At 51.9% G+C, this 62,506-nt stretch overlaps 2 protein-coding genes and 1 long non-coding RNA gene across 3 annotated transcripts; all 3 read left to right on the forward strand.

Moving 5' to 3' along the window:
* The first annotated feature begins 21,044 nt into the window (after window positions 1-21,044).
* LOC125334971 (centrosome-associated protein CEP250-like) lies at window positions 21,045-38,035 on the forward strand. Its single transcript, XM_048322211.1, has 20 exons — window positions 21,045-21,115; window positions 21,571-21,724; window positions 23,171-23,364; window positions 23,725-23,852; window positions 24,043-24,212; window positions 24,948-25,127; window positions 25,737-25,871; window positions 26,148-26,291; window positions 26,748-27,028; window positions 28,230-28,389; window positions 28,966-29,269; window positions 29,866-30,020; window positions 30,963-31,229; window positions 31,734-31,862; window positions 33,268-33,440; window positions 34,739-34,866; window positions 35,057-35,226; window positions 35,962-36,141; window positions 37,151-37,294; window positions 37,751-38,035. Exons 1-20 carry the CDS (start codon window positions 21,045-21,047, stop codon window positions 38,033-38,035), a joined length of 3,552 nt encoding a protein of 1,183 aa, XP_048178168.1.
* A 12,181-nt stretch (window positions 38,036-50,216) lies between these two features.
* Window positions 50,217-54,864, forward strand: LOC125334912 (golgin subfamily A member 6-like protein 2). The gene is made up of 7 exons (XM_048322148.1): window positions 50,217-50,395; window positions 50,972-51,275; window positions 51,872-52,026; window positions 52,969-53,235; window positions 53,740-53,868; window positions 54,259-54,435; window positions 54,748-54,864. The coding sequence occupies exons 2-7, from the start codon at window positions 50,972-50,974 to the stop codon at window positions 54,859-54,861; spliced, it is 1,146 nt and encodes a 381-aa protein (XP_048178105.1). The 5' UTR covers window positions 50,217-50,395; the 3' UTR covers window positions 54,862-54,864.
* Window positions 54,865-55,168, forward strand: LOC125334913. The gene is made up of 2 exons (XR_007207278.1): window positions 54,865-54,972; window positions 55,065-55,168. It is a non-coding gene; the product is annotated as an uncharacterized LOC125334913 (long non-coding RNA).
* Window positions 55,169-62,506: the final 7,338 nt, after the last annotated feature.

Genomic DNA, 62,506 nt, shown 5'->3' on the forward strand with positions numbered 1-62,506 from the left:
AGTAGTAAAGGAAGGAAATAGGGAAAAACCCAGACAAGGACCCCCCAGACAGGGCCCACCCCGGCTAAGTAAAGACCAATGCACGATTTGCAGGAGATTCAGTCATTGGAAGAACCAGTGCCCAGAAAGAAGACAAGAAGACCACCAGAACAGGGGAAACCAAGGAAGCGATATGCCAAACCCCGAAACCCCAGACAGTGAAAGAGTTACGGACTTTTCTGGGGATGACAGGATGGTGCAGATTGTGGATTTACAATTAAGGGCTGCTCGTGAAACCACTATACGAGCTCATTACAAAGGAAAGCAGAGATCTCCAGTGGACAAAGGAGGCTGTTGGGGTCCCTCCCCTGCCATGGAGCCCTGGGAGAGGGGCCCTGAGGGCACAGACACGGGGTTTCCCTGCCCCTGCTCAGCCTCGTTCCCATTGGTTGGTTTGTGTTCTCTGTGCGGGCAGAAGGACCCTTGGTCCGGTGACTGGAACAGTTCCTGGGCAGAGCTCCGGCCATGCGGCTGGAGAAATAAACATCTCTCTGAAACAGCTATCAAGAATCTGTCTGTCCGTATATATTTCCTTTCCACGGGACTCCTGGTTTGATATATGCACGTTGCAGGATCCCCACTGCAACATAATGGTGGAGATTTGTGAGCAGAACGATCCCCGATCCCTAAGCGACTGATTTGTGTGAGTAAACCCTGGAAACTTTGGATTCCTCTTCTTGGTTTTGCTTTGCTATTCCATATCTAAACTATGGAGGAACGGTGGGAAGACTCTTGGCTCTCAGAGCCGCATATGGACATTTATCTTAAAATGATTCTTGAACAACGATTTGTAAATTTTAGCTTGATTCAAGCTCAAAAAGAACTGAAACACTTCCTGGCATGGTTGTTTAAGAACTTTTTCTATGTTTCTTGGGATTTAATTCTTACCAAGGGCTTTTGGAAAACCGTTTGGACACAGTTAATACTGGAGTCAAAATATATGCCGATGGAAGAATATTTTTGTGAATATTATTTAGTTACCGAGAGTGTTGAGCAATGTCAGCTGTGTCCTGGCGAAGGGAAGCCTGGTGCAGGGACCGTGCGGCCCAGGCCACGTGCACCGAGTGCTCTGCGAGCAGCAGCGAGGCAGTTCCCGCGCGCGGGCGGAGCCACGCGAGCCGCAGTGTCGGTGGTGGAGCGAGGCGTGGCAGGAGCGGCGGGACCCGGCGGTGCCCACCCGGACCCGCGCAGCGCGTGGTGGAGCGAGCCCCGTGAACGCCCGGCCGAGAGGGGCGGCGCGCGGGCAGCGGCTGGCGGAGGTGGCGGTGGAATGGAGCCGCGCCCAGCCTAAAGGCGCGCTGGAGCAGGGCGCGGGGGGGTCGTCGCTCGGGGGCCCGGCCGAGACGTGGGTACAGCGCCTGGCAGCGGCAGCGAAGCTGCGACCAGAGGAGGCGACGCACGGAGAACTGAGCGGCGCGGCCCGGCCCGGCCCGCGCAGCCCCGAACGCGACCCCGGGAAGAGCGCGCAGGCACCAGCAGCCCCGACAATTCCAACACGGGAGCGACCGAAAGAGAGAGCAAAGACGCAGCGAGACAGAAAACAGCAGCCACTCGGAAAAACGAAAAGATCATAGTAGCTAAGACCTTAGGGATAGTAAAATGGTATAATGTTAAGCAAAACTATGGTTTTATAACAAGGTGTGACAACCAGCAAGACATATTCGTGCATAGAACTGCTATTAAAAAGAATAACCCTGAAAAATGCATCCCAAGCTTGGGAGATGGAGAAGTCGTGGAATTCAAAATTATACGAGGTAGAAAAGGGTTACAAGCATCGCAGGTCACTGGGCCTGATGGTGTTCCTGTAAAAGGCAGTATATATGCAAAAAATCGTAGTCATGTTAGACAATATCTCCATTATAAGCCCCCCCTACAGTCTCCCTTTCCTAATCCCACCTTTCCCTTTTACCCCATGTCCTATTACCCCCAGTGTATTCCTAATCCGTTTTTTCATCCATGGTTTCCCTCACAAAACCATGCTTTTGCCAGTTGTTTCCCCAAAAATCCCTTTCCAATGCCGAGTGGGGGGTGAAAAGGGGGAGGGAAGAAGTTAAACCCTCTCCTGCCTCAGTTTCCCCACAAAGCATGCTCAGAGAGTTCTGTCCCCCTTCTGTCAGCCCTAAGATGTTCCACAGAATCTGATTGGACATTTAAAGACTCAGGAGGGTGGCTTGTTTTGTTTTGAAACTGTTCTTGTTATGTTTATCCAGTTGTTTTCATTCTCCTTTTATTAAAATAAAACGGGTGAGGTGTTGGGGTCCCTCCCCTGCCATGGAGCCCTGGGAGAGGGGCCCTGAGGGCACAGACACGGGGTTTCCCTGCCCCTGCTCAGCCTCGTTCCCATTGGTTGGTTTGTGTTCCCTGCGCGGGCAGAAGGACCCCTGGTCCGGTGACTGGAACAGTTCCTGGGCAGAGCTCCGGCCATGCGGCTGGAGAAATAAACATCTCTCTGAAACAGCTATCAAGAATCTGTCTGTCCGTATATATTTCCTTTCCACGGGACTCCTGGTTTGATATATGCGTGTTGCAGGATCCCCACTGCAACAGGAGGCCACGCGGGCCTTCAGCCAGCTAAAGAATGCCCTCATGTCAGCTCCAGCTCTAGGACTTCCAGACGTGAGTAAGCCATTCTTTCTATTTTCCCATGAGAAACAAGGGATCGCCCAGGGAATACTAGCACAGGACCTGGGCCCATACTGATGGGCAGTTGCCTATTTCTCTAAGCAGCTAGATGCAGCAGCCAAAGGATGGCCTGGGTGCCTCAGAGCTGTTGCAGCAGTCGTGCTAAACATCCAGGAAGCATGCAAATTCACCTTGGGTCAGAAAATGACTGTGCTGGTGTCCCACACGGTGTCCGCGGTGCTGGAAGTGAAAGGTGGGCACTAGCTCTCCCCACAAAGGCTCCTGAAATATCAAGCCATCATGGTAGAACAAGATGATGTAGAAATAGTGGTAACTAACATTGTCAACCCAGCTTCCTTTCTCAGCGGAAATCAAGGGGAACCGGTACGCCATGATTGCCTGGAGACTATCGAAGGCACCTCTTCCAGCCGCCCGGATCTACAGGATACCCCTTCAGACAACACAGAGACCTGGTTTACTGATGGGAGCAGCTACGTCATCAGTGGAAAGCGACATGCTGGGTATGCAGTTACCACCTGCTGGGAGGTGATAGAATCCGGACCCCTGCCAACAAACACCTCTGTGCAGAAGGCTGAAATAATCGCCCTAACCCGTGCCTTAGAGATGGCAAAAGGAAAGAAAATAAACATTTATGCAGACTCAAGGTATGCATTTGGAGTTGTACACGCACAAGGGGCCATTTGGAAAGAGAGAGGACTGTTAAATTCGCAGGGAAAGAACATCAAACGTGCACAAGAACTAATGTGGCTGTTGGAAGCAGTCCAGCTACCTGAGAAGGTAGCAATCATGCACACAAGGCACATCAAAAGGTGAGCTCAGAACTGGAAGAAGGAAATGATCTGGTGGACAGAGAGGCAAAAGAAGCAGCAAAAAGTGAGGTAACAACAACTGGAGCCTTGATCCCAGATGGACAACTTTCCCTAGAGGGTAAGCCAACATAGAACAAAAGGGACAAGAAATTGATTAAAGATGAAAGGGGAACATTTAACCAAGAAGGATGGGTTATCACTGCAGAAGGAAAATTGGTTATTCCCTCCCATTTGCTATGGTTACTAGTTAAAGAAGAGCGCCAGAAAACACGTTGGGAAACAAATGCCTTATATAACTGCTAAATTGGGAAAATTATTGCTAGATATTTATTTGAAACCATTGTGCAGGTAACCCAACAATGTAACCTTTGCCTTCAGACTAATCCCAAAAACACCCCCAAACTAAAAATGGGTCAAATTGGAAGGGGCCATGGGCCTGGACAGCAGTGGCAAATTGATTTTACAGAAATTCCAAGAAAAGGGGGGTATCGATATTTACTAGTGCTGACAGACACTTTTTCAAGATGGCCAGAAGCTTTTCCTACTAGGACCGCTAAAGCTCGGGAAGTAACCAAAGCGTTACTACAAGAAATAATACCACGCTTCGGAGTTCCAGCCACAATATCCTCAGATAGGGAACCACATTTTATTTCAAGGGCGGTACAACAAACCAGCCGACATTTAGGCATAGATTGGGAACTCCACACTCCATACCACCCCCAGTTGAGTGGCCAAGTAGAGAAAATGAATCATTTGATTAAACAGCAAATTGTGAGACTAGGGCAAGAAGCTAACCTACCCTGGCCCCAATCTCTTCCACTTGCATTGTTATGAATTTGGACCAAGGCCAGAATTAAAAAAAAACCTAAGTGCCTTCGAAATACTTTATGGGAGACCATATGGGGTCCAGAAAGGAATATCTACCTAAATTGGGGAGGAGACCTTAACCACCTATATGATTGCTTTAGACAAACAGCTTAGAGAAACTGAAAAATGTGGCTGGAACCCGAAGTTGAGGCTTGGACAGTCCTGTACATGACATTCAGCCTGGAGATTATGTATATGTTAAGTCTCTTACAGAAAAACCTCTGGAACCACAGTGGGGAGGACGATTCCAGGTGCTTCTCATCACTTACACCGCGATTAAGATCAGAGAGCAGAGTGCATGGATTCACCGTACTTGGGTAAAGAAGGCTCCAGAGGCCCCTTGGAAAGTGACCCCTGGGGATGATGAACTGAATTTGAAGTTTACCTAAACAAAATGAAAATATTACGGTGGCACACAAGTATAACCCAGAAAATTGGGGTTTTTTCAGTCATAATTATAGCCTTAAGCTGAAAAGTTATTCATAGGAGAGAAGACATATGGTCCCAAGCCTTTATGCAGTTTACTGGACTCCTGGGGAAATATTCTGATTTAAAGGATTTTAACCTGCTGACTGTGGTCATGCATGGGAACCAAGTGTATATAAAGCAAGAATGGACAAAACAAAAAACTTGGCAACTTCAGGGAACTGTAAGAGAAGAAATCAAAATAAGATGCTGAATGATTAACGGAACTACTCATAAAAAAGCAACCCAAATCAGTGTCTCAACTACTCCTACAGACAAACATAATGAAATCTGTAGTCATTCAAGTGAAGTAGATTGTTGGTATAATTTTACATTAGCACAGACCGTTGAAGTAGTTTGTCTTTGGGCCCAGGACAGTAATGGACTCTCATTCAAATTCCAGATAAATGCCATGGCTAGGCCTACTACGACCTACTCTGGCAATCAGATCCAAACCCAGGTCACATCACTTAAATCTGAGCCAAAGGTTTATGAGATTGGCCCTTATGTAGTGAGAAACACAGGCCAGCAATTACTGCTGTTTAATCCAGAGTGGTCTCTTAAGCGTGTAGAACTACTAATGCAAATTAACATTTCTGAGATCCAACCAGCCTGCTCCCCTTTAATTCAAACATCCTTTGAAGGGTGGACAGCCTGGCTGCAGGAGCAAAGCCCCCTCAAGGGCAGAATGCGGAGAGACCTGACTGGCATGCTGGGGACAGGACTGGGAGTCGTAAATGGGATTTGATTCAGAGATACTGATGAATAAATTGGCCACAGCAACCAGTGACCTGACCAAATTAAAACAGCCCCTACAATCTTCCCTATTAGCATTGGGAAACAGCCAGTGGCAAGTCTCAAAAATACTGCCAGACCTCGCAAAATTCAGCGACCTGGACCACGAATGATACTAAACACACTTGGCACGGCTCAGGACAATGTCTCATTAGCCCTTAGCTGCATACAAGCTCAATTATGGATGCAGTCCGCAGCTTCCTTAATCATAAGAGAAGGTAATGAAGGTGTTTTTCCTATTGAAATCCGAGGAGCTGTTTGGGACAATGCTACTAAATTAGAAAGAAAGCTCCAATCCTGGTGGACCTTGGTAAATTTCACCTATGACCCAATGACTAACATAGCTACTGCCTTCGTGCTTACGATACGGAATGCCACAGTTGATGTAATTCATCCTATTGTCGCATTGGGACTAAACCATAAAGGGACAGTTTTTTACCCCTCCGAACACAGAGTATGGGCTCGGATGGTGAGAGGAAAGTGGCAAACGGTAAATTTAGAATCTTGCATCACACGGGAACAACAAGGATTTATCTGAGCAAGTAATACACTTGATGCCAGAGACATATGTCTTGATGCAGAACAAGGCATGCGTCACTTTGAGATCCACCCAGACACTTCACCAAAACCAGTACTTGTATAGATTGGCCAAGGTTGTGTATGCTTAAGAACTATCTGCACTTTTATGATGATAGATGACAGTAAAATAAATGTAGCCACCAGGAATCACTCTAATTTTTGTATTTGTAATTTTACCAAGATTGTTGGGTGTGACTTACCGTATTTAGCATCGGTTGTGTCTCATCAATTGATAAGGTCTAACTACACCATATACCATAAATTGCTACCCACCCCTACTGGGATGGACCTCACATTAGTAAAGCAATTAGTGAAACATCAGGACCTAATTGAGATTTTAGAAGAAATCTGAAAGAATGGGAAAAAGACCTTAGTCACCATCCATCATGACACACAAGAAATAAGCAGAATCTTGCAAGGAGTAAAACAAGATGCAAGTCATAACTGGTTGTCCTAGTTTGAAAACAAACCAGTGGGAGACACCAAGTCAGAGTAACAATTTAATAGGGAAATAAAAGGAGGGAAAAAAAATAAAGGCAGAAATCACTGGGTTAAACTGACAGAGTCAGGATACAACCTGACACCCTGTTAATCAGGGTGGTGGTAGCAGTCCAGCAGAATGGTGGCTGCAGTCCTCTGAAGCGGTGATCCTGTAGAAAAAAGGGTCTGCTCTTCCTCAGAAGGTCCAGTGGTGGCTGTGTAGCTCCTGTCCTCTGGAAATGCAGTGGAAAGGTTGTCTCTGGTGTTCAGAATCTCAGATTATATCCAGGATGGGATGCTTGGTTCCTCCCTCTGGGTGGAGCATCTCACAATGGGGTCATGAGTCATGAGGCCAAGTGTTGATTGGGCTCATTAACAGAAGATAGTCTGGAGGGAGTTATCTCTGAGTCATTCGGCAGGACAATGATGGGCCATGAACAGAAAGATAGTCTGGGGGGAGGAGGCAAGGAAACACAGCCCCACCTGATTTCAACAGCTCATGAGGATGGTAATAGGATACACTGCAACCCAGGACAATATGGTATGTTCAAATATTTTTAATCTCAAATATTTCCAGGGTGCTTCTGTTTGGATTTTTCCAGGTGCAATCAGTAATCCATATTTGTGCAGAGCCTTTAAAAGCTCTGGCTGTATGTTTTGCAAATCCTGTTTGCAAGGAGATACTATCAATGTGTCATCTATATAGTGACGCAATAACTGTTAGGGAATTGTTCTCTGATAGGCAATAGAGCTCGGGCCACATACATTTGACAAATAGTTGGACTGTTTTTCATACCTTGTGGTAAAACTTTCCTTTGATATCGTTTTACAGGTGCAGCATTGTTAACAGCTGGTACTGAAAATGCAAATTTTGGTCTGTCATCAGGGTGTAAGGGAATTGTAAAGAAGCAATCTTTCAAATCAACAACCAAAATGTCCCACGTTGCAGGAATCATGGTAGGAGATGGCATGCCTGGTTGCAGTGCACCCGTGCTTTCCATGACTGCATTAATGCGTCTCAGATCGTGCACCAATCGCCATTTGCCTGATTTCTTTTGAATCACAAATACAGGAGTATTTCAAGGGCTGACAGACGGCTCTATGTGGCCTTGCAGTAACTGCTCATCAACTAAATTGTTCGGGGCGGCAAGTTTCTGTTGTGTTAGAGGCCATGGTGCCTGCCACACGGGACGGTCAGTTAACCATCGTAGAGGTGTTACTGGGTAGCAACCGCCCTGCTGCACAGTGACCACTATTAAAAATTTGTGCCAGTTGTAACTCCCCAAGTGGCCAAAACATCACATCTCATAAATTTAGAGGCGCAGCAGTCACATATGGGCGAACTGCAGCAACCTGGCTGTCTGGATTTTTTATGAGCACAAAATGCATACTTAAATAACTTTGTGTCATTCCCCCAAGACCCGCAATTGAATTTCCCACTGCAGTGACAGGCCACGAGTTTAGCCAGTCGTGATGTGAAATCACTGTGACATCTGCTCTCGTATCAATCAGCCCCTTAATCTTAACAGTCTGTGGCTGTGCCCCCTTCAGTGTTAGCTCACAAATCAGTTGCGGTCTCTGCTCGGAAAGTTGTTGAGTCCAAAAACCCTGAGGTGCGCCGGTAGAACCGAAGCCTTGGTCTCCTCTCTCGTTAAATCCGATCCTGGGAACACAAGACTTGAAAGGTACAAGTTAAGCAATACGAGTTTGAGCAGGTGTGACTGCAGGAGGGGTGGGTGTAGAAACCATTGCACAGATTTGTCCTGTAAAGTCTGCATCAATTACTCCCAGATGCACAAAAATCCCTTGCAAAGTAGCACTGGATCTTCCTATTAGCAAAGCACTTAAATTTTGTCCTATAGGTCCATGTGCATCCAAAGGCACTTTAAGAACTGCAGGAGAGTCTATAATCACTGTGCTGGCGGTGCAAACATCCATCCCTGCTGAGCCTTTTGTTCCACCGGCAAGCCGTTCACACAACCTCTGCTGGGCGCAGCGGTTCCTGGGGAAGCATTTTTGTCTGCACACACTGTCCCCTCGTGTTCGGTCGGCAGTTTCCCTGATTTTTGAGAGGCTGCCCATTGGCACGGAAACAGGATTTACATGGTTTTGTATAATGTCTTGGTTTACCACATCGATCACACAGAACTGCTCCCAGAGTTACTTTGTTATTGGCACCTTTGTTAGTTGCTCCAGAGGACAGAGTTCTGTGCGGGCACTGAGATTTAAAATGACCAGGCTGTCCGCAGCTGTAACAATTATGTGTCATTTTAATAGCTTCAGCAACAGCCGTAGTAACAGACTCAGTTAGCATAGCCATTTGATGTGGTGCAGTCCCTATTTTTGCACATGCATTAATCACATCATTCAGTGAGGGCTTTTTCATATGTAGCTTTCCTACATTCCTCATTTGCATTGTCTTGTGCCATTTGCAAAATTAAAGCTTCTTTTACATCTGCATTTGCGATTTGTTTTTCTATCGCATCCTGAAGGCGATCGAAAAAGGCCATAAAAGTCTCATTAGGGCTCTGTTTAATAGTTGTGTAGCTTTTCCCAGGAGCTGACATGCTTACTACTTTAAACAAAGCTTGCAAAGCATGGTCATGGGACTGCGCTAGGATTAAAGGGTGTAGGAGAGCCTGCAGCTGAGGCTCGTCCAAGGGGTGCAACCCCATTAATTGAGGCAAACTTGCACCAAACCGAGGATCAGTCATTGACAATTGCATATTATTTAAAGCAGTTTCTTCACAAAAAGCTCTCCACTCTGTCTCAAACATGGTATACTGAACAGGTGTACAAAGCAATCTAGCAATCTGCTTTAAATCAAAGGGAGTTAACTCTTCACTTCTTATGGATTTCAGCATTTTTGTCACAGCAGGGGACCCTAAACTGTAATTAGTAGCAAGTTGGCGTAGCTCAGATAATACCTGCCAGTTAAATGGAACATGCTGATCAGGCACTTGACCCCTGCCTCTGATAACTGGGAAAGCAGAAATTACAGAGTCTTGTGGCTCTTTTGACTCTGGTGATTGCTGAATGATCTTAAGTCTTTCTGCGGCTTCAAAATCTCTATCAGATAGCGCTTGGAGTCTGATATCTCTCAAACAGCAGCAGGATCTTGCATGCCCTGAGCTACAGATACAGGTTGCAACATTAAGGTATCTCTATAAAGCAAGCTATCATTTTGAACCCCTGGCACGGATTCCTTTGCACCTTGTACAAAAGGATTAGTAGCAGCAGACAGTGGAGGTGCAGCAGCAGGCAGCGGGGGTGCTGATGGCACGCTCTCATTTTCACCTTTTTCATCACTGTCACCCCTCCTGGCGGGTGGTACAGGTAGGTCAAAGGGATTTGTAGGGACGGGGGGGAGAAGGGGAGCGAGAAACAGGATCCGAAAAGGGAGGAGGCAAAACCCTCCGTGGCTTGGATACTGGAAACAATACAGGTTTTTCCTTGCCAGCCTGTGCCCTGCCACCCCCTCCCGCTGCAATGTTCCCAGTCCCACCAGCATTATCTGTCTCTGTTCTCTCTGATGTGCCAGCTGCTGCAGCGTCTTGCTCTTTTTTCAGTTCTTTCAAAGTGTCTAAAACTAACCTCCATGTCGTCATAAATTCTTTAACAGTATCATCTGCCCTAGAAGCAAGGTCGAGAATATGCCATCCCACTGCTTCCCATATATAATATATATTCCCGTATACTAAAAGTGTTGACACATGTGGTCTCAATCCCTTGACTTTTGCACCAAAGCTACAGTCTTTGCAATGTCAGCTTATCATATTTTATGCCACGTCGTTTTAACATCCACATTCATATATTAACTACTGAATTTTCCTCTTGGGATGTATTTGCTCCCATTCTGTTATCAACGGGGTCACCTTTAAAAGGTTGCAGTCCGATCTAGATCTTGGTAGCTCTCCTCGCTACTCTCCTTCCCGTCGAGTCCCCTGTTCTCCACGCAGGCTTCCTGCTCTCCAGGCAGGCTCTTTGGATCACGTCTCAGGGTCACCACATGTGGCTTTTGTCGAGGTGGACATAAAAGCACACACTAGTTGTAATCCATCGTCGAGAAAGGTAGAAGATTTTTTATTTTCTCTACTGCTATTCTTATACCTCTTCACAGTGCCTGTGGCCTAATTTAAGATTGGCTGCTTAGCTAACAATGACAAGGCTGTCTAACAAACAATGACCATTCAGGCAGTAAACAATCAGCTATACAAGCAAAAGTATAGTTGCTACATATTATCCACGAGCTCTTCCTTGTACACTCTCAATGTCCCATAACAAGAACATCCTCCCCTCGTGTCCAGAACATCTTCTCTCATTGATTACTTTCTTGTCCTTCTCTGTGGGTTTCACTAAAATTGCAAAATTTCACTGTAATATTCTCACAGGTAAATTCTGACTGGTTTCAGGTCTGATTCTGGGAGATTGTCAGTCCAGCTGTCAATCTCCTCAGGTCCCCCCTTTTTTTGTATTACAAAGGCAGCGTTTATTGACTTTCGCAGGGCCCTTTGCAAAAAAGACAATAAACACGGCACAATGAGCAGGATGCAAAAAATAACCAGTAGGATCAGGCATCCAATTTTGAGCAGATTTTTGACCCATCCCACAATTTGCCAATTGCCAAACAAACTATTGAGCCAATCAGATTCTGATTCTTCATGGAATTTGGACACACTTGTTTGTAATTTGTTAATGTGGGCATGAATAGATTTTGAATGATCAGACAAATTCATACAAGACATTCCATTGAAATCCTCACATCCATGTCCATGTGCTAATAACAAAAAGATCAACAGCAGCTCTATTTTGCAGTGTAGCGTGCCTTACTGAACCAACATCTGTTAATACTCCGGCTAAAGCAAGGGAAGTAGCGTTAGTCTGCCGAGCTAACCAACATCCTAACTTAACAGTCCCAGTGCTTTAGCAGCTGCTACTTGTGGAGAAAGGAAGGAGACAGTCCATCGAGTACCTGGTGGCCAAAATTTGGTGTTGTCATCGCAATCAGGGGCAAATGCATGGGTGCTGCGTTTTCTTCCCCATGGTTTATGCTGTAAAATCATAGATGTGTCAGGTGTTAACAGTGAGAGTCGTCCTAAGCTGCAAGGACCTCCCTTGATGTGTGATGGAATCGCAGCCCGTGCTCGGTCTCTGCAAATAAAAAACACCCCTGGTGGCAAAGCCAGAGGAATAGTAGTAGAGTGTGAAATATGTGGTGAACTGAAATTGCACCAGGCACTTTCACTGGCAAATATGGGTTGGTTAGGAGAAACATCTTGTCCTTTGGACTGATCAGATCCAGAGTAATTAAACTTAACCCAAAGGTCCATTTTCACAGATTCTAAAAGCTCTGTTTCGTGCGGCTCAAGAGTTGCAGGGGGAAGGTATGAAACCCACGGACCTTAAGCATCAGTGTGATTGTGTGATTGTAAAAGCTTGCGTTAACTGTCCTAGGCTTTGGCCAGTCACCTATCGGCAAGCCAACAAGGCCGGTAGAAAGAGGATTGTCAGGAGTAGCAGTGGCTAAGCACAGAGTATCTTGCCCCATCGCATTGGCCAGGGTAACTCACCTGTTGGTTCTCGGCTGACTGACAGGCCAAGCAGAAACAGCAGGCACTAAGCTCAGCAAAACTGACAAGGACCATATTGGCACCTGCATTTTTCTGTTACTCGTTGCCATTTGCACTCCAGTGCATCCCAGTGCAAGCCAATACCCTTGATCACAAGGATATACAGTGCAATACAGTCCTCCTTGGTCACCAGTGCTCGATGCTCTCTCTGGTCGGAGGTAGCTCGAACTACGCTGCCAAGGTCATCAGCCTGTGTTGCTGTTACCCTCAGGATCTGGCCGAGCAGGTGATGGGATGTTCTGCTGCAAATCAGGACGCACACACCTTGCTGGCACCCACCGTGCTCCAGTACCTGTGGAAACACGAGCGTATCCACGCCCCCAAGTGACAAGGTCCCAGGGGCCTTCCCACTGGCTGGTAAGCAAATTCCTTACCCAGACTTTAGCTCGAGGCAAATGTGTTTCACTGGTGGACTGCAAGGAATAAAAATGATTTAAAATTGAGGGATTGTTTGAATGAGCCGGTATGGTCAAGTGACTTATGGTATCTACAGCTTTCAAAAGTCTGGACTGTGGGGTTTCCCCTTGCATTCTCCCTTTTTGTTTTTCTAAAACAGTTTTAAGTGTGTGGTGAGCATGTTCAACAACAGGCTGACAGTGGGAGAATGAGGAATACCAAATTTGTGAGAGATGCCCCACAAACATAAAAGATTCCTAACTTTCTGAGAGGCGTAGGCTGGCCCATTGTCAGTTTTCACACAGGCAGGTGTGCCTAAAGCAGCAAAGGCTTGCTGCCGGTGCAAAATTACATCACAGGCCTTTTCTCCAGCATGAGCAGAAGCCCATATAACAGAGAAAAAGGTGTCAATGCATACATGTACATATTTAAAACGACCAGATTCTGAAATGTGTGTGACATCAGTCTGCCAAAGCTGTAGGGCCAAAAGACCACGGGGATTTACTCCTAAGGGTAAAGGTCCGTTAAAGTTATGACAATCTGGGCAGGCACTAACAACAGCACGAGCTTCTGTAGGCATAAGTGAAAACTTTACACAATGTGCGCGCATTTAGATGAAAAAAGGTGTGAGATGTTTTAGCCTGGGCTAGTTTATCTGGCTGAGGAACTGCCCAAATAGGATTAGCTAATGCATCAGCACAGGCATTACCTTCTGCAAGAAATCCTGGTAGGTTTGTATGGATTCTAATATGCAAAACATAAAAAGGATACATGCCTTGCAAAACAGCTGTCCACAAAGTGTTTAGCAAAAGAAACAATCCAGCATTATTAACTTCTTTCAAAAGGGAACAATCTACTCGTTGTACAACATCTGCAACGTAAGCTGAGTCAACAATTAGGTTAAAAGGTTCATTAAAATTATGAAAGGCCATAGTAACTGCTTTTAATTTGACCAATTGTGTGGATCCAGTACCCTGACCCTGCAAAGTCTGCCATCCCTCCTAATTTTTCCAGGTGACAATTGCTGATTTGTTTTTCCTGACCCATCTGTAAATACTGTAGGCCCATCTACAGGAGTACAACTTAATTTAGGTTTTGCTGATAATGGGGTGATATTCAGTGATTGTAATAATCTATGTCTGGGAAAACGGTAATCAATTTGTCCTGTGTAGCTCTGCAGTGCAGAACTATTGGCCAAGGACCATTCAAAATAATCTTGCTGAATAGGAACAGTAAATTTAGCAGGATCTTTGGCAGCAATTTGCAGGCATTGGTATCTACACTTAATAATTAACTGAGCAATCAATTCAAAAATTGTAGTGACTGGTTTTTTAGGTTTATGAGATAAAAACATCCATTCTAGAATATGCAATGGGTCAGGGGACCAATGATCAGACCATTGTGCAATAATACCTGCTGGATGAAATTCTGGAATTACAACAAAAACAACGACATCAATGTCAGGGTCCACATGGTACACATGGTGATTGGAAATAGTTTGTTGCACCTTATCTAAGGCTTGTTGAGCTTCAGGGGTAATCTGTCTTGGTGAGTTTAAATCTGGATCTCCTGCTAATATATTGAACAAAGGAGAAAGTTGTGCAGTGGTGAGTCCTAAATAGGGTCGCAGCCAATTAATGGTTCCTAACAATTTCTGTGCATCATTTAGAGTGTGCACTGAAGTGTCAAATTGAACAGACTGAGGGCATATGTGTACTAGTTTGAAAACAAACTAGTGGGAGACACCAAGTCAGAATAACAATTTAATATGGAAATAAAAGGAGGGGGGAAAAAAATAAAGGCAGAAATCACTGGGTTAAACCGACAGAGTCAGGATACAACCTAGCACCCTGTTAGTCAGGGTGGTGGTAGCAGTCCAGCAGAATGGTGGCTGCAGTCCTCTGAAGCGGTGATCCTGTAGAAAAAAGGGTCTGCTCTTCCTCAGAAGGTCCAGTGGTGGCTGTGTAGCTCCTGTCCTCTGGAAATGCAGTGGAAAGGTTGTCTCTGGTGTTCAGAATCTCAGATTATATCCAGGATGGGATGCTTGGTTCCTCCCTCTGGGTGGAGCATCTCACAATGGGGTCATGAGTCATGAGGCCAAGTGTTGATTTGGCTCATTAACAGTAGATAGTCCGGAGGGAGTTATCTTTGAGTCATTCGGCAGGACAATGATGGGCCATGAACAGAAAGATAGTCTGGGGGGAGGAGGCAAGGAAACACTGCCCCACCTGATTTCAACAGCTCATGAGGATGGTACTAGAATACAGTGCAACCCAGGACACTGGTGGGACGTGCTTTTTGGGTGGTCACCTACCGCAACTGGCATTCTGAATACGTTATGTCACCCCATAATTGTTTTATTAATTTTGGTGAGTGCTTGCCTTGTGCTGTCTATTATGTTGCTTGCTTGGAAATACAGAGTGCTAAAGAAGTTATCAGTTTTAACTACCTTGTCAAATGCACACGGAAGAGCATTAAGGGATGCTTATTGTAAAATATTATTAGAAAAAGAATTTGTGTATTCGTAAAAGAATTTACTAACTCTATAGAAAAGGGGGAACTGAATCAGGGGGAGGAGGGGGAAGCAGAGGTTAAATGAGTTGCTAAGAAGCTGTTTGTTAAAAACAATGGATACAGCTTGCTCAACACTTATTGTGCCTACCAAAGCAGGATGAGAAGATAGAAGACTATTGATAATGGGAAGGAATCTTGACCAAAGATCCTGTTTTTGAACCTAAAACTAACTTAAACCAGCCTTGAAGTTTGGACTTGGGCCAGGAACACAAAGAGCATGCGCAGGGAAGCAAGGTGAAAAGTTCAGAAGGAGGAAGACCCTTTATTTTGTCCCAGAGACCCCTGCCCACAACTACCAGACGACACTGCGCAAGCGCAACGCGGATGTAAATGACTTTTGGGCTCATTGTAATAGGAGGCGAGGCTAAGGGGAGCTAGGTAACGAATATGTATAGGTGTACTGGGAAACTTAATGACTATGGAGCTTGTAACCTGATAAATACCAAGCTGAATGCAGCTGTCGGCACGCATGGTTTTGGAGGAGCTATCCCCCGTGTGTCCCAGCGCTGGAATAAACATACCTACTTTCCTACATATTCCAGCAGCAGAGTCTTTTCTGTATATCACTGGAGACATTGTGGGAGTCTGTGGGAGGTGAGATGGGAGTTTGGGGGGACTCTAATTAGCTTTTTGTCCACACTAGGCAAATACATTAATATTCATAATCCTATAAAGTCTTTGTTCTTCTTCCCAAAGTTCAGGACTAGCATGACTTTGGCTGAGCAGCAGTGCATGCCAATTAGTAAAGCTTACTAAAATAAATCAATTGATTTAGCTAATTGTAATGATCATGGATCATGTGTTTTACAGGGGCACATGGATAGGCAGATCAGGAAGTCCCAAGTACCTTCCAAGTACCTCCCAACAGGGAAAGGGAAGGAGGGGAAAATGCGGCCGGGAAATGAGGAGAAAAGAAGGCTACTTGCTCCAACTAATTGGGAGAGACCCCCTTGGACACACGCCTGACGGACTCTCTCCCTTTCTCCAAATCAAGGGACTTTTACAGGACTCCTCTGTCTCCTTTGTGGACACGAACTTCTAGTGACGTGAATTTTACCCACTGGGGGGTGGGGGGCTCAGGAGCTCCTCTGCCTGGGGAGGGGGGAGGAAAAACCAGTATAAACCAGTCCAGACTGGGGCAGGTGGGGAAAATTCAGAGTCACAAGGGGCCAGTGGCAGCGAGGCAGGGAGGGGCGGGAGTGATTGGCCGGGGAGGGGGAGAGGGGGAAGTGCCAGCCTCAGCTGGACCCCCCTCATTGATTGACAAGTGGGGAGCGGCTCCCGCCCAACCGGCGGGCGGGGAAAAGCGCCCTCAGTCATTGGCTGGGTGGGACAGGGGGCGGGGCGAGAGCTGTTCCTGCCTCAGCCGAACTCCCCTCAGTCATTGGCTGGGTGGGACAGGGGGCGGGGCGAGAGCTGTTCCCGCCTCAGCCAAACTCCCCTCAGTCATTGGCTGGGTGGGACAGGGGGCGGGGCGAGAGCTGTTCCCGCCTCAGCCGAACTCCCCTCAGTCATTGGCTGGGTGGGACAGGGGGCGGGGCGAGAGCTGTTCCCGCCTCAGCCAGACTTCATTCTGAGATTGGCTGGGCGGGTACCGGAAATGACCCAAAGAAGCGTCAAAACCTCCTCGAAATATCAGCAAAGCTGAGGAAAATGGAAGAAATTTAAATAAGTATGAAAAATATAAGGCTTTATTTTAGTTACATTTAAGCAATGGAGGGTTCAAAAGGTGGATTGTGCACTGAAACGTAGCAAAACCAAGAAAACTCCCAAAACCCCTTTAAGAATCCCTCGAAATTAAGTAAAATTGAGTGGAAGCGTAATAAATATGAAGAAATATGAAGAAGTTAAAGCCCTTTTTAACGTATAATGAAAAAACAGGGAGGTGTGAAAGGGGCTTTGGGTGCTAAAATGCCTCAAGAAAGCACCAAAACACGCCAAGCACCAAATTCCCCTCATGCCAGGGCTGGCTGTCCAGCAGCTCAAGTAGGAGAGTCCTCCAGTAGCTCAGGGGAGCCGCAGCCCTCGTGCTGAGGCACAGCCCGTGGAGAAAGGGGTCAGTGGCCCGAATGCATGCTTTGGGAATCAGAGCTGGGTTCCTAAATCCTGTCGGAACTCTCTCTCCCAGACCTCTGGTGTCTGAGGGTTGTATGAGGGAAGGGTTTGCCAGCCATGAACTGCACTTGTCGATCATCTGAGCTCCGTTCAGGGGCAGTGTGGGAACCTGTTCCTTTCCCCTTCCCCAGGGGCAGAGTGTTGGTGAGGGCTGGAGTTGGAGGCTGTGTCTGCCCCCACAGCCGGTACCGTGGGGCTGCGGATGCTCCTGCCCGCGTGGGCTTGACTGAGCTGGGCTTTCTGCCTCTTTCAGGTGTCCTTGCTGCAGTCACAGCTGGCCCGAGACCAACAGCACTGGCAGAACTACACTGAGAGGTGTGCAAGGACCAGCCAGGAGCTCAGACCTTCACGGGAGCTGTCCTGCTCCTTTGCAGCTGTGCTCAAGGAGCCCAAAGCTGCTGTTCTGGAAGCAGAGACTCGAAGCTGCATCGGTCTCTGAAGCTTAACTTGGCAGTGACATCCCTGGGCCGTCAGTCTCTGGAGAGACGGGCCCTGGAGAAGGCAGGTGACGCTCTTCTCTTCCCCAGACCATTTGTACCCTGCCAGAAACCAATTCCTGTCAACTGAGGCACAAAAATCCTCCCTAGGACACAGACGAATGTTCTCAAAGATGAGGGAGAAAAATATCTACCAAAGCTTTTCCAAGCATTTGGTTCTGGAAGGTCTGTTCTAGCGAGGTGTTCCGGTTTGGCCAAATTTAGAAATATATCCTCGGAGAGAAGGCACAACCACCCCGCCCCAACCAGGTTCGGGAAAAAATAAATTTTCCTCGAAGGAAAGTGAAGGAGATAAAACTATTTCTTTAACAAACACACGGGAAAAGGAAAATAATGCTAAATAATAAAATCTCTCACTGTGGAGAAAAAACCTGGGAAACTGTTAGAGTCCTCCTGTTGGTCTCCTCGGAGCTGGGGCTTGGCACAGGGCCAGGCCCTCTGCGCTCGGTGGAAGGTCCTCCTGATGTGTTCTAATATTGTAGCAGTCCAGTGGAAAAGGGAGAAAGTCCGAAATTCCAGGGAAGGAAAAAAAATTCAACTCTCTCTCTGGAGAAAAAGCAGCTGAGCAACTGGCCAAAAGCTGACCGGGAAGCCGCAAGCCGGGTGCCTCCGCCCTCCCCTGCTGCAGCTGGAAAAAAAACGCTATCTGTGTGTGACCTTGAACAAGCTGCAAACTGCTTTGAAAAAGTTGTGCTCAGTTTAGAGGCATAGAAATTAATTTCTGGGCATAGGCAGCGATATGGGATACACATCATAAGGTCACCCCAAGACACGAGGAATCTTTGAAATAAGCAGCAAGACTTTTCTTCTGCCTAGAAGACCTAGTGATATATTGCCAAACAGAGAGCAGAGAAAAAAATGCACTTGTGTCTGTCTTGGGATTCTTAATCTCTTTTATGAGCCTTAAACACTGCAACTCTTGGCGTTTCTCTGTAGGAATTTGAAAAGACCCTGAAACACCATTTTTCCTCCTCATGTGGCTGTTCTAGATGCAAAGCTTTACTTTCCATGAATATTTGTAAGCACCAAGAACCTTTTTAGGCTTTTTCTTACACCTCCCCTTTGTCAGGGGAGACAGACGAATTCCTGTGACTCAGGAACTAAGCGCATCCCTAAAGAGCATGCGGGTCTCAGGAATGCTGAGCCTTAAAACTGATGCTGTCTGGGCCAGCAACTTTGAACTCATGTTACGAGCCAGGTCCCTGCCCAGCTGCCCAGCTGGGCTGTGGGGATGTGGGGGTGATGGTGCAGGTGCCGGGGCAGCAGTGAGCTGGGATGGGTGGAGAGCCAGGGGAGGGCCTCTCCAACAGCCCCTGGAATGTTGGGGTTTGCACCGTGGCAACCATCAACAGCCCCTGCAATGTTGGGCTTTGGAGCCTGGCAACCATCAACAGCCCATGGAATGCTGGGCTTTGCACCTTGGCAACCATCAACAGCCCATGGAATGTTGGGGTTTGCACCGTGGCAACCATCAACAGCCCAAGGAATGTTGGGGTGTGCAGCCTGGCAACTGTCAACAGCTCCTGAACATTGGGGCTTTGACCTTGCAACGGCCAACAGCACTTTGATCTTGTGCTCTTGACCCAGCAAAGGCCAACGACCCTTGGATATTGGGGTTTGACCCTGCAAAGGCCAACGGCCTTTGGAGATTGGGGTTTGACCCTGTGAAGTCAAACAACCTTTGGAGATTGGGGTTTAGACCCTGCAAAGGCCAAAAGCCTTTGGAGATTGGGGTTTAGACCCTGCAAAGGCCAAAAGCCTTTGGACACTGGGGTTTAGACCCTGCAAAGGCCAAAAGCCTTTGGACACTGGGGTTTAGACCCTGCAAAGGCCAACGGCCTTTGGACACTGACATTTGGTCACTGCTCGTGCCAAGGGGCAGATGGAGACCCGGCGGGTGAGTGAGAGAGCTGCTGCCCTCTTTGTGCCAAGCCCAGCAGGGGCCTGGGTGGGCCTGGGCTGTGCCACTGGGAACAGTTCCCTTTGGGAATAGCAAGGGATTAACAGTTGGCTGTTCCGGAGCTGGCAGCAGCTTTGGTGCTGGCCGTGGGGACAGGCCTGGGAGGGAATGGGGGGGCTCCTGGCCATCCCAGAGCACACCCACATCTCCTCCTCCGTCCTTGTCCCACTGGAGGGTGTGGGCACAAACAAGGGAGCAGCTTTCATTGCCTTCCCCTCAGCCCAATTCACAGCGCAGCCTGAGCGCTTCCCGGAGACAAGAATGGGTTTCTCCCAGACATCTCCAAGATGATCCCTGGTGGGGCAGAGGAGGCCACGAGGATGACAGGAAGATGCTCCAAGGGCTGCAGCACCTGTGCCAAGGGAAAGGGATGCAAGAGTTGGGGTTGTCCAGCCTGGAGAAGGTTCCAGGGTGACCTTCCAATGCATGAAGGGGCTGGAAGAGAGCTGGAGAGAGACTTAAGCCAGGGGCCTGCAGGGACAGGACAGGGTTTAATGGGATATTGGGAGAGAATTCTTCCCTGTGAGGCTGCTTGAGGCCCTGGCACAGGTTGCCCAGAGAAGCTGTGGCTGCCCCTGGATCCCTGGCAGTGTTCAAGACCAGGTTGGATGGGGCTCTGGGCAATTCCCCTTGTGGTGCTCTAAGAAGTGATGGGACACCTTCCAGCATGTTTGTTTGTGCTGCTGTCAACCTACTGGGCTGAAAATATTCCCAAGGAGGGGAGGAAGGAGCTGAGCTGGAATTCCAGGCTGGGAAGCATTTAGAGGCAACTGCCTCAGGGGCAGCCATGCAGTCTGAGTGTGCTCTTCCCTGTGCTCTTCCAGGGAGCTCGAGGCCTTTCTCACCAGGGATGTTTCTCCAGAGCCCCTGAGGTGAGTAAACTGCGCTGAGCTGGCTCGGATTTGAAACTGGTCCTCCACGAATGGACACTGGTTCTTGTGGAATCAGAAGAGGCATCTCAGTGGTACTTTGGAATAGGAGCAGAGTACCTGACTAACAGCTGGATGTGGGCTTTCAGGTGCTGTTAGACGGCAGTGGCAGCATGGCCAGTTCCATCACCGGCACTGACCGTTCCCAGCATGCAGCCTCCAGGAACAGCCTCTCAACTCTGACATCCACTGATGCACAGCATCCCTTTAAATTGGTTTGGGAAGCCACAGAGAATTGTGAGCGCTTGCAGCGAGGTTTTGAGCAAATGGAGGAGCAATGCAAGAAGCTCCGAAGCCACCAGGAGCAAATAGACTCTCTGATGGAAGATATCAGAAGGTGAGTGTTTCTTCCTCCTCCTCCTGCGTTCCAGAGGCAATCTGCGTCCAGGTCTGGGCGTTCAGAGGTGTTCTGGGCGAAGAACTCACCTGCCCTACCATGTGTAGGCCTCAGTGTGGCTCTCGAGCATCGTCCTGTCAGGGCTTTTCATGCTCTACTGTGACTCCCAAGGCTGCCTGGGAGATGCACAGCGATGTTGGAGTCGAATACTCCTTCCTCTCACTGTGCTGCTTCCCTGAATTCTGTTCTTTGGGTGCCCCTGTCCAGCCACTGCTTCTCACTGAAGGAAGGCAAAATCCTGCCTTCCTTTCCCTTTGCCTCTGAGGATTTCCTTGGGAGGGAAAGAGCAAGGTCTTCCTTAGCCCACTGCCCCCAGCTCCATCGTGGAGGGTTGAAAATGGGATCGATGGCTCTTCAGGCCTCTTCCTTCTTCTGACTGAGCCTTGTCTCTGCAGTGACTGTGAAAACCTTGAGAAGTCCAAGGAAAATGTGCAGCAATGCACTGGAATCCCGGCAGCAGGAGCCTTGAGTCTGCGCCAGAAGAACAGCAAGCAGCTGAAGGAAGCGTCAGCCCAGGCGGAAGAGGCGGTGCAGCAGGACAGGATGGAGGTTGGTTTTGCAAATGAGGCTGGTTTTCCATTGAAAACTTGTCTTGCCCCTTCTTGTACAGTGGAGGACTTGGTGCACTCGAGGGAGAAGACCCATCACTGCAGAGGGAGCTGGAAGTCAACAGGCAGGCACTGGAGGAATTGCAGCTTCAGAGGGAGCTGCTGGAGCAAGAGGGGCGTGATGTTACCGTGGCTCTGGACACCTTATTCCTAGGCAGCACCTGTGAGAGTGGCAGTTGTGCCAGCCAGATCAGGCCAGATGCTGTTTCTGGCAGGAGAAGAGAGGGACACTGCTGTGCACACCTGGCTCAAGATGGCACACGCATTTATTAGCCAGGCATATGCATGTTCATCAGCAAAGGGTTACATGCTTCTGCAAAATTTGTTAGTTTGGGCAGCCCCAGAGCCTCTAAAACAGGGAACGGAGCTGGGGAAGGGTCTGGAGCACAGGTGTGACAAGGAGCGGCTGAGGGAGCTGGGGGGGGGCTGAGCCTGGAGAAAAGGAGGCTCAGGGGGCACCTTCTCGCTCTCTCCAAATCCCTGTGACAGGAAGGTGCAGCCAGGTGAGGGTTGGTCTGTGCTCCCAGGGAGCAAGGGACAGGACAAGAGGAAACGGCCCCAAGTGTGCCAGGGGAGGTTTGGATTGGGTGTTACAGGAGAGCTGTGAGAGAAGGGTTTGTTTCTGATGGTCTCTGTCAGACAGTCTCAGTTCTGGAGTATGTGGTAGGTTTGGCAAATACACAGCAGAGGTTTTGCTTTTGAAGACAAAAGCTCAAAACCACAGTGTAGTCTTCAGGCTTGAATACCAGCAAGGGCCATGAGACACCTTCTTTGTGTAAGACAAGTAAATGGTATTGTTGGTGTGAACTGCTGCACAAATAGAGTCTGCTTTGGCCACATCAGCCAGACTGCCATCAGTCACTAAAGGACTGCTCACCACAAGAGCCGTTTCCCTGCCAGGCATGCCCTCGTTGCAGAGAGCTGCTTTGCACACTGGAGGAGGGGACACTTTGCTGTGGGTTTTGTCCGAGAAGGAGAAACCCTGTGAATTTTCACTTGCTTCAGCAAGCAAAATTGCTTTCCTCAACCACCCTGGAAATGTCCAACACTGGAATAGATCCTGATAGACATTTTGTTCGCCAAGTGGCAGTTGTGGAAGATGCAGTATTTTTGGGTGACAACACGGAATTTGGGGCAGGGATGTTTTTTGGGAAGGAGCAATCTGGTGCCAGGCAAGCCAGCAGGGCCTGACACAGCACTTCCAAGGAAACAGTGCCAGAGGCTTTTGGCAGCCCAGGGTATGGGAGCTGCAGAGGGCAGATGCTGTGAAACTTTGAGCCCAGAGCACAGGAGCTCCCTGTCCTCTGGCTGCCTGCGAGGTGGCACTGGCTGGCTCTGCACAGGGCTCCTGAGGAAGGGCTTGAGCTGTACCTTGTCCTGCTTCCAGGTTTCCCAGGAGCAAGAGTCGTCGAGCAGGGCTCTGGAGCAGCTGCACCAGGAATCCTCTGGCCAAGGGCACGCCCTGGCCCAGGTGTGCAGAGAGAAGGAGCTGCTGGGCCAGGAGAAGGCTGCCCTTGAGGGCCAACTGGCAGCCATGGAGCGTCACAAACAAGACCTTTCCAAGCAGCTGGCAGAGACCAGGTAAAGGCAGGGAGGAGACCCTGGGCGGGACAGGGCTGAAGGGCTGTAATGATAAAGGTGGTAAGCACTGTGCAGGGATTTATTTTATCGTCTGTGCTTTTCAGATGTAGACTTGGCTGTTGAGGTCACGTTGAGCTGGGCTGTCTGTGCTGTGCCAGGCCATAAGGAAGGCCTGGGCACTCCCTCAGAGGGCCCTGCTTTGCTATTGAAATGGCACAAATGGGCCTTCTCTGTACAAGTTTCCATGCGAGCCATTTTGCATTCTCAGGCCTGGGGACCTTGAGCCACGTTGTCCTGGAATAACTGCCTGGGAGTGTCAGGAGCGAGCAGCTCATGTCTCTCCGTATTTGCAACCTGTAGGTCAGCGAAGGAGAGCCTGGAATCCAGCCTGTTTGCTGCTCAGCAGCAGATATCTCAGCTGGAGATCACCAGCAACCATCTGGAGGCTCAAGTGCTCACAGTCACACAGGCCAAGGAGGCGCTCCAAGGTGAGAACCTCGTGTGCTTTGTTTGTGGTGCCGCCCCTGCCTAGAGAAGCTGCTGTAAAGCCTCCTCTGTCTGCAGGGCTTCTGAGGAGCGGTGGGGCTGGAGGCAGGGCCCTCCTACGCTGACACTGGAAGGGCCTGAGTCAGTAAAGGCAGTAAAGACTCTGAATCTTGCTGTTGGTCATGTTTTCAGGAGAAGTGCAGTGCCTCCAACGTGAGCTGGAAGCAGAGAGAGCTCTCAGGAAGCAGGAGCAGGAAGACACAGCGCAACAGCTCTTGCAGGCAGAGCAGCAGCGTCAGGAAAGCCTCAGGCTTCAGGGAACTGCTCAGCAGGTGGAAATAAACAAGCTCCTGCAAGACCTGGTAGGTGACAATAGGCTTCTGAATTGTCCAAGCCGGCCCTGGGGGCTGGTTTAGCACCAGCAGAGCCTGAGGGTGTGAAAGGGCAGCAATCCTCTGCCAGAGGCCTCCCACTGCTGGGCCGGGCAGGAGAGGCGGCGGCTCGGACTCGGAGGCGCGTGAAGACCCCCAGGATGTTGCTGGGCCAGTAAATGCAGCCACGGCTTCCGTGAGGGCATAAGACGAGTTCCAGAGCAGCTTGGGCAGTGCCCACCCAAAGCGTGGCAGCCCAGGGCAGGATCTTCCCCGAGTCCCACCTGCCACGGAGCAGATGCCAGCGTGGAGCAGATGCCAACAGTGCTGCTGGCTGCAGGCGTGGGAACTCGGTTCCTGTCTTGCTGTGCTCCCACGGTGGACAGAGGGATTAGCTTTGGGCTGGAAGCAAATGGAACAGGCCCCGGTCCTTCAGTGCTTGTGACTGGGGCATCAGGGTGCCAGAAGGTGACACCTCCTTTTCTGAATGGTTGGACTCAATGCTGGTGCAGGTCTTTCCCAACAGAAATGATTCCATGGTTCTGTGATTCTTGCACCTGCTGAGCCTCCTTTTAAATTCCCTGACAGGACACGGTTTCTGGAGAGCAGAGAGCCAGTGCTGTTGTCTTTTCAGGTTGGGGTTTGTGGGAGGGATGAAGCTTCACGTTTTTCAGCGAGGAGCTTGCCTGGGGACTGCAACCTGAAGATTTTTCCTCCCCTCCGCAGGCAAGTGAGCGGGAAAGGCACCATGCAGAGATGCAGGAGACGCTGCAGCAATGGGGAAAAGAGAAGGCAGAGAGAGAGCAGGAGCACGAGAAGGTGCTGTTTGAGATGAGGCAGAAAGTTGCCACCCTGCAGGCTCAAAGAGAAGAGGAACGAACTAGATTTGAAAATGCCAAGCGAGAGGTAATGATTGTGCAAGGAGAATTGGTGTGATTTTTTGCAAGGCTGGAGCTGTGGGAGATGGCAGGCTATGGGGCTGTGTGGAGCATGCCCTCCATGTCTTCTACATTGAATTTGGGGAGGTGAAAGGTGAACAGGGCTATCTTTGGGCCCAGGAATGAGCCCTCTCCTAGGAAGCCAGGCAGAAACATCAGCTTTCCGTTGGGATTTTTGTGCTGCTCTTGTGCTCTGTTTTTCCAAGACTTACCTCGGAGGATCTGCACTGTTCTCTTACGGGTCCTCTTTTGGTGTGCACTGGTCGGTGTCCATAGCCAAACGGAGTTTGTAGGACTTTTCTTTTGTGGGCACAGGGAGGGCGCAGCAGGAACGCTGACAAGAGAAAAATCTTTTTAAAGACTCGCCTGGAGTATTTCTGAACAGCAACCCAGAGATGTCTCCTGGGCTGTGTTCTAAGTCACTTCGTGGGAAGCTGTGTCCCCCCCAGGGCAGACAGTGGCCCAGGGGAGCAGCAGCCGAGTGCTCTGAGAGCGCGTGAGCCCATCAGTCTTTGCCTCTTGGCACACAGAGTTTGCAGGGCAAGTGTCAAGCCCTCTGCTCTTTCCTTCTGTGCAGGTCCTGCTGGAAAAGCAGAAGGAGAAGAATTCTTTATCAGAGACACTGCTCCAAACTCGGGGACAGCTAAGCCGAGCCTGCCAGCAGGTGCAGCAGCTCAGGCAGGAGGTGAAAGAGCAGCAAGAGAAGGGGCAGGTAAGTCTGAGCAGGCAGGGAACAGAGTGCAGGGCAGTGGCAGGGGCACAAAAGGCAGGTGCTGGGAGTGAGGAGGCAAGGGCTGCTTCAGGCCCTGGCAGCAGAGAGCCTGGCAAGCTCCAGAGCTCAGGCCCGGGAAGGAAGGCTTGCAATGGAAGCAGAGCTGGGTAGAGAAGCCAAAAGAAGTCGCTGAAGGAATGGGATTTTGAGACAGCAAGTGGGAAAAGCTGAGCCTGAGGGCAGGTCCCAGGAAGTTGCTCTGCATTTTGTTGCCAGACCATCGAGGCAAAGCTGCAAGCTGAGCTGCAGGAAGCTCGGAGGGAAATCCAGGCAGCGCAGAAGAGGCACAAGGAAGAACTACGAGGCATCAAAGAGGAAATGAATCTCCTCCTTGTGGAGAGGGAGGCTCTACAAAAGCAGGTGAGTGAAACAGCAGTGGCACTGCAGCATCCAGCAGGGGGTCTGTGCCCTTCTTGCTTTTCCATGGCAGAGCAGCAGCTGCTGGGGTGGTCCCTGGGGCTGCCTCGTGCTCTGGGCTCCTTGGCAGCTGCTCTGCAGGACCCTCAGTGCTCTGCTGAATCTCAGCTGCTGCCCTGGACAGCTGGGCTAGTCCTCTGGGCTGTTGGCCAGCAACCATCAGCATGGATTCCTGCTGGCCTCTTCTTGCTAGCCTTGGTGTGGGAGGTGCTTTTTCAGGTGCCCTTGGTGGGCCACGTAGAGATTGAAACAAGTTGTGTGTATGCATTGTGAATCTGGTGCTCTGAGGACAGGGAGAAATGGAAAGTTGGCCTTTGCCTTTTCTCACAGCCTCTGCTGTGGCTGACAGTGACAGGCTGTGGCTGTAGCCTCTGACTGCTTTGTTCTGTTTGACTGGAGGTGGGAGAGTTGACATCTCAGCTGGCAGCCTCCAGAGAGTCCCAGGCAACGATTGTTCAGAGAGCCCAGCAAGATGTGAGCTGGGCCCAGGAGCAGTCAAGGCAGAAGCTGTTGGAGGTTGAGCACCTCCAGAAGATGCTGGAGGAGGCAGAACATCAGAACAAGGAGCTGCAAGTGCACCTGAAGAACTTGGAGCTGGAAGGGAGTCAATGGGAAGAAGTGGCACGCCAAAATTCAGGATTTCGGGCTTCCTTGGACGCCCTAGAGAAGGAAAAAGCCAGGTAAATGAAAGCCTGTGGGACTCTGCCTTGTGGGAATGGATTCCCTCTTTGCCATCTTTGCACCTGCCAGGGGCTCTGGCAGCATCTCCTACGTGGCAGAGTTCTGAACTCTCCGTGCAGACGCGTCTCGTTGTCTGGATGTTGTGTTTCATTTTCTTTTCTTTCAAGCCTTCAGTTAGAGTTTTTCTGAAGACAAAGGCTTTTGGAGTAGCTCTTTCCCTCTGGGGGTGTGTTCTGTTGTGAGGTGGGTGTGCTAACACTGCCCAAGCTGCAGTGTAAGGAGCTGGACACATCCAGCAGCTCCGCCTTGGGTCCTGTAACTTGAAGCCTTTGGCATCTGGATCAGCCTGGCAGCCTGATGCCTTTGCTTGGCAGAACCATCTCAAGGCCCTGATTGCTGACCTAGGCCAGATTCCCCTCAAAGGCACCCAAGAACCAAGAATGTCTCTGTTGCATCGTTCCTCAGAAAATGCCCCCAGGTGCCTGGAGGGGCTCAAGCAGGGTCCCTCCAGAGTCCCTCCAGAGTCACAGGCAATACTGACTGTGCAAAGAATGCAAGAAACAAGACCAAGGTTGGCGGGGCTCCTCCAGCTGACCAAGTCCTGCCGGTCTTCAGTGCCGCAGGATTCTTCTTCCAAGAAGAAGACAAAGAAAAGGCAGGGCACTCTTGCTTGCCTGCAGGTTGCTGCATCTTCCATCAGGTTGTGCTCCAAGGCTCTGTTGCCGCTTCTGCTATTGGCCTTTGTTTCTCCAGCTGGAAGTAGGATGGGTGCTGGTAAATCTTAGGGATCTTCCCCGAGATCCGCTGGCTGTAGGGTGCTGCTCCTCCTACCTGGACATACAAGATGGGGCAAGGAAATGTCTCTTCCATGTTGACCAAACCTTTCCCCCTTGGAGCCTGGCTAGTCAGAAGAAAACTCTTCCTCTCCCCTAATCTCTTCATTGCAAGACTTTGTTAGGTCTGCATTCACATTCCCATCTCAAGAAGAAGGTAGGACATGTAGGCAGGAACTCCCCATTCTTTCATGAATAAAAGCAGAGTGGGCACATGCTGGGCTGTGACTGCAGGGGGAACAAGCAAACAGCCACGTTGTTTAGACAAACCTCATCAGACAGAGCAGTTTTCCCCGAGGTGGTGCGAGTCCTAAGAGTTCCTAAAATGTGATACCGTGTAGTAATGAGTTGCATGCTTCCCTTTTAGGCTGGTTCTGTCTCTGGAGGAAAAGAACCTGTGCCTCAGAACACTGGAAGAAAAGAACCAGGCACTGAACAATCAGGTGTCTCAGTTTCGTTCTGCTCTTCACGAGGCCGAGCAGCTCTGTTCAAACCGCACAGGACAACTGCTGGCGCTCAACATCCAGGTAATCTGTGCCCTGACATCCTCTTCTCCAGGGACACACATCATCATTTTTGGCTTGGAGGCCCCAACTGCTTTCCCCTCCCAGCAGCATCCACTGCTGCCGTGTTCTGCCCCGGGGTGCTGCTGCACCCACAGGCCAAGGCTGGATCTGGTGTCTGCTGCCGATGTTTTCCCCCGTTCTCTCCCGGGTCCCAGCAGGAAATGTGGGAGGAGAAGCAGCAGCAGACTCCTCTGGAGCTTCTCTATCCCTCTGTTAGCAGTGTTGTCCCAGATGGAGTTGGTGCCTGTGCTGGGCACCGAGCAATGTGGGCACACAGACGTGGCTATGGCAGGCTGGGGAGGGCACTTCCACCACAGCCAGTTCAGCTGGTGTTCGGAGCTGCAGCCTCAAGGATGCGCATTGGCTCCCTTTCCCTGTTTTCAGGACATTTGTTTCCATTGGAATCCTTGGCTCTGTGCCTTCTGTTTTGGGCGTGGTTTTGCCTGAAGTCATTTCTCCTTTGTTGCTTGCTCTACTGCCTGCTCTGCTGCCTCAGGAGCAGCACTGTCCCTGAGGCTCTGTGCATCCATCTTCCAGATGTGGACCCTGCAGGATGCCATGCTGGAGATGGAGGCTACCCAGGCAACTCGAGAGAAGCAGCTGCTGCAGGAGCTGGAGGAGTCCCGAGCAGGAGAACGGAGCTTGAGGGACTCTGTGCAGGTGCTGGAGGCTGAGGTGTCTGAGCTGCGTAGGAAGCTCCAGAGCTCTGATGACAAAGCACTTTCATTGGCCATAAAGTTTAACACCTCAGAGCTGGAGCTGAGGAAGACACAGGCTCAGTGGGACAATCTCAGAGCCTGCAACCAGGAGCTGCAGCAGGAGTTGGAGGAAAGTGAGCAAGGTAGAGCTTCTCCTCTCGCACCCACTGCCCCATCCTGTCTCGCCAGCAGGGATCTCTGATCCCATGCAGAGCAAAAGTGCCCAGAGATGGCAGAGGGGAAGAACAACCAGCAGGAGATTTATCCATCCAGTGCTAGTGAAAGCGTTTTCTCGAGAAAGATGCCGTGGCTGGCAGTGCCATCTGGCTGTGCTATGGCTGATCCCGTGCACAGGTGGTGCCTTTCAGGTGCTGTGTCTGTGCTGAGGAGCTGTAGCTGGATGCCTCAGCTCGATTCCCCCCAACTCCAGGCCCTGCCAGAGCCTCCAGGCTATTGGCCTCTCTGGAGCAGGGCTGCACAGGCATCCCCGCTCCTTTGTCTCTCTTGGATTGCTCACTCTGCACAAGCCCAAGAGCAAAGACACTTTCCTATTCCTCTGAACCTTACCCCTTTGATTCCTGCTTTTTTCTCCTTCATTTCTGTCAGCTTTGGAAGCCCTTGTGGCCTTAGGGCCTGCAAACACAGGCAGGCCAAGAAGACAGTGCTGTTGTCCCTGCAGGATGCACATCAGTTTGCCTTTGCTTTGCTGTTCTCATTCTCCTTCTCCTTCCTGCTGCAGCGATGTGGAGGGCAGAACACCAGAAGACCTGTCAAGAAACTGCCCTGGAGAAAGAGGCCATTGCCCTGAAGGAAGAGGCTGTGACTCTTCATCAGGAGGTGGCATCTCTGCAGAGGAAACTGGAGAGCCTGGAGAAGGAAAGGAAGGATGTGCTGGTGAGAACGGCAGATGCCATGAAGGGCCATTTCCTAGCTATGTTTGGCCCTTGTGTTAATAGTTCTAAGGAGCACCTCTTTGCAGTTGAACTTGTCAAATTGCATTCTTCTGAATAAGGAGGAAAAGATGTCGTAGTCATGTCAAAGCCAGTTAGTGCTGAGGCTGCTGGTTCTCCTCCATGCTGGAGTTTTGTGCCCTACAAGCTGTAGTTCTCAATGTCCACACTGTCTCTATGGACATTGCATGGGTTGGGCAATTCCTCATGTCCAAACCCACGTTCAGATTTCAAATACCTGGACCTGGAACGAGGGGTGAGAAGGCCAAGTTTGCTGTTAATAGAAAGGTGTTTGGCCTTGGCCATCAGAGAGCAGCCAGTGGGGAGAAAAGAGAGAAAAGCAAAGTGCTGATGCAGATAAGGACGTGTGCCTGCAAGGGGAGAACTCGTCCTGAGTGGCAGCAGAGAATGACAGACTGATGTGGCCATTGCTGCTCCAAGAGAGGGCAGTGGGGCTCTCGGGGATGGTGCCATGGAAACTCTACACAGGAGAGCTCAAAACCCACTCCTGTCAGCCCAACTGCAGGGAATGAATTGCTGGGGGTGTTTGCTCTTCCCTTTCTCCCTGATGGAGAGCACATCCTCATTTAGGCACTGCCTAAATCCTGCTTAGCATGGGCTTGGAATCCTGGCTGCAGTTCTGGCAGCTGCTCCCCAAAGGAACACTCGAGTGGAGCTGCAAGAGGTCGGGGAAGGGCAGAAAGGGAGCTGGGACGGGCTGAGTGAGCTGGGAAAGACTCAGCGTCAAGGGTGGCCCCAGCAAAGGTCTGAGGCATCCCGAGAGGCAGAGAGAGAGGGGCAGCCTTTGCCTGCCTGTGGCAGGAGTCCCGATCTGGTATGAAAAGCAAACCCAGAGAGGGAATGAGTGACCTCCCTGTTTTGGCAGCGTGAACGGGAACTGTATGAGGAGCAGATGAGAGATCTGAAAAAGAAGAATGAAATGAAAACACCTGAAATTCCAAGAAAGGAAACAATGCAACAATTGGACACTGAAAATGAAGGAAAACAGGAAGAGTTGGAGCATATGGCTGCTGCTTTGAAAGAAGGCAGTGGGAACACTCAAATCCTGTGTGCTCCACTGGCCAAGGGTAAAATTGCCAAAGAGGCTCTGAAGAAACGCTTGGCCTTCCTGAAGGGAAAGAGTCATCCCCAGGTAGGCACTGGCATTGATCTTCAGTCCACGTCAACGTCTCTCAGTGATTCCAGTGAAGTTTCCCATGAAGAGGTGGGATTCTAGATCCCTGTCCGTCTAGGCCTGCTTGGGCAAAGCAGCCCGGGCTGCAGCAGGCAGCCTTGTGTGTCTGCCTGGCTCCAGCCAGAGACCATTGGCTGCCAGATTGTTTGCTGGCACGCCTGGAACGACTGATGCAGCTCTGGAGCTGCTGTTCAAATCAGCTCCAGGCCAAAAGCTGGGCATGGGGAATTGCTTCTCCCGTGCCCAGGCAAGGGGAGGCAACAGGTGGGGGTTGGATTTGGTGTGGAAAGGAATGGAGCAGGTGAGCAGAGTGATGGACTGAAGTGAGCAGAGTTCTGTAGCGAGGGCTGAAGAGCAGCTGCACTGCTGGAGCTTTGAGGATGCTTCCCAAGGTGGAGATATCTGAGGGACAGCTCTTGTGGTGTTTGAAATAAGGGAATCATCTCCTCTCTGAATACCCAGCAGGCTGTTGGAGCAGAAGGGAAGCGGCTGTCAGAGCGCTCCAGGAAGGGTGTGGAATGTGTGCGGGACCAGGTTGCAGCAGCAGCAAAAGACAAGCCAGAGAAGCGTGAGCTCAGGAGAACTTTTGAGGTAAAGTGGGCTTTCACTGCCTCTGCAGAGCCTCAGGCTCCTCTGGAGCATGACACGTGTGCCCAGGCAGTGCTCTGGAGTCCTCTGCTTGTTTCCTTGCCTCTCCCTGTCCCTGCTGTGGGTGCACCCTTTTGTTTGTTCTCTCTGTTGTGGCAGCCCATGGCTTTCACAAAGGCACCTTCACTCCGCTGCCTCCCTCCCTGGCCCCGTGTCCCCGCACACACACTGGCTTCTCCTGCACAGCCCCCAGCGAGAGCTCTTTGCCCCCAGTGTTGTCTGGTGCAATTGAGGGTCTCTGAGCAGAGATCTCCTCGCCTTGATGTCCAGAGGTCCTTTTGCCCCATGTTTGCTGACAGGTTTCTGTGTCCCCTTCTCCCATCCAACATGCAGGTGGAACCTGAAGGGAGGAGTGTCCAGAGAATCTTTAGGAAAGTCTATCTCTCGGGTACCATTAGAGTGGATGCTCCCCAGTCTGCCCAGCACAGCAGGTCGACTTCTGGACAGGTGAGAACAGCGTCTTCCTTGGTGGGAGGAACACAGCCCTTGGCAAAGCACATGTCCCTCAGAAAGCAGAGGAGCAGCTGTGAGCTGAGCTGTTTTCCCCAAGCCAGGCAAGCCCTGAGCGCTGCTCCCAGGGCTGGCATCTCCTCTGCTCCAGAGCAGACAGAGGGCACCGTGCTGGAGCTGCTGTGGCTGCAGCCGCTGCAGAGCCAGCAGGAGGTGGCTCTCTGCTGCCAGCCAGCCCAGCAGCGACAAGCCCGTGGTGTCAGGAAAGAAGAGTTGGAGTTTCAAGGCCTCAGCAGTGCTTGAAGGCTCATTCTCCCCCTGGGCTTCGTTGCTCACATTGTGCCCTGCTCCCGTTTGGAATGCTCTGAAGTTTGGGAGAGGGAGAGTTTGCTCCCTGTCCCTGGGCTGGCTGTGCAGGAGCTTGCTGTTCAGATCAGCTCCAGGCCAAAAGCTGGGCATGGGGATCTGCTTCTCCCGTGCCCAGGCAAGGGGAGGCAACACGTGGGGGTGAGCAGAGTGATGGACTGAAGTGAGCAGAGTTTTGTAGCGAGGGCTGAACAGCAGCTGCACTGCTGGTGCTTAGAGTAAAGTGTATTGGCAGTTGTGGAAGATGCAGTATTTTTGGGTTAGCACACAGAATTTGGGGCAGGGATGTTTTTCGGGAAGGAGCAATCCGGTGCCAGGCAAGCCAGCAGGGCCTGACACAGCACTTCCAAGGAAACAGTGCCAGAGGCTTTTGGCAGCCCAGGGTATGGGAGCTGCAGAGGGCAGATGCTGTGAAACTTTGAGCCCAGAGCACAGGAGCTCCCTGTCCTCTGGCTGCCTGCGAGGTGGCACTGGCTGGCTCTGCACAGGGCTCCTGAGGAAGGGCTTGAGCTGTACCTTGTCCTGCTTCCAGGTTTCCCAGGAGCAAGAGTCGTCGAGCAGGGCTCTGGAGCAGCTGCACCAGGAACTGGCCCAGGTGCGCAGAGAGAAGGAGCTGCTGGGCCGGCAGAAGGCTGCCCTTGAAGGCCGACTGGCAGCCATGGAGTGTCGCCAACAAGACCTTTCCAAGCAGCTGGCAGAGACCAGGTAAAGGCAGGGAGGAGACCCTTTCCGGATGCTTTTACTTTGCATGGACAGAAGATGGAAGTCTCAAGAAAAAGAAATATGCCACAATGTGAAGGTTATTTTTCTGACATCTAAAGCCAGCAAAGCTGTCATGAGCCTTGGGCTTCTGTTTGTGCCGCCCAGCACACTCGTGTGGGAAGTCAAAAGCAAGCCACCCGGCCCTGAATTGAGTAGTAGTTAAACCATGCAGCTGTTGAGTGAAACCTCATGTTTTTCTTGGGTTTAGTTCCTTGTTCTGGGCATTGAACATCCCTCTTTCCTTCCTAAGTAGCTTGACACAATCCTGATCTTCAGAACTGAAGCTTCATCTTCAGAATTCCAGGCTCTGACCTTGGGATGTTGGCAGTAGCACGCTGCCATTCAGGGGGAAGCCAGAGGCTCCTGCTGAAAATGCTGAGGGCCTTCAGCTTCCAAGCACACTCTTGAGAAGTGTGAGGCAGGACCTAGAGCTGGTTAGAGAGCGGCAGGGAAACCTCTTTGGAATTGTTGACAGCCCCTGGTGATTCTTGCTGAGGGTTGATGGGCACCCACCTGTCAAACCTGCCAAGGTCCCTTTGGATGGTCCCTCTCACTCTCCAAAGAAGGACAAGACTTGGGCTACTGCCTGCTTAGCTGGCAACACTAAAATAAAGGTGGCAAGTCTATTCCTTGACCATGCAGGAGTTTAAACTGCAGTCTCTGCATTCAGGTAGTTGTTGTTCAGACAACATAGTGTTCTGAATTTTTACAAGTGCTGCCACGACCACGAGATTTTACTGTATCATGCAAAGTAGTTCTTGAAGTCTCTTAAATACAGGGTGTCTGGAAAATTATGTACCTTTATGTCCATGATGAAGAGAGTTAACAAGTCAGGGGTGAGCCAGGACGAGAGTCTGTTCTGTCCCCCTGCAGAGCAGCTTGGAAGTGCTGATGAGAGAAGGGCTGTGAGCAGAGGCTGGGCTTTTGCTCGTCGGCCCAGCCTGTGTGGGCACAGCTAGCCAGGGTCATAGGTCAGGAACAGCAGCTGAAGGTTCGGCTGTTGAGGTCACGTTGGGCTGGGCTGTCTGTGCTGTGCCAGGCCATAAGGAAGGCCTGGGCACTCCCTCAGAGGGCCCTGCTTTGCTATTGAAATGGCACAAATGGGCCTTCTCTGTACAAGTTTCCATGCGAGCCATTTTGCATTCTCAGGCCTGGGGACCTTGAGCCACGTTGTCCTGGAATAACTGCCTGGGAGTGTCAGGAGCGAGCAGCTCATGTCTCTCCGTATTTGCAACCTGTAGGTCAGCGAAGGAGAGCCTGGAATCCAGCCTGTTTGCTGCTCAGCAGCAGATATCTCAGCTGGAGATCACCAGCAACCATCTGGAGGCTCAAGTGCTCACAGTCACACAGGCCAAGGAGGCGCTCCAAGGTGAGAACCTCGTGTGCTTTGTTTGTGGTGCCGCCCCTGCCTAGAGAAGCTGCTGTAAAGCCTCCTCTGTCTGCAGGGCTTCTGAGGAGCGGTGGGGCTGGAGGCAGGGCCCTCCTACGCCGACACTGGAAGGGCCTGAGTCAGTAAAGGCAGTAAAGACTCTGAATCTTGCTGTTGGTCATGTTTGCAGGAGAAGTGCAGTGCCTCCAACGTGAGCTGGAAGCAGAGAGAGCTCTCAGGAAGCAGGAGCAGGAAGACACAGCGCAACAGCTCTTGCAGGCAGAGCAGCAGCGTCAGGAAAGCCTCAGGCTTCAGGGAACTGCTCAGCAGGTGGAAATAAACAAGCTCCTGCAAGACCTGGTAGGTGACAATAGGCTTCTGAATTGTCCAAGCCGGCCCTGGGGGCTGGTTTAGCACCAGCAGAGCCTGAGGGTGTGAAAGGGCAGCAATCCTCTGCCAGAGGCCTCCCACTGCTGGGCCGGGCAGGAGAGGCGGCAGCTCAGACTCGGAGGCGCGTGAAGACCCCCAGGATGGTGCTGGGCCAGTAAATGCAGCCACGGCTTCCGTGAGGGCGTAAGACGAGTTCCAGAGCAGCTTGGGCAGTGCCCACCCAAAGCGTGGCAGCCCAGGGCAGGATCTTCCCCGAGTCCCACCTGCCACGGAGCAGATGCCAGCGTGGAGCAGATGCCAACAGTGCTGCTGGCTGCAGGCGTGGGAACTCGGTTCCTGTCTTGCTGTGCTCCCACGGTGGACAGAGGGATTAGCTTTGGGCTGGAAGCAAATGGAACAGGCCCCGGTCCTTCAGTGCTTGTGACTGGGGCATCAGGGTGCCAGAAGGTGACACCTCCTTTTCTGAATGGTTGGACTCAATGCTGGTGCAGGTCTTTCCCAACAGAAATGATTCCATGGTTCTGTGATTCTTGCACCTGCTGAGCCTCCTTTTAAATTCCCTGACAGGACACGGTTTCTGGAGAGCAGAGAGCCAGTGCTGTTGTCTTTTCAGGTTGGGGTTTGTGGGAGGGATGAAGCTTCACGTTTTTCAGCGAGGAGCTTGCCTGGGGACTGCAACTTGAAGATTTTTCCTCCCCTCCGCAGGCAAGTGAGCGGGAAAGGCACCATGCAGAGATGCAGGAGACGCTGCAGCAATGGGGAAAAGAGAAGGCAGAGAGAGAGCAGGAGCACGAGAAGGTGCTGTTTGAGATGAGGCAGAAAGTTGCCACCCTGCAGCCTCAAAGAGAAGAGGAACGAACTAGATTTGAAAATGCCAAGCGAGAGGTAATGATTGTGCAAGGAGAATTGGTGTGATTTTTTGCAAGGCTGGAGCTGTGGGAGATGGCAGGCTATGGGGCTGTGTGGAGCATGCCCTCCATGTCTTCTACATTGAATTTGGGGAGGTGAAAGGTGAACAGGGCTATCTTTGGGCCCAGGAATGAGCCCTCTCCTAGGAAGCCAGGCAGAAACATCAGCTTTCCGTTGGGATTTTTGTGCTGCTCTTGTGCTCTGTTTTTCCAAGACTTACCTCGGAGGATCTGCACTGTTCTCTTACGGGTCCTCTTTTGGTGTGCACTGGTCGGTGTCCATAGCCAAACGGAGTTTGTAGGACTTTTCTTTTGTGGGCACAGGGAGGGCGCAGCAGGAACGCTGACAAGAGAAAAATCTTTTTAAAGACTCGCCTGGAGTATTTCTGAACAGCAACCCAGAGATGTCTCCTGGGCTGTGTTCTAAGTCACTTCGTGGGAAGCTGTGTCCCCCCCAGGGCAGACAGTGGCCCAGGGGAGCAGCAGCCGAGTGCTCTGAGAGCGCGTGAGCCCATCAGTCTTTGCCTCTTGGCACACAGAGTTTGCAGGGCAAGTGTCAAGCCCTCTGCTCTTTCCTTCTGTGCAGGTCCTGCTGGAAAAGCAGAAGGAGAAGAATTCTTTATCAGAGACACTGCTCCAAACTCGGGGACAGCTAAGCCGAGCCTGCCAGCAGGTGCAGCAGCTCAGGCAGGAGGTGAAAAAGCAGCAAGAGAAGGGGCAGGTAAGTCTGAGCAGGCAGGGAACAGAGTGCAGGGGCACAAAAGGCAGGTGCTGGGAGTGAGGAGGCAAGGGCTGCTTCAGGCCCTGGCAGCAGAGAGCCTGGCAAGCTCCAGAGCTCAGGCCCGGGAAGGAAGGCTTGCAATGGAAGCAGAGCTGGGTAGAGAAGCCAAAAGAAGTCGCTGAAGGAATGGGATTTTGAGACAGCAAGTGGGAAAAGCTGAGCCTGAGGGCAGGTCCCAGGAAGTTGCTCTGCATTTTGTTGCCAGACCATCGAGGCAAAGCTGCAAGCTGAGCTGCAGGAAGCTCGGAGGGAAATCCAGGCAGCGCAGAAGAGGCACGAGGAAGAACTACGAGGCATCAAAGAGGAAATGAATCTCCTCCTTGTGGAGAGGGAGGCTCTACAAAAGCAGGTGAGTGAAACAGCAGTGGCACTGCAGCATCCAGCAGGGGGTCTGTGCCCTTCTTGCTTTTCCATGGCAGAGCAGCAGCTGCTGGGGTGGTCCCTGGGGCTGCCTCGTGCTCTGGGCTCCTTGGCAGCTGCTCTGCAGGACCCTCAGTGCTCTGCTGAATCTCAGCTGCTGCCCTGGACAGCTGGGCTAGTCCTCTGGGCTGTTGGCCAGCAACCATCAGCATGGATTCCTGCTGGCCTCTTCTTGCTAGCCTTGGTGTGGGAGGTGCTTTTTCAGGTGCCCTTGGTGGGCCACGTAGAGATTGAAACAAGTTGTGTGTATGCATTGTGAATCTGGTGCTCTGAGGACAGGGAGAAATGGAAAGTTGGCCTTTGCCTTTTCTCACAGCCTCTGCTGTGGCTGGCAGTGACAGGCTGTGGCTGTAGCCTCTGACTGCTTTGTTCTGTTTGACTGGAGGTGGGAGAGTTGACATCTCAGCTGGCAGCCTCCAGAGAGTCCCAAGCAACGATTGTTCAGAGAGCCCAGCAAGATGTGAGCTGGGCCCAGGAGCAGTCAAGGCAGAAGCTGTTGGAGGTTGAGCACCTCCAGAAGATGCTGGAGGAGGCAGAACATCAGAACAAGGAGCTGCAAGTGCACCTGAAGAACTTGGAGCTGGAAGGGAGTCAATGGGAAGAAGTGGCACGCCAAAATTCAGGATTTCGGGCTTCCTTGGACGCCCTGGAGAAGGAAAAAGCCAGGTAAATGAAAGCCTGTGGGGCTCTGCCTTGTGGGAATGGATTCCCTCTTTGCCATCTTTGCACCTGCCAGGGGCTCTGGCAGCATCTCCTACGTGGCAGAGTTCTGAACTCTCCGTGCAGACGCGTCTCGTTGTCTGGATGTTGTGTTTCATTTTCTTTTCTTTCAAGCCTTCAGTTAGAGTTTTTCTGAAGACAAAGGCTTTTGGAGTAGCTCTTTCCCTCTGGGGGTGTGTTCTGTTGTGAGGTGGGTGTGCTAACACTGCCCAAGCTGCAGTGTAAGGAGCTGGACACATCCAGCAGCTCCGCCTTGGGTCCTGTAACTTGAAGCCTTTGGCATCTGGATCAGCCTGGCAGCCTGATGCCTTTGCTTGGCAGAACCATCTCAAGGCCCTGATTGCTGACCTAGGCCAGATTCCCCTCAAAGGCACCCAAGAACCAAGAATGTCTCTGTTGCATCGTTCCTCAGAAAATGCCCCCAGGTGCCTGGAGGGGCTCAAGCAGGGTCCCTCCAGAGTCCCTCCAGAGTCACAGGCAATACTGACTGTGCAAAGAATGCAAGAAACAAGACCAAGGTTGGCGGGGCTCCTCCAGCTGACCAAGTCCTGCCGGTCTTCAGTGCCGCAGGATTCTTCTTCCAAGAAGAAGACAAAGAAAAGGCAGGGCACTCTTGCTTGCCTGCAGGTTGCTGCATCTTCCATCAGGTTGTGCTCCAAGGCTCTGTTGCCGCTTCTGCTATTGGCCTTTGTTTCTCCAGCTGGAAGTAGGATGGGTGCTGGTAAATCTTAGGGATCTTCCCCGAGATCCGCTGGCTGTAGGGTGCTGCTCCTCCTACCTGGACATACAAGATGGGGCAAGGAAATGTCTCTTCCATGTTGACCAAACCTTTCCCCCTTGGAGCCTGGCTAGTCAGAAGAAAACTCTTCCTCTCCCCTAATCTCTTCATTGCAAGACTTTGTTAGGTCTGCATTCACATTCCCATCTCAAGAAGAAGGTAGGACATGTAGGCAGGAACTCCCCATTCTTTCATGAATAAAAGCAGAGTGGGCACATGCTGGGCTGTGACTGCAGGGGGAACAAGCAAACAGCCACGTTGTTTAGACAAACCTCATCAGACAGAGCAGTTTTCCCCGAGGTGGTGCGAGTCCTAAGAGTTCCTAAAATGTGATACCGTGTAGTAATGAGTTGCATGCTTCCCTTTTAGGCTGGTTCTGTCTCTGGAGGAAAAGAACCTGTGCCTCAGAACACTGGAAGAAAAGAACCAGGCACTGAACAATCAGGTGTCTCAGTTTCGTTCTGCTCTTCACGAGGCCGAGCAGCTCTGTTCAAACCGCACAGGACAACTGCTGGCGCTCAACATCCAGGTAATCTGTGCCCTGACATCCTCTTCTCCAGGGACACACATCATCATTTTTGGCTTGGAGGCCCCAACTGCTTTCCCCTCCCAGCAGCATCCACTGCTGCCGTGTTCTGCCCCGGGGTGCTGCTGCACCCACAGGCCAAGGCTGGATCTGGTGTCTGCTGCCGATGTTTTCCCCCGTTCTCTCCCGGGTCCCAGCAGGAAATGTGGGAGGAGAAGCAGCAGCAGACTCCTCTGGAGCTTCTCCATCCCTCTGTTAGCAGTGTTGTCCCAGATGGAGTTGGTGCCTGTGCTGGGCACCGAGCAATGTGGGCACACAGACGTGGCTATGGCAGGCTGGGGAGGGCACTTCCACCACAGCCAGTTCAGCTGGTGTTCGGAGCTGCAGCCTCAAGGATGCGCATTGGCTCCCTTTCCCTGTTTTCAGGACATTTGTTTCCATTGGAATCCTTGGCTCTGTGCCTTCTGTTTTGGGCGTGGTTTTGCCTGAAGTCATTTCTCCTTTGTTGCTTGCTCTACTGCCTGCTCTGCTGCCTCAGGAGCAGCACTGTCCCTGAGGCTCTGTGCATCCATCTTCCAGATGTGGACCCTGCAGGATGCCATGCTGGAGATGGAGGCTACCCAGGCAACTCGAGAGAAGCAGCTGCTGCAGGAGCTGGAGGAGTCCCGAGCAGGAGAACGGAGCTTGAGGGACTCTGTGCAGGTGCTGGAGGCTGAGGTGTCTGAGCTGCGTAGGAAGCTCCAGAGCTCTGATGACAAAGCACTTTCATTGGCCATAAAGTTTAACACCTCAGAGCTGGAGCTGAGGAAGACACAGGCTCAGTGGGACAATCTCAGAGCCTGCAACCAGGAGCTGCAGCAGGAGTTGGAGGAAAGTGAGCAAGGTAGAGCTTCTCCTCTCGCACCCACTGCCCCATCCTGTCTCGCCAGCAGGGATCTCTGATCCCATGCAGAGCAAAAGTGCCCAGAGATGGCAGAGGGGAAGAACAACCAGCAGGAGATTTATCCATCCAGTGCCAGTGAAAGCGTTTTCTCGAGAAAGATGCCGTGGCTGGCAGTGCCATCTGGCTGTGCTATGGCTGATCCCGTGCACAGGTGGTGCCTTTCAGGTGCTGTGTCTGTGCTGAGGAGCTGTAGCTGGATGCCTCAGCTCGATTCCCCCCAACTCCAGGCCCTGCCAGAGCCTCCAGGCTATTGGCCTCTCTGGAGCAGGGCTGCACAGGCATCCCCGCTCCTTTGTCTCTCTTGGATTGCTCACTCTGCACAAGCCCAAGAGCAAAGACACTTTCCTATTCCTCTGAACCTTACCCCTTTGATTCCTGCTTTTTTCTCCTTCATTTCTGTCAGCTTTGGAAGCCCTTGTGGCCTTAGGGCCTGCAAACACAGGCAGGCCAAGAAGACAGTGCTGTTGTCCCTGCAGGATGCACATCAGTTTGCCTTTGCTTTGCTGTTCTCATTCTCCTTCTCCTTCCTGCTGCAGCGATGTGGAGGGCAGAACACCAGAAGACCTGTCAAGAAACTGCCCTGGAGAAAGAGGCCATTGCCCTGAAGGAAGAGGCTGTGACTCTTCATCAGGAGGTGGCATCTCTGCAGAGGAAACTGGAGAGCCTGGAGAAGGAAAGGAAGGATGTGCTGGTGAGAACGGCAGATGCCATGAAGGGCCATTTCCTAGCTATGTTTGGCCCTTGTGTTAATAGTTCTAAGGAGCACCTCTTTGCAGTTGAACTTGTCAAATTGCATTCTTCTGAATAAGGAGGAAAAGATGTCGTAGTCGTGTCAAAGCCAGTTAGTGCTGAGGCTGCTGGTTTTCCTCCATGCTGGAGTTTTGTGCCCTACAAGCTGTAGTTCTCAATGTCCACACTGTCTCTATGGACATTGCATGGGTTGGGCAATTCCTCATGTCCAAACCCACGTTCAGATTTCAAATACCTGGACCTGGAACGAGGGGTGAGAAGGCCAAGTTTGCTGTTAATAGAAAGGTGTTTGGCCTTGGCCATCAGAGAGCAGCCAGTGGGGAGAAAAGAGAGAAAAGCAAAGTGCTGATGCAGATAAGGACGTGTGCCTGCAAGGGGAGAACTCGTCCTGAGTGGCAGCAGAGAATGACAGACTGATGTGGCCATTGCTGCTCCAAGAGAGGGCAGTGGGGCTCTCGGGGATGGTGCCATGGAAACTCTACACAGGAGAGCTCAAAACCCACTCCTGTCAGCCCAACTGCAGGGAATGAATTGCTGGGGGTGTTTGCTCTTCCCTTTCTCCCTGATGGAGAGCACATCCTCATTTAGGCACTGCCTAAATCCTGCTTAGCATGGGCTTGGAATCCTGGCTGCAGTTCTGGCAGCTGCTCCCCAAAGGAACACTCGAGTGGAGCTGCAAGAGGTCGGAGAAGGGCAGAAAGGGAGCTGGGACGGGCTGAGTGAGCTGGGAAAGACTCAGCATCAAGGGTGGCCCCAGCAAAGGTCTGAGGCATCCCGAGAGGCAGAGAGAGAGGGGCAGCCTTTGCCTGCCTGTGGCAGGAGTCCCGATCTGGTATGAAAAGCAAACCCAGAGAGGGAATGAGTGACCTCCCTGTTTTGGCAGCGTGAACGGGAACTGTATGAGGAGCAGATGAGAGATCTGAAAAAGAAGAATGAAATGAAAACACCTGAAATTCCAAGAAAGGAAACAATGCAACAATTGGACACTGAAAATGAAGGAAAACAGGAAGAGTTGGAGCATATGGCTGCTGCTTTGAAAGAAGGCAGTGGGAACACTCAAATCCTGTGTGCTCCACTGGCCAAGGGTAAAATTGCCAAAGAGGCTCTGAAGAAACGCTTGGCCTTCCTGAAGGGAAAGAGTCATCCCCAGGTAGGCACTGGCATTGATCTTCAGTCCACGTCAACGTCTCTCAGTGATTCCAATGAAGTTTCCCATGAAGAGGTGGGATTCTAGATCCCTGTCCGTCTAGGCCTGCTTGGGCAAAGCAGCCCGGGCTGCAGCAGGCAGCCTTGTGTGTCTGCCTGGCTCCAGCCAGAGACCATTGGCTGCCAGATTGTTTGCTGGCACGCCTGGAACGACTGATGCAGCTCTGGAGCTGCTGTTCAAATCAGCTCCAGGCCAAAAGCTGGGCATGGGGAATTGCTTCTCCCGTGCCCAGGCAAGGGGAGGCAACAGGTGGGGGTTGGATTTGGTGTGGAAAGGAATGGAGCAGGTGAGCAGAGTGATGGACTGAAGTGAGCAGAGTTCTGTAGCGAGGGCTGAAGAGCAGCTGCACTGCTGGAGCTTTGAGGATGCTTCCCAAGGTGGAGATATCTGAGGGACAGCTCTTGTGGTGTTTGAAATAAGGGAATCATCTCCTCTCTGAATACCCAGCAGGCTGTTGGAGCAGAAGGGAAGCGGCTGTCAGAGCGCTCCAGGAAGGGTGTGGAATGTGTGCGGGACCAGGTTGCAGCAGCAGCAAAAGACAAGCCAGAGAAGCGTGAGCTCAGGAGAACTTTTGAGGTAAAGTGGGCTTTCACTGCCTCTGCAGAGCCTCAGGCTCCTCTGGAGCATGACACGTGTGCCCAGGCAGTGCTCTGGAGTCCTCTGCTTGTTTCCTTGCCTCTCCCTGTCCCTGCTGTGGGTGCACCCTTTTGTTTGTTCTCTCTGTTGTGGCAGCCCATGGCTTTCACAAAGGCACCTTCACTCCGCTGCCTCCCTCCCTGGCCCCGTGTCCCCGCACACACACTGGCTTCTCCTGCACAGCCCCCAGCGAGAGCTCTTTGCCCCCAGTGTTGTCTGGTGCAATTGAGGGTCTCTGAGCAGAGATCTCCTCGCCTTGATGTCCAGAGGTCCTTTTGCCCCATGTTTGCTGACAGGTTTCTGTGTCCCCTTCTCCCATCCAACATGCAGGTGGAACCTGAAGGGAGGAGTGTCCAGAGAATCTTTAGGAAAGTCTATCTCTCGGGTACCATTAGAGTGGATGCTCCCCAGTCTGCCCAGCACAGCAGGTCGACTTCTGGACAGGTGAGAACAGCGTCTTCCTTGGTGGGAGGAACACAGCCCTTGGCAAAGCACATGTCCCTCAGAAAGCAGAGGAGCAGCTGTGAGCTGAGCTGTTTTCCCCAAGCCAGGCAAGCCCTGAGCGCTGCTCCCAGGGCTGGCATCTCCTCTGCTCCAGAGCAGACAGAGGGCACCGTGCTGGAGCTGCTGTGGCTGCAGCCGCTGCAGAGCCAGCAGGAGGTGGCTCTCTGCTGCCAGCCAGCCCAGCAGCGACAAGCCCGTGGTGTCAGGAAAGAAGAGTTGGAGTTTCAAGGCCTCAGCAGTGCTTGAAGGCTCATTCTCCCCCTGGGCTTCGTTGCTCACATTGTGCCCTGCTCCCGTTTGGAATGCTCTGAAGTTTGGGAGAGGGAGAGTTTGCTCCCTGTCCCTGGGCTGGCTGTGCAGGAGCTTGCTGTTCAGATCAGCTCCAGGCCAAAAGCTGGGCATGGGGATCTGCTTCTCCCGTGCCCAGGCAAGGGGAGGCAACACGTGGGGGTGAGCAGAGTGATGGACTGAAGTGAGCAGAGTTTTGTAGCGAGGGCTGAACAGCAGCTGCACTGCTGGTGCTTAGAGTAAAGTGTATTGGCAGTTGTGGAAGATGCAGTATTTTTGGGTTAGCACACAGAATTTGGGGCAGGGATGTTTTTCGGGAAGGAGCAATCCGGTGCCAGGCAAGCCAGCAGGGCCTGACACAGCACTTCCAAGGAAACAGTGCCAGAGGCTTTTGGCAGCCCAGGGTATGGGAGCTGCAGAGGGCAGATGCTGTGAAACTTTGAGCCCAGAGCACAGGAGCTCCCTGTCCTCTGGCTGCCTGCAAGGTGGCACTGGCTGGCTCTGCACAGGGCTCCTGAGGAAGGGCTTGAGCTGTACCTTGTCCTGCTTCCAGGTTTCCCAGGAGCAAGAGTCGTCGAGCAGGGCTCTGGAGCAGCTGCACCAGGAACTGGCCCAGGTGCGCAGAGAGAAGGAGCTGCTGGGCCGGGAGAAGGCTGCCCTTGAGGGCCGACTGGCAGCCATGGAGTGTCGCCAACAAGACCTTTCCAAGCAGCTGGCAGAGACCAGGTAAAGGCAGGGAGGAGACCCTTTCCGGATGCTTTTACTTTGCATGGACAGAAGATGGAAGTCTCAAGAAAAAGAAATATGCCACAATGTGAAGGTTATTTTTCTGACATCTAAAGCCAGCAAAGCTGTCATGAGCCTTGGGCTTCTGTTTGTGCCGCCCAGCACACTCGTGTGGGAAGTCAAAAGCAAGCCACCCGGCCCTGAATTGAGTAGTAGTTAAACCATGCAGCTGTTGAGTGAAACCTCATGTTTTTCTTGGGTTTAGTTCCTTGTTCTGGGCATTGAACATCCCTCTTTCCTTCCTAAGTAGCTTGACACAATCCTGATCTTCAGAACTGAAGCTTCATCTTCAGAATTCCAGGCTCTGACCTTGGGATGTTGGCAGTAGCACGCTGCCATTCAGGGGGAAGCCAGAGGCTCCTGCTGAAAATGCTGAGGGCCTTCAGCTTCCAAGCACACTCTTGAGAAGTGTGAGGCAGGACCTAGAGCTGGTTAGAGAGCGGCAGGGAAACCTCTTTGGAATTGTTGACAGCCCCTGGTGATTCTTGCTGAGGGTTGATGGGCACCCACCTGTCAAACCTGCCAAGGTCCCTTTGGATGGTCCCTCTCACTCTCCAAAGAAGGACAAGACTTGGGCTACTGCCTGCTTAGCTGGCAACACTAAAATAAAGGTGGCAAGTCTATTCCTTGACCATGCAGGAGTTTAAACTGCAGTCTCTGCATTCAGGTAGTTGTTGTTCAGACAACATAGTGTTCTGAATTTTTACAAGTGCTGCCACGACCACGAGATTTTACTGTATCATGCAAAGTAGTTCTTGAAGTCTCTTAAATACAGGGTGTCTGGAAAATTATGTACCTTTATGTCCATGATGAAGAGAGTTAACAAGTCAGGGGTGAGCCAGGACGAGAGTCTGTTCTGTCCCCCTGCAGAGCAGCTTGGAAGTGCTGATGAGAGAAGGGCTGTGAGCAGAGGCTGGGCTTTTGCTCGTCGGCCCAGCCTGTGTGGGCACAGCTAGCCAGGGTCATAGGTCAGGAACAGCAGCTGAAGGTTCGGCTGTTGAGGTCACGTTGGGCTGGGCTGTCTGTGCTGTGCCAGGCCATAAGGAAGGCCTGGGCACTCCCTCAGAGGGCCCTGCTTTGCTATTGAAATGGCACAAATGGGCCTTCTCTGTACAAGTTTCCATGCGAGCCATTTTGCATTCTCAGGCCTGGGGACCTTGAGCCACGTTGTCCTGGAATAACTGCCTGGGAGTGTCAGGAGCGAGCAGCTCATGTCTCTCCGTATTTGCAACCTGTAGGTCAGCGAAGGAGAGCCTGGAATCCAGCCTGTTTGCTGCTCAGCAGCAGATATCTCAGCTGGAGATCACCAGCAACCATCTGGAGGCTCAAGTGCTCACAGTCACACAGGCCAAGGAGGCGCTCCAAGGTGAGAACCTCGTGTGCTTTGTTTGTGGTGCCGCCCCTGCCTAGAGAAGCTGCTGTAAAGCCTCCTCTGTCTGCAGGGCTTCTGAGGAGCGGTGGGGCTGGAGGCAGGGCCCTCCTACGCCGACACTGGAAGGGCCTGAGTCAGTAAAGGCAGTAAAGACTCTGAATCTTGCTGTTGGTCATGTTTGCAGGAGAAGTGCAGTGCCTCCAACGTGAGCTGGAAGCAGAGAGAGCTCTCAGGAAGCAGGAGCAGGAAGACACAGCGCAACAGCTCTTGCAGGCAGAGCAGCAGCGTCAGGAAAGCCTCAGGCTTCAGGGAACTGCTCAGCAGGTGGAAATAAACAAGCTCCTGCAAGACCTGGTAGGTGACAATAGGCTTCTGAATTGTCCAAGCCGGCCCTGGGGGCTGGTTTAGCACCAGCAGAGCCTGAGGGTGTGAAAGGGCAGCAATCCTCTGCCAGAGGCCTCCCACTGCTGGGCCGGGCAGGAGAGGCGGCGGCTCAGACTCGGAGGCGCGTGAAGACCCCCAGGATGGTGCTGGGCCAGTAAATGCAGCCACGGCTTCCGTGAGGGCGTAAGACGAGTTCCAGAGCAGCTTGGGCAGTGCCCACCCAAAGCGTGGCAGCCCAGGGCAGGATCTTCCCCGAGTCCCACCTGCCACGGAGCAGATGCCAGCGTGGAGCAGATGCCAACAGTGCTGCTGGCTGCAGGCGTGGGAACTCGGTTCCTGTCTTGCTGTGCTCCCACGGTGGACAGAGGGATTAGCTTTGGGCTGGAAGCAAATGGAACAGGCCCCGGTCCTTCAGTGCTTGTGACTGGGGCATCAGGGTGCCAGAAGGTGACACCTCCTTTTCTGAATGGTTGGACTCAATGCTGGTGCAGGTCTTTCCCAACAGAAATGATTCCATGGTTCTGTGATTCTTGCACCTGCTGAGCCTCCTTTTAAATTCCCTGACAGGACACGGTTTCTGGAGAGCAGAGAGCCAGTGCTGTTGTCTTTTCAGGTTGGGGTTTGTGGGAGGGATGAAGCTTCACGTTTTTCAGCGAGGAGCTTGCCTGGGGACTGCAACTTGAAGATTTTTCCTCCCCTCCGCAGGCAAGTGAGCGGGAAAGGCACCATGCAGAGATGCAGGAGACGCTGCAGCAATGGGGAAAAGAGAAGGCAGAGAGAGAGCAGGAGCACGAGAAGGTGCTGTTTGAGATGAGGCAGAAAGTTGCCACCCTGCAGGCTCAAAGAGAAGAGGAACGAACTAGATTTGAAAATGCCAAGCGAGAGGTAATGATTGTGCAAGGAGAATTGGTGTGATTTTTTGCAAGGCTGGAGCTGTGGGAGATGGCAGGCTATGGGGCTGTGTGGAGCATGCCCTCCATGTCTTCTACATTGAATTTGGGGAGGTGAAAGGTGAACAGGGCTATCTTTGGGCCCAGGAATGAGCCCTCTCCTAGGAAGCCAGGCAGAAACATCAGCTTTCCGTTGGGATTTTTGTGCTGCTCTTGTGCTCTGTTTTTCCAAGACTTACCTCGGAGGATCTGCACTGTTCTCTTACGGGTCCTCTTTTGGTGTGCACTGGTCGGTGTCCATAGCCAAACGGAGTTTGTAGGACTTTTCTTTTGTGGGCACAGGGAGGGCGCAGCAGGAACGCTGACAAGAGAAAAATCTTTTTAAAGACTCGCCTGGAGTATTTCTGAACAGCAACCCAGAGATGTCTCCTGGGCTGTGTTCTAAGTCACTTCGTGGGAAGCTGTGTCCCCCCCAGGGCAGACAGTGGCCCAGGGGAGCAGCAGCCGAGTGCTCTGAGAGCGCGTGAGCCCATCAGTCTTTGCCTCTTGGCACACAGAGTTTGCAGGGCAAGTGTCAAGCCCTCTGCTCTTTCCTTCTGTGCAGGTCCTGCTGGAAAAGCAGAAGGAGAAGAATTCTTTATCAGAGACACTGCTCCAAACTCGGGGACAGCTAAGCCGAGCCTGCCAGCAGGTGCAGCAGCTCAGGCAGGAGGTGAAAAAGCAGCAAGAGAAGGGGCAGGTAAGTCTGAGCAGGCAGGGAACAGAGTGCAGGGGCACAAAAGGCAGGTGCTGGGAGTGAGGAGGCAAGGGCTGCTTCAGGCCCTGGCAGCAGAGAGCCTGGCAAGCTCCAGAGCTCAGGCCCGGGAAGGAAGGCTTGCAATGGAAGCAGAGCTGGGTAGAGAAGCCAAAAGAAGTCGCTGAAGGAATGGGATTTTGAGACAGCAAGTGGGAAAAGCTGAGCCTGAGGGCAGGTCCCAGGAAGTTGCTCTGCATTTTGTTGCCAGACCATCGAGGCAAAGCTGCAAGCTGAGCTGCAGGAAGCTCGGAGGGAAATCCAGGCAGCGCAGAAGAGGCACGAGGAAGAACTACGAGGCATCAAAGAGGAAATGAATCTCCTCCTTGTGGAGAGGGAGGCTCTACAAAAGCAGGTGAGTGAAACAGCAGTGGCACTGCAGCATCCAGCAGGGGGTCTGTGCCCTTCTTGCTTTTCCATGGCAGAGCAGCAGCTGCTGGGGTGGTCCCTGGGGCTGCCTCGTGCTCTGGGCTCCTTGGCAGCTGCTCTGCAGGACCCTCAGTGCTCTGCTGAATCTCAGCTGCTGCCCTGGACAGCTGGGCTAGTCCTCTGGGCTGTTGGCCAGCAACCATCAGCATGGATTCCTGCTGGCCTCTTCTTGCTAGCCTTGGTGTGGGAGGTGCTTTTTCAGGTGCCCTTGGTGGGCCACGTAGAGATTGAAACAAGTTGTGTGTATGCATTGTGAATCTGGTGCTCTGAGGACAGGGAGAAATGGAAAGTTGGCCTTTGCCTTTTCTCACAGCCTCTGCTGTGGCTGGCAGTGACAGGCTGTGGCTGTAGCCTCTGACTGCTTTGTTCTGTTTGACTGGAGGTGGGAGAGTTGACATCTCAGCTGGCAGCCTCCAGAGAGTCCCAGGCAACGATTGTTCAGAGAGCCCAGCAAGATGTGAGCTGGGCCCAGGAGCAGTCAAGGCAGAAGCTGTTGGAGGTTGAGCACCTCCAGAAGATGCTGGAGGAGGCAGAACATCAGAACAAGGAGCTGCAAGTGCACCTGAAGAACTTGGAGCTGGAAGGGAGTCAATGGGAAGAAGTGGCACGCCAAAATTCAGGATTTCGGGCTTCCTTGGACGCCCTGGAGAAGGAAAAAGCCAGGTAAATGAAAGCCTGTGGGGCTCTGCCTTGTGGGAATGGATTCCCTCTTTGCCATCTTTGCACCTGCCAGGGGCTCTGGCAGCATCTCCTACGTGGCAGAGTTCTGAACTCTCCGTGCAGACGCGTCTCGTTGTCTGGATGTTGTGTTTCATTTTCTTTTCTTTCAAGCCTTCAGTTAGAGTTTTTCTGAAGACAAAGGCTTTTGGAGTAGCTCTTTCCCTCTGGGGGTGTGTTCTGTTGTGAGGTGGGTGTGCTAACACTGCCCAAGCTGCAGTGTAAGGAGCTGGACACATCCAGCAGCTCCACCTTGGGTCCTGTAACTTGAAGCCTTTGGCATCTGGATCAGCCTGGCAGCCTGATGCCTTTGCTTGGCAGAACCATCTCAAGGCCCTGATTGCTGACCTAGGCCAGATTCCCCTCAAAGGCACCCAAGAACCAAGAATGTCTCTGTTGCATCGTTCCTCAGAAAATGCCCCCAGGTGCCTGGAGGGGCTCAAGCAGGGTCCCTCCAGAGTCCCTCCAGAGTCACAGGCAATACTGACTGTGCAAAGAATGCAAGAAACAAGACCAAGGTTGGCGGGGCTCCTCCAGCTGACCAAGTCCTGCCGGTCTTCAGTGCCGCAGGATTCTTCTTCCAAGAAGAAGACAAAGAAAAGGCAGGGCACTCTTGCTTGCCTGCAGGTTGCTGCATCTTCCATCAGGTTGTGCTCCAAGGCTCTGTTGCCGCTTCTGCTATTGGCCTTTGTTTCTCCAGCTGGAAGTAGGATGGGTGCTGGTAAATCTTAGGGATCTTCCCCGAGATCCGCTGGCTGTAGGGTGCTGCTCCTCCTACCTGGACATACAAGATGGGGCAAGGAAATGTCTCTTCCATGTTGACCAAACCTTTCCCCCTTGGAGCCTGGGTAGTCAGAAGAAAACTCTTCCTCTCCCCTAATCTCTTCATTGCAAGACTTTGTTAGGTCTGCATTCACATTCCCATCTCAAGAAGAAGGTAGGACATGTAGGCAGGAACTCCCCATTCTTTCATGAATAAAAGCAGAGTGGGCACATGCTGGGCTGTGACTGCAGGGGGAACGAACAAACAGCCACGTTGTTTAGACAAACCTCATCAGACAGAGCAGTTTTCCCCGAGGTGGTGCGAGTCCTAAGAGTTCCTAAAATGTGATACCGTGTAGTAATGAGTTGCATGCTTCCCTTTTAGGCTGGTTCTGTCTCTGGAGGAAAAGAACCTGTGCCTCAGAACACTGGAAGAAAAGAACCAGGCACTGAACAATCAGGTGTCTCAGTTTCGTTCTGCTCTTCACGAGGCCGAGCAGCTCTGTTCAAACCGCACAGGACAACTGCTGGCGCTCAACATCCAGGTAATCTGTGCCCTGACATCCTCTTCTCCAGGGACACACATCATCATTTTTGGCTTGGAGGCCCCAACTGCTTTCCCCTCCCAGCAGCATCCACTGCTGCCGTGTTCTGCCCCGGGGTGCTGCTGCACCCACAGGCCAAGGCTGGATCTGGTGTCTGCTGCCGATGTTTTCCCCCGTTCTCTCCCGGGTCCCAGCAGGAAATGTGGGAGGAGAAGCAGCAGCAGACTCCTCTGGAGCTTCTCCATCCCTCTGTTAGCAGTGTTGTCCCAGATGGAGTTGGTGCCTGTGCTGGGCACCGAGCAATGTGGGCACACAGACGTGGCTATGGCAGGCTGGGGAGGGCACTTCCACCACAGCCAGTTCAGCTGGTGTTCGGAGCTGCAGCCTCAAGGATGCGCATTGGCTCCCTTTCCCTGTTTTCAGGACATTTGTTTCCATTGGAATCCTTGGCTCTGTGCCTTCTGTTTTGGGCGTGGTTTTGCCTGAAGTCATTTCTCCTTTGTTGCTTGCTCTACTGCCTGCTCTGCTGCCTCAGGAGCAGCACTGTCCCTGAGGCTCTGTGCATCCATCTTCCAGATGTGGACCCTGCAGGATGCCATGCTGGAGATGGAGGCTACCCAGGCAACTCGAGAGAAGCAGCTGCTGCAGGAGCTGGAGGAGTCCCGAGCAGGAGAACGGAGCTTGAGGGACTCTGTGCAGGTGCTGGAGGCTGAGGTGTCTGAGCTGCGTAGGAAGCTCCAGAGCTCTGATGACAAAGCACTTTCATTGGCCATAAAGTTTAACACCTCAGAGCTGGAGCTGAGGAAGACACAGGCTCAGTGGGACAATCTCAGAGCCTGCAACCAGGAGCTGCAGCAGGAGTTGGAGGAAAGTGAGCAAGGTAGAGCTTCTCCTCTCGCACCCACTGCCCCATCCTGTCTCGCCAGCAGGGATCTCTGATCCCATGCAGAGCAAAAGTGCCCAGAGATGGCAGAGGGGAAGAACAACCAGCAGGAGATTTATCCATCCAGTGCCAGTGAAAGCGTTTTCTCGAGAAAGATGCCGTGGCTGGCAGTGCCATCTGGCTGTGCTATGGCTGATCCCGTGCACAGGTGGTGCCTTTCAGGTGCTGTGTCTGTGCTGAGGAGCTGTAGCTGGATGCCTCAGCTCGATTCCCCCCAACTCCAGGCCCTGCCAGAGCCTCCAGGCTATTGGCCTCTCTGGAGCAGGGCTGCACAGGCATCCCCGCTCCTTTGTCTCTCTTGGATTGCTCACTCTGCACAAGCCCAAGAGCAAAGACACTTTCCTATTCCTCTGAACCTTACCCCTTTGATTCCTGCTTTTTTCTCCTTCATTTCTGTCAGCTTTGGAAGCCCTTGTGGCCTTAGGGCCTGCAAACACAGGCAGGCCAAGAAGACAGTGCTGTTGTCCCTGCAGGATGCACATCAGTTTGCCTTTGCTTTGCTGTTCTCATTCTCCTTCTCCTTCCTGCTGCAGCGATGTGGAGGGCAGAACACCAGAAGACCTGTCAAGAAACTGCCCTGGAGAAAGAGGCCATTGCCCTGAAGGAAGAGGCTGTGACTCTTCATCAGGAGGTGGCATCTCTGCAGAGGAAACTGGAGAGCCTGGAGAAGGAAAGGAAGGATGTGCTGGTGAGAACGGCAGATGCCATGAAGGGCCATTTCCTAGCTATGTTTGGCCCTTGTGTTAATAGTTCTAAGGAGCACCTCTTTGCAGTTGAACTTGTCAAATTGCATTCTTCTGAATAAGGAGGAAAAGATGTCGTAGTCATGTCAAAGCCAGTTAGTGCTGAGGCTGCTGGTTTTCCTCCATGCTGGAGTTTTGTGCCCTACAAGCTGTAGTTCTCAATGTCCACACTGTCTCTATGGACATTGCATGGGTTGGGCAATTCCTCATGTCCAAACCCACGTTCAGATTTCAAATACCTGGACCTGGAACGAGGGGTGAGAAGGCCAAGTTTGCTGTTAATAGAAAGGTGTTTGGCCTTGGCCATCAGAGAGCAGCCAGTGGGGAGAAAAGAGAGAAAAGCAAAGTGCTGATGCAGATAAGGACGTGTGCCTGCAAGGGGAGAACTCGTCCTGAGTGGCAGCAGAGAATGACAGACTGATGTGGCCATTGCTGCTCCAAGAGAGGGCAGTGGGGCTCTCGGGGATGGTGCCATGGAAACTCTACACAGGAGAGCTCAAAACCCACTCCTGTCAGCCCAACTGCAGGGAATGAATTGCTGGGGGTGTTTGCTCTTCCCTTTCTCCCTGATGGAGAGCACATCCTCATTTAGGCACTGCCTAAATCCTGCTTAGCATGGGCTTGGAATCCTGGCTGCAGTTCTGGCAGCTGCTCCCCAAAGGAACACTCGAGTGGAGCTGCAAGAGGTCGGGGAAGGGCAGAAAGGGAGCTGGGACGGGCTGAGTGAGCTGGGAAAGACTCAGCGTCAAGGGTGGCCCCAGCAAAGGTCTGAGGCATCCCGAGAGGCAGAGAGAGAGGGGCAGCCTTTGCCTGCCTGTGGCAGGAGTCCCGATCTGGTATGAAAAGCAAACCCAGAGAGGGAATGAGTGACCTCCCTGTTTTGGCAGCGTGAACGGGAATTGTACGAGGAGCAGATGAGAGATCTGAAAAAGAAGAATGAAATGAAAACACCTGAAATTCCAAGAAAGGAAACAATGCAACAATTGGACACTGAAAATGAAGGAAAACAGGAAGAGTTGGAGCATATGGCTGCTGCTTTGAAAGAAGGCAGTGGGAACACTCAAATCCTGTGTGCTCCACTGGCCAAGGGTAAAATTGCCAAAGAGGCTCTGAAGAAACGCTTGGCCTTCCTGAAGGGAAAGAGTCATCCCCAGGTAGGCACTGGCATTGATCTTCAGTCCACGTCAACGTCTCTCAGTGATTCCAATGAAGTTTCCCATGAAGAGGTGGGATTCTAGATCCCTGTCCGTCTAGGCCTGCTTGGGCAAAGCAGCCCGGGCTGCAGCAGCCAGCCTTGTGTGTCTGCCTGGCTCCAGCCAGAGACCATTGGCTGCCAGATTGTTTGCTGGCACGCCTGGAACGACTGATGCAGCTCTGGAGCTGCTGTTCAAATCAGCTCCAGGCCAAAAGCTGGGCATGGGGAATTGCTTCTCCCGTGCCCAGGCAAGGGGAGGCAACAGGTGGGGGTTGGATTTGGTGTGGAAAGGAATGGAGCAGGTGAGCAGAGTGATGGACTGAAGTGAGCAGAGTTCTGTAGCGAGGGCTGAAGAGCAGCTGCACTGCTGGAGCTTTGAGGATGCTTCCTGAGATGGAGATTTCTGAGGGACAGCTCTTGTGGTGTTTGAAATAAGGGAATCATCTCCTCTCTGAATACCCAGCAGGCTGTTGGAGCAGAAGGGAAGCGGCTGTCAGAGCGCTCCAGGAAGGGTGTGGAATGTGTGCGGGACCAGGTTGCAGCAGCAGCAAAAGACAAGCCAGAGAAGCGTGAGCTCAGGAGAACTTTTGAGGTAAAGTGGGCTTTCGCTGCCTCTGCAGAGCCTCAGGCTCCTCTGGAGCATGACACGTGTGCCCAGGCAGTGCTCTGGGGTCCTCTGCTTGTTTCCTTGCCTCTCCCTGTCCCTGCTGTGGGTGCACCCTTTTGTTTGTTCTCTCTGTTGTGGCAGCCCATGGCTTTCACAAAGGCACCTTCACTCCGCTGCCTCCCTCCCTGGCCCCGTGTCCCCGCACACACACTGGCTTCTCCTGCACAGCCCCCAGCGAGAGCTCTTTGCCCCCAGTGTTGTCTGGTGCAATTGAGGGTCTCTGAGCAGAGATCTCCTCGCCTTGATGTCCAGAGGTCCTTTTGCCCCATGTTTGCTGACAGGTTTCTGTGACCCTTTCTCCCATCCAACGTGCAGGTGGAACCTGAAGGGAGGAGAATCAGAACTTTTAGGAGAGTGTTCCCCCACACTACTTTACATTGCCTGTCTCCCAGTCTGACCAGCAAAATGCATCAACCTCTGAAAGACAAGAGTCCTCCAGTAGCTCAGGGGAGCCGCAGCCCTCGTGCTGAGGCACAGCCCGTGGAGAAAGGGGTCAGTGGCCCGAATGTGTGCTTTGGAAATCAGAGCTGGGTTCCTAAATCCTGTCGGAACTCTCTCTCCCAGACCTGTGGTGGCTGAGGGTTGTATGAGGGAAGGGTTTGCCAGCCGTGAACTGGACTTGTTGATCATCTGAGCTCTGTTCAGGGGCAGTGTGGGAGCCTGTTCCTTTCCCCTTCCCCAGGGGCAGAGTGTTGGTGAGGGCTGGAGTTGGAGGCTGTGTCTGCCCCCACAGCCGGTACCGTGGGGCTGCGGATGCTCCTGCCCGCGTGGGCTTGACTGAGCTGGGCTTTCTGCCTCTTTCAGGTGTCCTTGCTGCAGTCACAGCTGGCCCGAGACCGGCAGGACAACCTGGAGAGCTGTGCAGGGAGCAGGCAGGAGATGCTCCCGTTGAGTCACAAGGACCTCCTTACTTCCTAGGCTTGTCAGCGAGGAGCCAGGGTGCAGCTGGATGCAGTCGTAGCCTCAGATTTTGTCCATAGTTTATGTTTAAAGGATTGCAGGTGTAACTGTAGGGTTGTAGGATAATAGGTGTAGTCGTTGCAGCAGTCGTAGCCTCAGATTTTGTCCATAGTTTATGTTTAAAGGATTGCAGGTGTAACTGTAGGATTGTAGGACAATAGGTGTAATTGAACCTTTCTACAACTGTGTTCCATAGGATGAAGGATATATTTATAGAAAATAAAGTGATTTATAGAAAAATAAAATGATCATGATTAAATGAAAAGATCTTTATCAGAGTTCTTGACTACCCAGTACAGAGAACTATAACTTCCACTATAGTGCATTACATTTGAAGCAACATGGAAGCAGTTATATTCAAGCCAGCAAAACCTATTATTAATTAAAGATTGATGCTTCTCACCCAAACCAGTGACCGTGGGCAAATATTTCTGTCAGCCTCAAGGAGTGACCTTGAGGGGCATCCTCACTCCAGGGAGGAATCTGCAGATGGGAGACACGTGACATGAACCACTTTGGTGAGGGCAGGAGAATCCTGTCATGTGTGGAGCTTTTCCATTTGTCCTTAGGAAACTGCAACCTGTTTTTTCTCCGAGTCACAGAATCTCAGGCTGGGGGAGGCTGGAGGCACCTCTGGAGGTCACCTTGCCCAGCCCCCTGCTCCGTCAGGGCCACCCAGAGCCGGCTGCCCAGGATGTGTCCAGGTGGCTTTTGAGTCTCTCCAGGGATGGAGACTCCACCACCTCCCCGGGCACCTGCACCAGTGCTCGGCCACCCTCCCAGTGCAGAAGTGTGTCCTGAGCTCGGAGGGCCCCTCCTATGTGTCAGTCTGTGCCCGTGGCTCCTGGGGCTGTCCCTGGCCCCATCCCCTCTGCAGCCTCCTCCCGGGTATTTGTCCACAGGGAGGAGATGCCCTGAGCCTGCTCTGCTCCAGGCTGGGCAGTCGCAGCTCTCTCAGCCTCTCCTCATGGCAGAGATGCTGCAGTCCCTCCATCACCTTGATGGCCCTGTGCTGGACTGTCTCCAGTCTGTCCCTGTCTCCTGTACTGGGCAGCCCAGCTCTGGGCCCAGCACTCCAGGGCTGCCCTCACTGGTGTGGAGCAGAGCGGAAGGATCCCCTCCCTCCGCCGGCTGTGACACAGCTCCCAGTGCAGCCCAGGACGCTGTTCTGCATTGCTGCAGGAGCACATTTCTGGCTCATGGGCATCCTGGTGTCCAGCAGGACCCTGCCAAACTTTAGTTTTCCAACTGGGTGGCCCCCAGCAGATACGGGTGCCTGTGGTTGTTCCTCCCCAAGGACAGGACTCAGCACTTGTCATTGAACTGTCACCCTCGTTGAACTGTCGTCCCTCTGGATGGCAGCACTTCTCTCTGGCGTATCAGCCACTCCCCCGCTTTTGTGGGAGGGCACAGCCTGCCCCATCACCCAGATGACTAACAAAGGTGTCAGAAAGGACTGCACTCAGCACTGTCCTCCGGGGTACAGCACTAGACTTCATGCCCCTGATCACCAGGGATCCAAGAAGGTAGATTTGGTGCAAGGTGTCTTTGCTTGTATGTACGTATTCAGAAAGACTTGGCACGATTTACAGGGATTTCTGTTCCATATCTCATGTGGGAAAAAATGTAATGATCCATGCTCACTCTGACTAGTGGCAAAAGTGGTCCTGTTGTTGGTGACAGTGGATGTCACCTGCATGGCAACTGTGCCAGGCTGGTGTGACATACTGTGGGAAGGAGCACTCTGAGGGAGGTAAAAGCTGGGGTGTAGAGATCATTTGAAGGCTGTTCTTCAAGCCATGTAAGTCCCTGGTTTGTGGGCTTCTATGGCTTGATCAGGGACAATTCCTAGGCAAGGGCTGAAACTGTGATTCTGTGAGCTCCTTTCCCTTCCAGATCAGTTTTTCCATTAATGATGAGTGATCGAAGTTGAAACTTGCCCAGCTGATAATGCACTCATCTTCCTATGACCTTTGACAGGAGGGAGGAAGGAGTTCTTGATCCTGGAAATGCTCAAGAACTGCCTGAGGATGAGAAGGTCAGGGGTTGAGGCTGTGAAAAGTACATTTGATAGTGTTGGCTTTCGCAGATGGGTTGTGCATTGTAATGTTGGCTCCGTGAGAGTGGTTCTGTTGTTATGAGGGGAGGAGACTGGGTGTTGACTTTCACTGGGGTTTAGAGCTATTTTTAACAGGAAGGTTGTACTGAGGTAGGAGGATGGTTGTAATTGGATAACATCTAAGCAGTGAGGGAATCGAAACCTCTTGAATGTATGGAAAAGTAACAACTGCCCTAGACAAAGACAACTGCACACGCTCTAAAAAGGTGGGACAGGCGAGGAGCCATGTTAATTAGTTCAGAAAAGGTTTTAATATGAAAAATTATTTGTAAATATGTAACTAGCTGATGCAATACCCAGGGGTATATAAGGGGGGTTGCTGCTGTTGACTGCGTGCCTCTGGCTGTGGCTCTGCACCCAGCGCTGTTACCTTTTGCCTTTGTTGACTTTGTCCCTTATTAAATCTTTCCAACTTTGAAAAGTGAGTTCTATTTCTCACAAGGGCCTAATTTAGAATAAGATAACTTAGCAAGGTGAAAAGCAGAATCACAGCCCTGGCTGACAGGAGATCAATTGAGCAGGGAACTTGTGATCAACCTCATCTCAGAAAGGAGGAATGTGGAAGAAAAAATTGTGGAAGAAGAATCAAGTTATCCAGAAGGAGTGAACAGACATTGCTGTGGAAGCAGTAGGGGAGGGGGAGAATAGTCAGGGAGCTCTTGAGCCAGGCATCCACCAGGTGTGAGGACCAGAGGAAGCTACAGGAGCTGTCTGTCATCTTCAAAAAAGCCTGGCCATTGAAGGTGGCTCCTGAGAACAGCAAAGAGTGTTACACCAGTCTTAAAGATGGGCACAAAAAAAGGAGGGTCTGAAGAACTACAGGCTAATCAGCTCCTTTGGAATCCCTGGGAAGGTGATGGAGCAAATGGTCCTGGACACCCTTTCAAGCAACTGCGAGGGAAGGGCACTGGGAACGGCCAGCACAGATTTACCACGGGGAAATCATGGCTGGCCGACCTGATGGACTCTGTGAATAATGGGGGACCAGGGATGGTGCTGCCTGACATTGCAAAACATTCAACAGCCACACAGTCTCCTTACAGCCGGGCTGGCGAGGTATGGACCGAGTGAGCGGCGAAGTGAATGGCAAACTGCCCGAGCCAGCGGGCTCAGTACTGCTGGACCAGGTGCAGGAAGTGGCCAGGCTGTGGTGACAGCACGCACTGATCCTCCCTGGAGCCGGTATTACTGTTGATTAACGACTAATATTTACATGCAGAGGCTGTCTCCTCTAAGCAGATGTGTGTCATGAAACTTTACACCGGCTGTTTATTCCGTCAGGATCATACACATTCATTACAAGGTACTTCCTGGCTAATACATAAACCTTACGTTCCTAGAACTAATTTACCCACCTCTGCCCCTTACTGGAAGTCCTTTTATGGTCTTAGAGGGTTGTCTAAAGGGGTCTCTGGTGGTCGTATTTGCTGAGGGCCCCCAAAATTGTAAGTGACCTTGCCTTGAACTTCTCTTAGGGCGTGCACTGGTGTTCCTTGTTACATAACTTTGTCACAAATCCCACTTAGGTTCCATATTATCTGTTTCTCCACTGCTTTCAGCGCTGTTTAGCATCCTGTGTGTGTACTTTTACATTCTTTTATCTAATTTGCTAGTTAGTCTTTAAGCTCTATTTTGCAACCGAAAATTTCTATTCTCCATGTTGTCTGTCACAGTGAGTGGCAGCGATGCATCTTCCTGGCGGGAGCCACCCCCCATTTCTACGGTCCCTGAGGCTGACGGATGTGCCACGCACTGATGTCACGTCCAGCCTCAGCTCAGCTTGCATCCCTTGCCCAGACAGGGGAGACCCACAGGCAGGAGAGACAGAAGCCGTGTGCTCAGGCTACCCTGCCTTGAAGGCACGTAAGCCTCCGCTTTCTACAGCTGCTCAAGGGTCAGGGCACCTGGCAGTGAGCCTTCAGCACCAAGTGATGGCATCCCACTTTTGCAGTCTTGGCCCAACTGGATGACCTGGTCTCGTCAGGAGCTGCCCTTTGACCTTGTCAGGGACCACCCAATGGACATGATGCCATGGCAGCTTGGCACCCCCTGGATTCGCCATCCCTAGAGTGATGTTTCACCTCAGCATAGAATCCCCGACTGGTCTGGGATGGAGGGACCTCAAAGCTCATCCTATGCCCCCCCCGGCCATGGGCAGGGACATCTGCCACCAGACCAGGTTGCTCCAAGGCCCCTCCAACCTGGCCTTGGACACTTCCAGGCATGGGGCAGCCACGGCTTCTCTGGGCACCCTGTGCCAGGGCCTCCCCACCCTCCCAGGGAAGAATTTCTTCTAACCCTGCCCTCTGGAATGGAAAGCCATTCCCCTTGTCCTGGCATTCCAGGCCCACTCCCAGCTCCCCTGGAGCCCCTTTAGGCACTGGAAATGGCTCTAAGGTCTCCCCGGAGCCTTCTCTTCTCCAGGCTGAACACCCCCAGCTCTCCCAGCCTGGCTCGGAGCAGAGGGGCTCCGGCCCTTGGAGCATCTCTGCAGCCTCTCTGAACTCACTCCAGCGGCTCCACATCCTTCTGATGTTGGACCCCAGGGCTGGAGGCAGCTCTGCAGGTGGGATCTCAGCCAAGCAGGGCAGAGGGGCAGAATCCCCCTGTCCCCTGCTGCCCACGCTGTGAGGTCAGCCCAGGACATAGGGGGTTTCTGGGTGACAGTGCAAGGGGCTGGGGCACGTTGAGCTTTTTATCCACCAACACCCCCAAGTCCTTCTCCCCAGGGCGACTCTCGATCCATTCTCTGCCCAGCCCGAGTCTGTGCTTGGGACTGCCCTGATCGCTCTGCGCCGCCCCTTTCTTCACCCGCCGGCCAATCAGCGCGTGGCTCCGGAGGCGCGGGAAGGGCTGAACCAATGGGAGCGCAGCGCGCCTCACGGCGACGGCCAATCAGAGTGCGGTGGCCGTGAGGGACGGGCTGGGGCGGGGGGGAAATGGCGGCAAGAGAGGGAGAGGGGAGGAACATTGGGCGGCCTGGGGGGACCCGCCCGCCGTTTCGGAGGCTCCCAAGCGCTTCAGCTGCCGTTGCGCAGTCCCCCCTCCGCACCGCTTTGCTTGAGAAGGGAGGGGCGGCTCCTGCCGAAACCGCGCTCGGGGAAAACTCCCCACAGGGGTTGGCTGGGCCAGGGGAGGGGGTGGGTGTGCGCCAGCGGTTCCCGCCTCAGCAAAACGTCCCCTCAGGGGTTGGCTGGGCGGAGTCACGACAGGACGGGACGCTCCAGAAGGACCCAAAAAAGACCCCAAACCCCTTCGGAATGTCAGGAAAACTAATCCAAAGCCACCAGAGGTTTATGTCCAAAAAGGAGACAAAGAAACCCTGTTTACTTTATTTGCATAAAGGCAGAGATCATGGCCATTTCCTGTGGGATCTCTCAAGTTGTTGGAGGATCCAGCCTCCTTTTTATCCTAATTTCCTGGCCACATTTCCCTCTGTCTTTCGCCGTTGGCTGAGGTACTTGAGAGGTACAGACTTCCCGAATTGCCTAGGAACAGACTCCCTTCCAATGTGTACTCTCCCCTTCCCTCTCCCCCCCTCCCCCCTGTTTTCTTTTGCCTTGTGTTTCTGTTCTTTTTCTCTAAGTCCAGGGATTTAAGGCAGTCTTGAGTGAGTAACACTCCGTGTCAATTAGTGGAATTCCTATGGAATTTTTGGTTCCTCCCATTGCTTCTTTTACCTCTCAGTATCTGGCTTTATGTACAGCAGGCCCACAGTTTGTTTGTAAAGACGACTTCTCATTCCTGTCAGGAATTTAAACAAAACTGACGAAAATGGAGTAAATTTGAATAAATATGAGTAATTTTGAATCAGGGGGATGGGAAGCAGAAGAATTAGTTTGTTAGGAACAATGCATCTAGCTTGGTCAGCATACCAGAGCAGGAAGAAAAGATAAGAGACCACTGATAAGGGCAGCGGGAGTCTCGGACAGACATCCTGTGCTCAGCCCAAAACTAGCTCAAACCAGTCTCGAAGCTTAAACTCAGGCCAGGAACTCAAAGAGCATGCACAGGGAGGAAAGGTGAAAAGTTCAGGATGAGGAAGACTCCTGACTTCATCGAAACAAGACCCTCGGAGACCCTTACCAAAGCCAACAGACAACACTGCGCACGCAAAACGTAGATGTAAATGACTTTTGGGTTCATTATAATACGAAGTGAGGCTGGGCGGGGTTAGGTGATGAGTATGTATAGGCGTATTGGGAAACTTAATGAATATGGAACTTGTAACCCGATAAATACCAAGCTGAATGCAGCTGTCGGCACGCATGGTTTTGGAGGAGCTATCCCCCATGCGTTCCAGTGCTGGAATAAACATACCTACTTTACTACTTATTTAGTAGTGGAGTCTTTCCCGCTCATCATTTTGGCGAGCAGCCAGGAGAAACTCTGTCCAGCTGCAGGATCGGCTTAGGAGCGGATGTCCTAGGCACGCCCCAGGGCTTTCCTGGAGGATCTCCGCCCCTCGGCTCGCTCACTGCGGCGGACAGACAACAACCTGCTGAAACTGCGGATAAACGGTATGCTTTGCATTTAGGGTGCCTGTGAGTCGTACGCGTGGCCAGGGCTGCTGGTAAGCCGCGAGGAGACGTCCCGCGCACAGTGTAGTCCCTGTGAGGGTAAAGGTGGGGCTTACGAGCAACCGGCTACCGGAGCCGGCAAGGGGGAATCACTGACCGACAGAGCGGCTGCCGGTGATCCTGAGAGCGGATCGGGTGATTCCAAAAAGGGGGGGCCCCGCCGGAACTTGTCACCATGTCGGGAAAATGTAAGCGGGACCCTGAAGCTATTACAAGTGAGTGTTGTGAGCATTTTTGGTACTAGTAGCTGGTTTGAATGTTGTTGTGTCGCTTATATGTCTGTGTGGATATTGGTTGTTGTTGGATTGCTTTCATGTGTATGTGGCTGTATATTAGCTCGCCTATTTGTTTGTAAATCTTGGGTGGGCGTGTTGCCGTGTGTTGTTTGAGAGTGTGATATTGAAGCATTTGTTTGGGGAGGTGCTTGCTTGTTGGATTTGGAATCATGGCTGGGAGAACCCCTTCCCCTCAGTGGTTCGGTTTGGATTTGTGGGAATTTATAAATCCAATAAGACACTGGATAGAGAGGAGAGGCGAACGAGTCCCTTTAGAGGGAATATACAGAACCTCTGCAGGAAGATTAGTGACTCTTGATTGGGAACAACCAGCAGCAGAGAATTTAGGGCTTGAAAGAGTATGTGGAATAGCTTGTTTTTGTGCATGCATCAGAACTTTTCATTCAACAAGAGGGTGGCATGTTGCATGGGTATTAATACAGTGTAAAGTGTGTAAGAGAAGGTGGCACTAATCTTCTGCCAGGCGGCAGAGCCTGTGTTCTCAGTGCTATCAGGGGTACTCTAATGAAGTTGATTTTGAGCCTGAGATTTTAAAGATTGTGTGTGGAAAGTCACATTTGGTACCTGAGATTTGGGAAGTTCGGGAAGAAAACTGGGAAAGAACTGTG

Source organism: Corvus hawaiiensis, chromosome 17 (genome assembly GCF_020740725.1).
Source record: "Corvus hawaiiensis isolate bCorHaw1 chromosome 17, bCorHaw1.pri.cur, whole genome shotgun sequence".
Taxonomy (NCBI): Eukaryota; Metazoa; Chordata; class Aves; order Passeriformes; family Corvidae; genus Corvus; species Corvus hawaiiensis.

Coding starts and splice junctions, on each gene's coding strand:
- LOC125334971 (XM_048322211.1), top strand. CDS start 21,045: ATGGAGGAGCAATGCAAGAAGCTCCGAAGCCACCAGGAGCAAATAGAC. Junction 23,853..24,042: donor GGCCAAGGAGGCGCTCCAAG/GTGAGAACCTCG, acceptor TCATGTTTTCAG/GAGAAGTGCAGTGCCTCCAA. Junction 31,863..33,267: donor AGCTCAGGAGAACTTTTGAG/GTAAAGTGGGCT, acceptor TCCTGCTTCCAG/GTTTCCCAGGAGCAAGAGTC.
- LOC125334912 (XM_048322148.1), top strand. CDS start 50,972: ATGTGGACCCTGCAGGATGCCATGCTGGAGATGGAGGCTACCCAGGCA. Junction 52,027..52,968: donor AGGAAAGGAAGGATGTGCTG/GTGAGAACGGCA, acceptor CTGTTTTGGCAG/CGTGAACGGGAATTGTACGA. Junction 53,236..53,739: donor AGGGAAAGAGTCATCCCCAG/GTAGGCACTGGC, acceptor CTGAATACCCAG/CAGGCTGTTGGAGCAGAAGG.